Source organism: Electrona antarctica, assembly GCF_951216825.1.
Source record: "Electrona antarctica genome assembly, chromosome: 16".
Classification (NCBI taxonomy): domain Eukaryota; kingdom Metazoa; phylum Chordata; class Actinopteri; order Myctophiformes; family Myctophidae; genus Electrona; species Electrona antarctica.
The window spans coordinates 10960523-11032611 of NC_136797.1; the positions used below are offsets into that span (position 1 = coordinate 10960523).

A 72089-nucleotide genomic window follows, 5' to 3' on the forward strand; every position below is an offset into this window, starting at 1 on the left:
ATTTGCATAAGCCAATCCCACAAAGTAGCCGAAACACGCCCTTCATTTGCATAAACCGCTCCAACAATGTAGGCGGGCGACACCCACTCATTTGCATAAGTGACACCCACTCATTTGCATATACCACACCCACAAAGTAGCCCAAACCATGCCCATCAAATTTGCATAACCCACACCCACAAAGTAGCCGGAAACCACGCCCTTCATTAGCATAAACTGCTCCCACAAAGTAAGTTAGCGAGAAAAGTCGCGAAATTCGACAGAACAAATCCGAGCATGCCAAACGGACATGCGGTCGCGACAGTAGCCCTGCACGAAAGCCTCGAAATTTGCGACTTTGACGCGAAAGTCGCAGAACAAATAGACCCATAGACTCTAACAGCGTCCTGGCTGAAAAAGTGAAACGAGACCGTGCCTCTTAGAAAGGTCGCCCGAGGACGTTCTATAGATCCATGCGTGCGTCTCCGGGAGCTCTATAACATATCCGAAAATCATCCCGGAAGGCCTCACCGTCGTGGCGTTCCAGTGAAGCAAAGTTTGACGTTCACGCGCGCCTACGCCGACGATCGTAAGTCTGTTTGGGATGGGCCGAACACCTCTGCGATCGCGGCGACGAGCCGATCTTCGTGATGGTCCGAGTTTTTTTCTGCGACCTCGGGAACCTCAAATCTGACCCGAGGCCTAGCATTGCAGTGTAGTTCCCTTTATCGGACGCTTGTAAGAGTCCCACAAAATCGAGACCAACGCCATTTTATTCGCCATGGCCTGAATATGGATATTCGGGGGTGTTACATATTTAAAAAAATATCTATCACTTAATTGTTAAGGCATTTGGCCCAAAGGTCACCGTGGCAGTCTTTCGGCTGACCTTTGACCTTTGCAAACGTCGTGGAAATTCGAGACCGGTTCCATTGGATTCGACATGTCCTGAATATGGATATTGGAGGTTCTTACATATTTTTAAAAATATATATCACCCCGTTTTTTTAAGAATTTGGCCCAAAGGGTCACCGTTGCAGTCTTTTTGCTGACCATTGACCTTTGCAAACGTCCTGGAAAGTCGAGACCGGCCCCATTGAATTTGGGACGCTCTAAATATGAATAAAATGTCTCGTTTGCGAAGAATAGGGTTAGGGAACATATTTTAAAGGTGTGTTTTGTCTGTTTTCACTTCTGTGGAGAGAGGAGGCAGTCTTTTTGCTGACCATTGACCTTTGCAAACGGCGTGGAGAGCCCAGACCGACGCCATTGGATTCTGCATTTTCTAAATATGAATAAAATGTCTAGTTTGTGAAGAATAACATTAATGAACATGTTGTGTTTTGTGTTTTGTCTGTTCATTCAAAAAGAGAGGAGAGGAGAGGAGGGGAGAGGCATATGCCTTCATACATGTGGATGGGCTGTGGCGCTGTTCTGAATTCCACTGGCAGATGACGGTCTTTTCTTTGATTCGTTTCTCTGACTTCCTATGTAAGTGCTGCTATTAAAATGCTTACTTTAAAAAGACTAAAATAGCTAAAATACAACAATTCATGGTCATAAGTTCATAAAGCATAATTCATAATAATGTCATGATACAATAATAAATATGTGGTTCATAATTGATTTCATATGAGGTTAAAAATGTAAACATGATGTGATGATAACTTTCTGAGGCAGAACCAAGTTCCCTGTCTGTCAGTAGCAACACTGGACCATGATTGATTGACTGATTGATGCATGATTGCCTGGCATTGCACACAGGTGGTACAAACATTTCTCTCACTCATTCAGACTCTGGTCTGCACAAGGAAGCACACTCGCAGCAGAGTAGTGTGTTTGAACTGTTTAAAGTTATTAAACACGGTCAAAAGGACATTCAAAGGACTGTATGAAACTCAAGAAGCATCAAGAACCTCTTTACACAACAAGCGGCCAACGAGGTATTATTATTTGAGAGCCATGGGTCTGAATGTAAACAAAGTATATGCTGCTTTATAAGACAACGTTTTATTTTTATATTGAGTGGTGGTGTGATTTGCATGTTATGTAATGAGTCCGAGTTTGTATTGTGCTAAACCAGTCACCAGAATACAGTAATGTTTATTATTGATCTAAAAACGGACTAAATGAGTGATATGGTACAAGTACTGTAGCATGGATAAGAAGCTAACTATGCTAATCGGAATTAGCATTAAGCTAACTGCATCCACTATAATGTTACACATTATATGTGACTAAATTTGACTGAGGGACTGCCATTGGATTTTTTTAAATTTTCGTTTTATCATGTCATATGAAAGCAGGGAATCATAACTTCAAATTGACATATTGGTTGTTCAGTTTGACCCACCAGTTTTGGAGATATGGCTTATAGAGTAATGTCTTGCAGAAAACAGCGAGTTGAGAAAACAGGCTTGAAAGGTTCACTTCTGTGGTCTCTAACATTACACCTAGCTACATGTTTAAGCATTTATTTCATATTTACATGTCGATTTCAGCTCTAACACTTATTTCAGACATGCTCTGGTATGTGAAGAGTCTGCCTGTGCTATTAACTCATTTAGAAAAAAAGAAAAAAAAGAAAACGTTTTCTCCTCCTGGTGAAAAGCTGTAATTTGCGCGATGGCAGTCTCTCAGTCAAATCTGGTCACATATTAATGTGCTCTGTGTGTTCAGCCATGGCCAGGACGTCGAGGCACGACCGAGAGATGGCGCTGGACGCCAAGAGATGTCTGTGTGTGAGTTCAGATCCCGTGGAGAGGCTGAGGCTGCAGTGCCTGGCCCGAGGGTCGTCTGCCATCAATGGCCTGGGCAGGTGAGTGTGTGTGTGTGTGTGCGTGCGTGCGTGCGTGCGTGCGTGCGTGCGTGCGTGCGTGCGTGCGTGCGCGCAAGCGTGCCTCCCTCAGGCACAGCAGAGGCGTACATACAGACAGTTGGACTGTGAGGTGACGTGGCAGCCCTCCTCCTCGCCATCACCCAGGAAGCCTTGGAGGTGTTGGCCGGTGTTGCTGGGCTCTATAACATATCCGAAAATCAGACCGGAAGGCCTTACCGTTGTGGCGTTCTACAGAAGCAAAGGTTTTAAATAGCAGACCTACAAGCTCGTAGTGCGCCACTCGGTGTAGTGGAACGTTTGCGCGCGCCATGTCGACTAGAAAGGTCGCCCGAGGACGTACTACAGGTCTACGAGTGCGTCTCGGGGAGCTCTATAACATCCGCAAATCAGACCGGAAGGCCTTACCGTTGTGGCGTTCTACAGAAGCAAAGGTTTTAAGTAGCAGACCTACAAGCTCGTAGCGCGCCACTCGGTGTAGTGGAACGTTCGCGCGCGCCATGTCGACAAGAAAGGTCGCCCGAGGACGTACTACAGTTCTACGTGTGCGTCTCGGGGAGCTCTATAACATCCGCAAATCAGACCGGAAGGCTTTACCGTTGTGGCGTTCTACAGAAGCAAAGGTTTTAAATAGCAGATCTACAAGCTCGTAGCGCGCCACTCGGTGTAGTGGAACGTTTGCGTGCGCCATGTCGACTAGAAAGGTCGCCCGAGGACGTACTACAGTTCTACGCGTGCGTCTCGGGGAGCTCTATAACATCCGCAAATCAGACCGGAAGGCTTTACCGTTGTGGCGTTCTACAGAAGCAAAGGTTTTAAGTAGCAGACCTACAAGCTCGTAGCGCGCCACTCGGTGTAGTGGAACGTTCGCGCGCGCCATGTCGACAAGAAAGGTCGCCCGAGGACGTACTACAGTTCTACGCGTGCGTCTCGGGGAGCTCTATAACATCCGCAAATCAGACCGGAAGGCCTTACCGTTGTGGCGTTCTACAGAAGCAAAGGTTTTAAATAGCAGATCTACAAGCTCGTAGCGCGCCAATCGGTGTAGTGGAACGTTTGCGCGCGCCATGTCGACTAGAAAGGTCGCCCGAGGACGTACTACAGTTCTACGCGTGCGTCTCGGGGAGCTCTATAACATCCGCAAATCAGACCGGAAGGCCTTACCGTTGTGGCGTTCTACAGAAGCAAAGGTTTTAAATAGCAGATCTACAAGCTCGTAGCGCGCCACTCGGTGTAGTGGAACGTTTGCGCGCGCCATGTCGACTAGAAAGGTCGCCCGAGGACGTACTACAGTTCTACGCGTGCGTCTCGGGGAGCTCTATAACATCCGCAAATCAGACCGGAAGGCCTTACCGTTGTGGCGTTCTACAGAAGCAAAGGTTTTAAATAGCAGATCTACAAGCTCGTAGCGCGCCACTCGGTGTAGTGGAACGTTTGCGTGCGCCATGTCGACTAGAAAGGTCGCCCGAGGACGTACTACAGTTCTACGCGTGCGTCTCGGGGAGCTCTATAACATCCGCAAATCAGACCGGAAGGCTTTACCGTTGTGGCGTTCTACAGAAGCAAAGGTTTTAAATAGCAGATCTACAAGCTCGTAGCGCGCCACTCGGTGTAGTGGAACGTTTGCGCGCGCCATGTCGACTAGAAAGGTCGCCCGAGGACGTACTACAGTTCTACGCGTGCGTCTCGGGGAGCTCTATAACATCCGCAAATCAGACCGGAAGGCCTTACCGTTGTGGCGTTCTACAGAAGCAAAGGTTTTAAATAGCAGATGTACAAGCTCGCAGCACGGCACAAATGTGCTATTTTTGAACAGCCAGCGCTAAAATCAGAGGTGACGCTTTCCCGTTTTCAATGGGTTGTTCAAAGGCACCGTCCACCCCAAATCTTTTCGGAAGAACCCATGCAATTGATTCCCAACCTTCCGGCCTTACCTTCTACTGGTCTGGTATAGTTTCTGTCAATGATGCAGAGATGGGCGCCGTTTGTCAAAACGGTCATTAGACCCATTCAGGACGGGGAACCCCTTTTGGTGTTTCAAGCATTATGTTACACTTTAGCTATTGAATCGTGAAAATGTGGTGCAAATCTTTGAATGTATATATATTCTTTCACGTTTTTTTGGCTTTCGCCTTTATTTTATATATTTTATGGAGGGACAGACAGTAGGCTGACAGGAAATGAGGACAGAGATGGGCGGGGAAGACATGCAGTAAAGGCCGTCGGGATCGGTAGTCGAACCTGCGGCACACTGCCAGACTGGATTACCAGCCAAGGTGCCTGGACCACTGAGCCATGGCCCAGGCCAGAGCAAACGTTTTTAACTCAAATCCTTGCTTCTGGGGAGGTCCCTGGAACGACATATTTTAGATGGAGGGGGGGGGGGGGGGGGGGGGTCGGCGGCCAAATACAGATAATTCTGGGGGTCCTTGACGTGAAAAAGGTTGAGCACCACTGACATAGAAACATGGGTTTTTCAAAAAGCTGTCAGGATTTATAAGACATTTTCTTTGCTGGACTCATCAGCACAGAATGTCCAATAGGTATCGTTTCAGCGTGATATAGATATAGTACAGAGAGACTGCTGTATTGTACGGGTAAATCCCAGCTTACTGTAGATGCGGAGGGTATTCTGTCTCTAGTCCCCACCCTCCTGAGATCCTGGTACAGTCCCATATTTATTATATGATTTATTATTAATGATCTTTTTTAGTTTTTATAGCATATTCAAGTGGAGTGCAAAACCACCTATGAAGTACTGTATGTATACAATGTACAGTCGCCGCCAGATTTCACTAAGCCAGCAACAGTATCCTATAATGTGGCGTGCGACTGTGCGTGAGCTGTCAGAATGTCTCGTGTGTAGGCTATATAATCCCTTTATGATTAAAGATAGGACCACTCGGAGTTTTCCAGCTCCACTTGTCAATGAAATATATTTTTTAATTACTGTTGGAAAGCAGCGGAACGTACTTACAGTACCACTGACACAGTCAATGTATGCCTGTCTGTCTGTCTGTCTGTCTGTCTGTCTGTCTGTCTGTCTGTCTGTCTGTCTGTCTGTCTGTCTGTCTGTCTGTCTGTCTGTCTGTCAGGCCTCTTCATCTGTTCTGAAGTTCCGCTCTTTAAGCAACCTTTAATTGAAACTGGCAAGGTTATATTATATAAACTAGAGCTCGACCGATGCCACTTTTTTGGGGGGTATTTTTGAATATTTCTGTCTGAAAACATTTGAAAGTTTTCTCCTATGCCCAAAATAGTGGCACTGCCTGTTGAAAGTGATCAAATAAATCAGGGAAACATCGGCTGAATCGATCGATACGTCGATACCGATCGGTCGTCAAAGAAGTCAAATTAGGAGCGATATATCTGGGTCTGGCTATACATAACAATGTGAATCATTCTCCTCTTCCTCGCCGCCACCCCTTGATCTTAGAACTGGTTTGATCTCCTTTGTGTGCTGGCTATTAACCCATTTTGGGCGGGAACCCCTTTTGGTGTTTTAACTAAGCATTATGTTATACTTTAGCTATTGAAAAATAGCAGATCTACAAGCTCATAGCGCGCCACCGAGTGGCGCGCTATGAACTTGTAGGTCTGCTATTTATATATTCTTTCAGAGCGAACGTTTTTTTTATTTCGACGTCGGGCCTAAATGGGTTAAGATGCCCTCTGTTCATCTCACCAAATATGTCTGGAAAGAAGAGGAAAAAAATACCTCATTGAACCTCAAAGGCAACAATTTCTCAAAGTCAGATTATGTATATTTATTACTTTAGGGAACAGGAATAACCTAGGCTGAGGACAAAAGGGGTGTTTGATGCCACTCAGTTTAAACGCCCAGATTGAAAGAGAGCCTAAAGGCGGTCCAGTTAGATTAATATCCAATGCCATGGCGGGAGCCTTTTCAGAAAGGCAAAGAGTACATGATGTCCCTTTGATGTTACTGGCAGTGTTATTACTTTTTGGTTTTTGTTTAGGGAAGTATAGGCCTAGTAATAAGTCTTAAGTGAGCACCCCAATAATGTGAGATGCAGTGTTTTGAGGGTTGGGTTTGAATCCATGTTACAGTGCCTACGTACCATATGCAGAGAGATTCTGGTAGCCCCTAAGGACTTAAAGCTGCTATAAGCAATAATATGTCAACATTTGAATGACCTTTTTATTTTGTATTTGTTTGGTATTCAGACAGCCAGCAATTGGGCCCCCCCAAAAGAAATGTAGTCTCTTTGACACATCTAGGGGCCGCAATCTGCATTCAAAGATGTTCCTAGAAGCGTTGTCATTGGTCGGAAAAAAAACCCTGGTCGCAATGACTAACCAATCAGGAAGCAGACAGTCAAATCGACCAATGACAAAGCTTCTAGGAACATCTTTGAATGCAGATTGCGGCCCCTAGATGTGTCAGAGACTAAATGGAGCGTTCTATCCATTGCTGGCTGTCCAAAAAAAACAAAAATAAATAAGGTCATTAAAAATTTGACATTGCTTATAGCAGCTTTAACGTGTGGTTCTTCAAATACATTTTATCTTGTGTGTGTGTGTTGTTATTGTGAAAGATGTCCCCCAAATGTAAATTATTAATTTATTATTATTATTTTAATTATTATAAATGTGCATACAAATTTGCTTTTTCTTTTTTTTTTTTTACATAATTTCCTCTACAAAGTACTAGTAGTACAGAGCAAGTAGAAATATATCCGGGTGTTGCAACAACCTTATACTTCTTCGTGGGGATCCTTGGTGTCCTCCTTTATAATCCCTCCACAGTGTCTATACACCAAATCTACTAAATCGACTATATGTTAGCTGAATGTTCACATATACGGTATTACGATGACATGACCTTAACTTGTGCATTCCCCATTATCTGCTGTTTCAGTCAGAGTGTTGTGACGGGGTGTGAGGGACATTCCACCCTGTCTCTCTTTCCTCTCTGTCTGTCTGGTTTGTTAAGTACCATTGTTCTCATGTTAAGTGTTAACAGTTCCAAGGAACTTAATAATAGGCCTTCTCAGAATATCACAGCTAGCACACAGCTGGTCCGTTCTGACCCACGGGTCTGTTGCTGCGGGGGGAAACTCGTCAAAGATTATTTTTGGTTTCCATGCTTTGCCATTTCCACTGTGCATTCCTGTGGATCTGAATAAATCACATATACGTTTTGGTTGTTATAGTGAAACGGCCCCAAGGATTGGCTAGGGAATTCTCGCTCTTCCTCTAGCTGTATCTGTCATGCACTCACAAGCACGTTCACTCTTTCCTTGTTTCAGCATTTGTCTGTCTGTCTGTCCATGTCTGTCTCTCCCTCTCTGTCTGTCTGTCTCTCCCTCTCTCCCTCTCTGTCTGTCTGTCTGTCTGTCTGTCTGTCTGTCTCTCTCTCTCTCTCTCCTTCCCAGATGGCCGCCTACATTAATAAGACAGGCGGTCACACTCCAGTGAGCAGTCTTCTTATTTCCCCTCAGACAGAGCCGACACACAGCAGGTGTCAAGCCGTCTGCTGACCCTGTTTGTCTCTCAAGCTGAGCAGCCACCGTCAGTGGAAATAAGGGAGAGAGAGAGAGAGAGACCCAAGCTGTTTTTTTCTTTCCTGAGCACATGTTTTTAATAGTTTTCAATGGAAGTGTCGCATATTTACACCATCCCGGAAACACCGGTGCCGTGACAAGGTGCCGAGCGTCACTTCTGGTGTTTTTCTTTATCCACTTGCCGAGAGTTGGAGTATTTTCAACTCGGGAGTTTGGAAGCGTTTTTTTTACATGGGAAGCACACACAGCCAGCCTATAAGCCTAATGCACAGACCCCCATTTGATGCCATTTGCTATACTGTATCTCTGGGACCCCCAATCTACTGTCCTGTACCGTCCTTAGCCTGCAGGCTTGGCCATACTGCCCCGGCAAGGCTATAAAATCCTCAGCATTCATCTAATTCTGACAATGTAGATAGGGAACCAAATGGACCGGTGAAGGGTTACAGCACCTGTAAGGTTCCGCTGGGAGCCCCGGTGGTTCCCCAAATCCGACGTTGCAGAACCAGTGGCCTCATTTCTACCTGGCCATAGAGACTGTCGCTTATGGAACATAACAGCTTTACAAGTGGGAAAAAAACGAGTTTGAATTAAGCTAGGCAATCTGGTTGGGATGGGACTGCATGGTGTCTGGAGGAGGGCTGTTAATTGCCCACGTGCTGCATGGCCTCGTTAGATGGAAGCCATTAACGCCCCTCCCTTGTTCATTTGTGAGAGAGCTATTATAAACAAGGTTCCACCTGTCTGCTATTTCCCATGTTAAACCGGCATTACCATCTGGTAATGGCAACATGTAGCTGGGGAGGGCGGTGGAACCCAGGTTCCATTCAGGCGTTACACAACTTTGAAGGGAGATACTCTATTTGACTGATACTGTGGCTTATACCTATTTCTTTTTTGAAAAAATTATAAATCGTTCTGCTGTCTGGCAGAAGCCTTGTATTGTATGTCCAAATTCCCCAACAATGTCCCTCCTTTTCATGGGTTTAATAACTAGTTTTGTCCTCCAGGTTCACTGAGAAACTAAGCTTATATGCTTTAATAATTCCCAGCTGTTTTCCCATAATGAAGAAGATGAGAAGTGTTCTGGGATAATGAGCATGAAGAAGCCTGTCCCTTCATGGGCTCTTCATGGCAGAAGGAACACTTCTGTAATATCCAAAGGCCTCATTTGGAAGGGCTGGAGACAGTAATGGCCATTTGCTTAACTTGGAGAGAGAGAGTAATGGTGGACAGGAGCTGCTTAAACGGGGACTAATGGTTGTTTGTGCTGGAGTTGAGTAGCGTGCTGACCTTGTCTGATAGATGATCATCTTGTTCCAAATGTTGTCCCCAAATGGCCCGGGGGGGAGGAGGGGGCGACAAGAGAACCCTTTGGAACCGGATACGTTGGTAGCCATTCCATTCCATAATCTATAGCCCGGCGCTTCTCAAAGTGGGGCCCGGGGGTCCTTGAGGCGTTGGAGGGGGGGTTTGGAACTCTGAGAGTGTACCACATGGACCCTTATGGTCCATATTTCGGTTCCATTTTGCATACTCTCAGAGTTTAATTAAAGGAGAGTTTCGCACAAGCTGTTTTCTTACCGTATATGAACACACGTATCCATTTGTCATTGAAAAACAAAAACAAAAAAAACATGCCGAGCGTTCCATACCAAATTAGTGGATTTACCGCCCGGGTAAATCGCGCGATTTGTTTTTGTTTTTGCTTACATCTGTTCTAGATGATATGACAGGTTAGTCCATGCAGTGTTGTTGCTGCACTCTTCCTGTTCTATGTGTGCTGACGTTAGACCCCTCCTACGCTGTTCTGACCAGCGCCCTACGTATGTTTATTTTTATATATTTTTAGTCAATATACAGTACATATTATCAACATGATTTTGTTTTGTTTTTATCAAACTGGGCGTCCTTGAAAAACAAATCCTGTTTGAGAACGACTGACGTCTAGCGAGCCTGCATCTCCATATTTGCAAAGCACTGCCTCACCTCTCGGATGTGTAGCGATACTTATTGCAGCACTGTGTTCCATAAGGCCCAAATAAATGTATAAAAGCACAAAACATAGCAATACGCTTCCAACTCAGGGTTACCTGACACATATACTGTAGCCTATGTATATCTAATATCTACACAAGTTTGTACCAGAAACTCCATTCAGAAAATAATTATATGGTCCACAAAGCAGACAGGCCCCCCAATTTCTTATCAACAAAGCGTACATCTATGGTGACAGAAACGGCCCCTAATACCGCCGTTGTCGCGTATACAGTATGACTGACTGTATCCTTTGAGAGTCCTTAATGTGTGGTCGCAGAGGGGGTTTGAGTTAAGGTTGGACACGGCACATTAACCCATTTTGGGCGGGAACCCCTTTTGGTGTTAGCATTATGTTATGCTTTAGCTATTGAAAAATAGCAGATCTACAAGCTCATAGCGCGCCACCGAGTGGCGCGCTACGAGCTTGTAGGTCTGACATTTTTAGAATCTGATCTCAGGTCAAAATGGGTTAAAGGACTGGAGCCATGTTCTGTTCCACAGTGTATCGTTTCTGTCGGGTCGGAAACCTTGCACTACTGTATACATGATGTCCAAACGCTGCTGCTTCTCAGAAAATGGAAAATAAGAACCTGTGTTCCCAATGGATTCAATGTAGTTATTATTTGATTGCGAGCTCTTCTGCTTCCCGTTGTATGGGACATGAGAGCAACTGGACAGTGCAGTGATGTTTTGGGGTCAGATTTTCACTTGCACAAAAGACCTTTTACTTTTTTCATCGTACCACATTATCCTCCCACTCTAAGACAATCGATTCGACATCTTAATTCAATTCAATTTCACTCTTGAGAATGTTTTTTTTTTTAAATCAGTGTTCTGCACTTCCGTGTCAATTATTATGAAGGAATTAACGAAGAACGGTCCGGCCTCCGGCCAATGCCCAGTAGCCTATGTATACATCCATGTACGTATACATCGCTCATTGAAATGTATATTTTCGTCTTCACGTGACACGGCTGTATACGATAAAGCAGGATACTAATGAAACGCTTTGAGTCGATACAAAGGTGTCGAGCCACGTGTTTCACGCCACACTTTTTTGCGCCAAAGCATAAATTCAAGGCTTAAGTACAGGCCCGTACGTTGGCTGGATGCCCGTACGTTGGCTGCAGGTGTCACAGTCAGTGTCCAACTGTAATCAAGCTGGGGACGTTCGTCCACTTGTGAGACACTCTTAACCTCTCAGACCAGCAGAAATAGACTGGGATCCCGTTTCAGCTGCCGAGGCGAATTGCTGACCAGATCATTGTATGTCTGTGGTGGGTTAGAATTGGGGCGTGGTGGCGGGAGTAATGTGGTGTAGTGTGTGTGCGTGTGTGTGTGTGCGAGCGTGTGTGTGCGTTCTGCTTGCTAGCACATAATTCAGATGGAAACCAATCTCTCTGTGACACAGGCATGCAAATTCGCAAGCACGTGCACACACACACACACACACACGCACGCACGCGTGCGGGATGTTACGTGATAATTGATCATGGTTCACTGATTGTTAAAATCTTTCTATATCCTGATAAACCTTCACAGCATTTTGGTTTTGAATGTACACTGTTCTAGTGATTGTAGAGTAGAATGTATTGACTCATAGAGTAACCTTGCTTTTTTGTAGAGACATATATACAGCATATATATATGGAAACATACATACATATATCCTTTGAAGTACTTGTTTGTGTGTGAAAGAGTGAGTTTGGCCACAGACATCGAATTTGTTTACATTTTATTACATTTTATTTCCCTCTTTCCGATTTATAACATTTTTGCAAAAGTGGGACCCTTAGTATTGAACCTTTCATTACATTTTCATGTAAATATCTCAATTTTATTTAGTATTTTTTATTTATTGGCAAAAAGTTGTTGTATAAACAATTAAACAAACATCTGAATTGTAGGCCTATGCCTATGTCTCAAACTGTTAAATGAATGTGTGGACTATATGGACTTATTAAACAATATCAATTTATTGGTATATTCTCCAGGCGGTCATCTATGTGTAGCTATCACTAAGACTAGAAATGTGTTAATATCACAGGGTGGGGGTGATACTTGATAATGCTGTATTTGAATGGAGGGTCAGTGATAACAAGATTACTATGATTATTTGTATTCTGAATCATTACGGTATGATTAGTAACAGTAGCAAACATTCACAGCAGTGATGATCTGTGGTTGTCACTATTCTTGACATAATAATCCATGCTTGAAAATAAAGTGGAGAAAGTGGCTGAATCTCTATAATTGAGTTCTTTGTTAAAAGTGACTTGATTCATGACTGACTGAATAACTATTCTGGTAAGTTTGCTTCCTATAGTTCTATAGCTGCTCAAGCATTTAACATTTCCATTATGAGTCATATCACTGTAATTGTCATCCGTTAAAGGGGAATTTCTCCCTAAACCTTTTTTTACAAAAGTAAGTTGATAATTATGTATATTGACCAAAAATAAATAAATAAATAAAGATATAGGGGAGCTGGGGCTGGAGATGAAGCTGGGGCTGGAGTGGTCTAACGCTAGAACTCCTATATTCAATCGTTGGTTTTGGTTTTTTGTTTACATCTGTTCTAGATGAAGTGACAGCAACACTCCATGCATTGTTGACACTGCACTCTTCCTGGTCTACGTGAGCTGACGTTAGACCCCTCCAGGAGCAGCTCCAGCTCCAGCCCCAGCCCCAGCTCCCCTATATATATATATATATTTTTTTTTTTGTCAATATACATAATTATCAACTTACTTTTGTAAAAAAAGGTTTAGGGAGAAATTCTCCTTTAAAGTGTTTGTTGGATTCTCGCAGCATCAAATGTCTGCGTGTGAACTATATGAAACCTCATAGCCTACATCTTAAACCCTCGCCTGTAGTAGTAGTAGAACATCAGCTCCCAACAAGCACAGTGATAAAGTAGTGGAGGATCTTCTCAAGTGATAGAATGTCTCTATACTGCCAGTGTGCCTACAATACTAAAGCCCTGTCATGAACAAGGCTCTGCTTCCACCTAGTGGCAAATAGGAAGAGTACATCAGTGGTTCTCAAACGTTTTCAAAATGAATTGCACTGTTATAGTAGCCTGGCTAATAAGCCAGACCGAATCAGCTGTTGGCAAAAAAGAATCGCCTGCCGGCGGATTACGGTCTGGAGAGGCTCAATTGTACGCCCATTTCCTACACCAGAGAACTGGTGTGGCCAATCGGGACAAGGTATGCAATATGGGCGGGCTTTGGTACAGTGACGTTCAATGCTTGAGACCTTTGACTGACAGTAGCTCTGACCAATTGCGTCAAAGAGAAAATGTTTGAACCCGCCCCCCCGGGAAACAAGATCCATACACAGCATCTCCAGACTCAAATACCACACGACAGTGTGATTTGAGTCTGGCTTATTAGCCAGGCTACTGTTATAGCGCTTTTCCAAGTGCTCAAAGAAGCGCTTTACAACGGTTCATTCATTCATACATTTGGGAGGTGAAGCGGCGAACAGTCGACGCCAGCGTCCTCACTTCCCACATTCACACACCGACGGTGGCGAGCTCACACCGACCGACTCATTGGAGGCAATGTAGGGTTCAGTGTCTTGCTCAAGGACACTTCGACAAGTGGACAGGAGGAGCCGGGATTCGAACCGCTGACCCAGGGATCATTGGACGACCTGCTCTCTACCTCCTGAGCCGGCTGCCAAGGACCCCCCCAAATTGACATTTATTAGCCCACAGACCCCCATTTGAAAAGGTATGCCAGGGACCCCCATATAAGAGAAGATTCTTACGGTCCTGGGCAGACAGTGATTCGCAACCATTTTAATTAAAAGAAAAAAAGGTTATGGCCATTTTTGTATACCACACCATAGACAACCAATATAAGGCAAAATGTCATCATACTTTAAGTAGCATGTGACATGTCAAACTAGGGGGTTTCATGATTCTGAATCCATTCCAAGCAAAACACTCCTTGGGCTAAATTCGGCCATAGCCACTTGGCCAGTGCCCAAATGTGATGACCTCATCACATTAACCATAGCCATTGACGGCTATGGCTGTTTTTAGCCCAAGGACTGTTTTCGTGCTAAACTAATGCTTGGAATGGGTTCAGAATCATGAATAACCCCTAATTTGACATGTCACATGCTACTTAAAGCATAATTAAATTTTTTTTTTTTTTGGTACCCCAACATTCAACCCCTGAATTGACCATGATCCAACATTTATATAATAAAGTGCGTCTCAATTCGGGGTCCGTGGACCCCCCGGGGCCCTTGGGGGATTTCCAGGGGGACCCCAGTAAACGTAGGTAATGCAACATCACAATGGTTTGCACATGACTAGACAGCAGCGCAGTCTGTTTTCACGTTTAAAATGACATTTCTAAAAGCTAACTGAGCATACATTCTTAGAATGCATGCCAGTGGGTCTCAATTCGGGGTCCGTGGACCCCCCGGGGCCCTTGGGGGATTTCCAGGGGGTCCCCAGTAAACGTAGGTAATGCAACATCACAATGGTTTGAACACGACTAGACAGCAGCGCAGTCTGTTTTCACGTTTAAAGTGACATTTATAAAAGCTAACTGAGCATAAATGCTTAGAATGTATGCCAGTGCTTCTCAATTCGGGGTCCGTGGACCCCCCGGGGCCCTTGGGGGATTTCCAGGGGGTCACCAGTAAACGTAGGTAATGCAACATCACAATGGTTTGCACATGACTAGACAGCAGCGCAGTCTGTTTTCACGTTTAAAGTGACATTTATAAAAGCTAACTGAGCATAAATGCTTAGAATGTATGCCAGTGCTTCTCAATTCGGGGTCCGTGGACCCCCCGGGGCCCTTGGGGGATTTCCAGGGGGTCACCAGTAAACGTAGGTAATGCAACATCACAATGGTTTGCACATGACTAGACAGCAGCGCAGTCTGTTTTCACGTTTAAAATGACATTTCTAAAAGCTAACTGAGCATACATGCTTAGAATGCATGCCAGTGCGTCTCAATTCGGGGTCCGTGGACCCCCCGGGGCCCTTGGGGGATTTCCAGGGGGTCCCCAGTAAACGTAGGTAATGCAACATCACAATGGTTTGAACACGACTAGACAGCAGCGCAGTCTGTTTTCACGTTTAAAGTGACATTTATAAAAGCTGACTGAATACAAATGTTTAGAATGTATACCAGTGCTTCTCAATTCAGGGTCCGTGGACCACCAGGGGCCCTTGTGGGATTTCCAGGGGGTCCCCAGTAAACGTTTAAAACACCAAAAGGGGACCTTGCAACAGGTGTGTGTAGTTGCTAATAAAATGTCTTGACAAACATACGCGGGGCGGCTGTGGCTCAGGAGGTAGAGCAGGTCGTCCAATGATCCACTACATGTCGAAGTGTCCTTGGGCAAGACACTGAACCCCAAATTGCTCCCGATGTGCTGGTTGGTACCTTGCATGGCTTCCGCCGAAATCGGTGTATGAATGGGTGAATGTAATGCACAATCTATGTAAAGAATGCACCATTTACGCACACACACACACACACACACACACACACACACACACACACACACACACACACACACACACACACACACACACACACACACACACACACACACACACACACACACACACACACACACACACACTTGAGCCGCATTTTCACGATTTTTCAAAAATAGCAGACCTACAAGCTCGTAGCGCGCCACCGCTTGCGGGTCTGCTATTTTTATAACATAAAAGTATATAAAAGTATAACATAATGCACCAAAAAGGGTTCCCGTCCAGAATGGGTTAATAAAACCCAAAAAACTGACAGTATAATTGTGTTGACCTCTTGACCTCCGGCCTCTTCACCCCCACTCATTTCAGTCCCTTGAATAGTTTTCATTTAGTCACATTTTGAGTGTTTTAATGTGTTTTAGGCAATGCCTCTGTGTGTGTGTGTGTGGTGCTGTCATATTATATGTGTAACTCCCTCCGAGCACAGACCGACACAAGTGGTTTCCTTGAAACTGATTTATTTGAAGACTTGTTCACCGTGAAAACTATAAACAATACAATAAAACAAGCACGTTACAATTAACATACATACAACATGACATGCACAGCACATGTAGATGCAAACATTTTACCAAAGTAAAATACAGACATAAAACAAACAACAAATACCTCGTTGGCTGCGTGCAAATAACAAAGAAGGGAATCTCTTCAGTATTAGGTCCTTATAACCTTTCTTATGACCAGTGCAAACGGAGCTGCTGCACCCTGCTGCTGCTAGCTGCTTGTGGCTTGATTGCTTACACAAAAAACCTGTGTACCCAATTTACATGAGCAGACCAAACGAGACACGGAACATGACTCTTCAAAATAAAAGCATTACAACAACTTGACACAAATACATGAAATAATGTTTTAAACGTAAATGTGACTTAATTATGACCTTTTAGGAATAAAGCAAACTATATCACCTATAGTGGCAACAGTTACAATATGAATGTGTTTAAATGCCAGTGTAGCTGGTTCACACACACACACACACACACACACACACACACACACACACACACACACACAATGCAGCAGGCATTAGACAACCTGACAGCCACCAACCTGGCAACCCTGAATGAGCCAATCAGCTGCCAGTCTCTGGTGTGTGTGTGTGTGTGTGAGAGAGAGAGTTCTCACAAGTACTGTTAAAAAAGACTCTACCCTAACGTCACTAAAAAGTACATTAAACACTTTTTCCTTTCCAAAACAAACACAACGTACATTATGACAATATTTCACCCTTTGCATTGGTAAAATAGACTTTATTTTTTTTTGTCTTCCCTTCCAAAAAAACAAAAAGATAAAATGACCCAAAATCCATGGTTAAGAGTATTCCACGATGGCTCAGTGGTTCTGGCAGTTGCTGATGGTGTGAGAGGACTCTGGTTCGAGACAAGTCAAGATTCGTGACCTCGGACCAAGGACTAAGGATCCAGAATAAATAAATCAAAATAAATCAGTCTTTACCTTTTGGTCAAGTAAATGTATTTTGGCGGACATAATCCAAGATAATCCACTGTCAATTTGTAACAGTCAGCAGTGCCAGTTGGTGCCACAGGGTGGTGCACTGCTCCCTTTTGTTTTGCTTTGTGTAGAAGATCTGACGTAAATTCCACCTCCTTGCTATAGATAGACATGACATGACATGATGTGTGTCAAACAATTGTCACACATGGATGGATGATTAGCCGTGTTTATTTATTTATTTCCGGGGGGAATGAATGAATGAATGAATTCATAAGTAAATGACTAACCTAACCCTGTAAAACCCGGATTAATTTCTACTTGCAAAAAAACGATTTCAACCTTACTACTACTTTTTACTACTAGGACTTATCAGAGGAAATCATGTAAAATTAATTATATATATATTTTTTGCACATTTATAATAATTATTAAAATAATAATAAATTAATAATTTACATTTGGGGGACATCTTTCACAATAATAAGGATAAATCCAAATAAATCACACTTTACCTAAATGTACAATTGAAAGGTATTTAAGACCCGACTCAGCGCCGTCCGAGTTACGTCCCGATAGGCAGAGAATAGTATATATCAGTAGCCCCTAGTTTCCATGTGCTGGCAATAGTTGGAAATGACACGTCCACCTGGGGGAAACCTTGACCAGGCTATGGTGAGTATGCCAGTATGGCCACATTATGCGTGTATTATGTTGGCAGCAGTGCTCCGTTCACGTTTGTTTATTATATTAGTGCTGTGAGACCTGGCTTAATATGGTCAATACTGAATCAGTCTAAAATATGCTTTGGCGCCCCCCCCCCCCCCCCTCCACCTCTTGCTATAGACAGACATGACATGACATGACATGACATGACATGACATGATGTGTGTCAAACAATTGTCACACATGGATGGATGATTAGCATTGTTTATTTATTTATTTCCGGGGGGAGGGAATGAATGAATGAATGAATGAATGAATGAATAAATAAATAAATACATAAATACATAAATAAATAAATACATTAATTAATTAATTAATTCATTCATTCATTCATTCATTCATTCATTAATAAATAATCATATTTCCGGGGGCATTTCTCTCCAGGTGAGGACAACGCCATCCAGTCAACCAAATATGGATGTCAGACGATCAGGCATCATCTCGTATGTATTACTTCTACTACTACTACTAGACACACACACCCAAACACGCAAATAAAGGGGCATGGTTCCGGCTACTTTGTGGGATTGGCTTATGCAAATGAAGGGGAGTGGTATGCAAATGAAGGGGCGTGGTATGCAAATGAAGGGGCATGGTGTGCAAATGAAGGGGAGTGGTATGCAAATGAAGGGCGTGTTTCGGCTACTTTGTGGGATCGGCTTATGCAAATGAAGGGGCGTGGTATGCAAATGAAGGGGAGTGGTATGCAAATGAAGGGGAGTGGTATGCAAATGAAGGTGCGTGGTATGCAAATGAAGGGGCATGGTATGCAAATGAAGGGGAGTGGTATGCAAATGAAGGGGCATGGTTCCGGCTACTTTGTGGGATTAGTTTATGCAAATGAAGGTGCGTGGTATGCAAATGAAGGGGAGTGGTATGCAAATGAAGGGGCGTGGTATGCAAATGAAGGGGCATGGTGTGCAAATGAAGGGGAGTGGTATGCAAATGAAGGGCGTGTTTCGGCTACTTTGTGGGATCGGCTTATGCAAATGAAGGTGCGTGGTATGCAAATGAAGGGGAGTGGTATGCAAATGAAGGGGAGTGGTATGCAAATGAAGGTGCGTGGTATGCAAATGAAGGGGCATGGTATGCAAATGAAGGGGAGTGGTATGCAAATGAAGGGGCATGGTTCCGGCTACTTTGTGGGATTAGTTTATGCAAATGAAGGTGCGTGGTATGCAAATGAAGGGGAGTGGTATGCAAATGAAGGGGCGTGGTATGCAAATGAAGGGGCATGGTGTGCAAATGAAGGGGAGTGGTATGCAAATGAAGGGCGTGTTTCGGCTACTTTGTGGGATCGGCTTATGCAAATGAAGGTGCGTGGTATGCAAATGAAGGGGAGTGGTATGCAAATGAAGGGGAGTGGTATGCAAATGAAGGTGCGTGGTATGCAAATGAAGGGGCATGGTATGCAAATGAAGGGGAGTGGTATGCAAATGAAGGGGCATGGTTCCGGCTACTTTGTGGGATTAGTTTATGCAAATGAAGGTGCGTGGTATGCAAATGAAGGGGAGTGGTATGCAAATGAAGGGGCGTGGTATGCAAATGAAGGGGCATGGTGTGCAAATGAAGGGGAGTGGTATGCAAATGAAGGGCGTGTTTCGGCTACTTTGTGGGATCGGCTTATGCAAATGAAGGTGCGTGGTATGCAAATGAAGGGGAGTGGTATGCAAATGTAGGGGAGTGGTATGCAAATGAAGGTGCGTGGTATGCAAATGAAGGGGCATGGTATGCAAATGAAGGGGAGTGGTATGCAAATGAAGGGGCATGGTTCCGGCTACTTTGTGGGATTAGTTTATGCAAATGAAGGTGCGTGGTATGCAAATGAAGGGGAGTGGTATGCAAATGAAGGGGCGTGGTATGCAAATGAAGGGGCATGGTGTGCAAATGAAGGGGAGTGGTATGCAAATGAAGGGCGTGTTTCGGCTACTTTGTGGGATCGGCTTATGCAAATGAAGGGGCGTGGTATGCAAATGAAGGGGAGTGGTATGCAAATGAAGGGGAGTGGTATGCAAATGAAGGTGCGTGGTATGCAAATTAAGGGGCATGGTATGCAAATGAAGGGGAGTGGTATGCAAATGAAGGGGCATGGTTCCGGCTACTTTGTGGGATTAGTTTATGCAAATGAAGGTGCGTGGTATGCAAATGAAGGGGAGTGGTATGCAAATGAAGGGGCGTGGTATGCAAATGAAGGGGCATGGTGTGCAAATGAAGGGGAGTGGTATGCAAATGAAGGGCGTGTTTCGGCTACTTTGTGGGATCGGCTTATGCAAATGAAGGGGCGTGGTATGCAAATGAAGGGGAGTGGTATGCAAATGAAGGGGAGTGGTATGCAAATGAAGGGCATGGTATGCAAATGAAGGGGAGTGGTATGCAAATGAAGGGGCATGGTATGCAAATGAAGGAGCATGGTATGCAAATGAAGGGGAGTGGTATGCAAATGAAGGGGAGTGGTATGCAAATGAAGGGCATGTTTCTGCTACTTTGTGGGATTGGCTTATGCAAATGAAGGTGCGTGGCATGCAAATGAAGGTACGTGGTATGCAAATGAAGGTGCGTGATATGCAAATGAAGGGGCATGGTATGCAAATGAAGGGGCGTGGTATGCAAATGAAGGGGCATTGTATGCAAATGAAGGGGAGTGGTATGCAAATGAAGGGGCAAGGTTCCGGCTACTTTGTGGGATTAGTTTATGCAAATGAAGGTGCGTGATATGCAAATGAAGGGGCATGGTATGCAAATGAAGGTGCGTGGTATGCAAATGAAGGGCGTGGCAACACCCACTAATTTGCATAAGCGACACCCACTAATTTGCATAGCCCTCACCCACAAAGTAGCCGAAACAACGCCCTTCACATTTTCATAACCCACTCCCACAAAGTAACGGGAACATACGTACATGTCCCCCACATGATGACGTACATGTTCCATTCGCGACGACGTACATGGTCCCTCCACGATGACGTACATGTTCCCTCCACGATGACGTACATGTTCCCGCCACGAAGGCGTACATGTCCCCTTCACGATGACGTACATGTCCCCTTCACGATGACATACATGTTCCCGTCACGATGACGTACATGTTCCCTACATGATGACGTAAATGTTCCATCTACGACGACGTGCATGTTCCCTCCACGATGACGTACATGCTTCCTCCACGATGACGTACATGTCCCCTCCACGATGACGTACATGTTTCCTCCACGGTGACGCGCATGTTCCCTCCACGGTGACGTACATGTTCCCTCCACGATGACGTACATGTTCCCGCCACGATGGCGTACATGTTCCATCTACGACGACGTGCATGTTCCCTCCACGATGACGTACATGTTCCCTCCACGATGACGTACATGTTTCCTCCACGATGACGTACATGTTCCCGTCATGATGGCGTACATGTTCCCCTACATGATGACGTACATGTTTCCTCCACGATGACGTACATGTTCCCTCCACGACGACGTACATACCACTCCCCTTCATGTGCATACCACGCCCCTTCATTTGCATGCCACGCCCCTTCATTTGCATAAACCAATCCCACAAAGTAGCCGAAACATGCCCTTCATGTGCGTGGTATGCAAATGAAGGGGAGTGGCCCCTTCATTTGCATACCACGTACCTTCATTTGCATGCCACGCCCCTTCATTTGCATAAACCAATCCCCTTCATTTGCATGCCACGCCCCTTCATTTGCATACCACGCACCTCATTTGCATACCACTCCCCTTCATTTGCATGCCACGCCCCTTCATTTGCATAAACCAATCCCACAAAGTAGCCGAAACATGCCCTTCATGTGCGTGGTATGCAAATGAAGGGGAGTGGCCCCTTCATTTGCATACCACGTACCTTCATTTGCATGCCACGCCCCTTCATTTGCATAAACCAATCCCCTTCATTTGCATGCCACGCCCCTTCATTTGCATACCACGCACCTCATTTGCATACCACTCCCCTTCATTTGCATACCACGCCCCTTCATTTGCATAAACCAATCCCGCAAAGTAGCGGAAACATGCCCTTCATTTGCATACCACTCCCCTTCATTTGCATACCACTCCCCTTCATTTGCATACCACGCACCTTAATTTGCATGCCACGTCCCTTCATTTGCATAAACCAATCCCCTTCATTTGCATGCCACGCCCCTTCATTTGCATACCACGCACCTCATTTGCATACCACTCCCCTTCATTTGCATGCCACGCCCCTTCATTTGCATAAACCAATCCCCTTCATTTGCATGCCACGCCCCTTCATTTGCATACCACGCACCTCATTTGCATACCACTCCCCTTCATTTGCATGCCACGCCCCTTCATTTGCATACCACGCACCTCATTTGCATACCACTCCCCTTCATTTGCATGCCACGCCCCTTCATTTGCATAAACCAATCCCCTTCATTTGCATGTCACGCCCCTTCATTTGCATACCACGCACCTCATTTGCATACCACTGCCCTTCATTTGCATACCACTCCCCTTCATTTGCATACCACTCCCCTTCATTTGCATACCACGCACCTTCATTTGCATGCCACGTCCCTTCATTTGCATAAACCAATCCCCTTCATTTGCATGTCACGCCCCTTCATTTGCATAAACCAATCCCGCAAAGTAGCCGAAACATGCCCTTCATTTGCATACCACTCCCCTTCATTTGCATACCACGCACCTTAATTTGCATAAGCAAATCCCACAAAGTAGCCGAAACATGCCCTTAATTTGCATACCACGCACCTTCATTTGCATGCCACGCCCCTTCATTTGCATAAACCACTCCCACAAAGTAGGCGGGGTGACACCCACTAATTTACATAAGCGACACCCACTAATTTGCATATACCACACCCACAAAGTAGCCGAAACCACGCCCATCAAATTTGCATAACCCACACCCACAAAGTAGCCGGAACCACGCCCTTCATTGGCATAAACTGCTAACACAAAGTAAGTTAGCGAGAAAAGTCGCGAAATTCGACAGAACAAATCCGAGACCATTACCGCAACCGGGTCGCGGCCCCGATCGCAGCCGTATAGGGTTTGGGCCAAACGGACATACGGTCGCGACAGTAGCCCTGCACGAAAGCCTCGAAATTTGCGACTTTGACGCGAAAGTCGCAGAACAAATCCGAGACCATCACCGCGGCCGGGTCGCGGCCCCGATCGCAGCCGTATAGGTTTCGGGCCAAACGGACATACGGCCGCGGCGGTAGCCTTGAACGAACGCCTACAAATTGCCGACTTTGACGCGCGACAACGCGCCAACGATAAAACATCACGGTCCGACGTTCGGATATGTCGGAGAGCCAGCCGAGACGAACGGTTAGGTGTCTCGGACGTACGCCTCCGACAGTCGTACAAAACGTCCTTCACTTTGGCTCTGTGCATGCAGACACGTCATAGACCCATAGACTCTAACAGCGTCCTGGCTGAAAAAGTGAAACGAGACCGTGCCTCTTAGAAAGGTCGCCCGAGGACGTTCTATAGATCCATGCGTGCGTCTCCGGGAGCTCTATAACATATCCGAAAATCATCCCGGAAGGCCTCACCGTCGTGGCGTTCCAGTGAAGCAAAGTTTGACGTTCACGCGCGCCTACGCCGACGATCGTAAGTCTGTTCGGGATGGGCCGAACACCTCTGCGATCGCGGCGACGAGCCGATCTTCGTGATGGTCTGAGTTTTTTTCTGCGACCTCGGGAACCTCAAATCTGACCCGAGGCCTAGCATTGCAGTGTAGTTCCCTTTATCGGACGCTTGTAAGAGTCCCACAAAATCGAGACCAACGCCATTTTATTCGCCATGGCCTGAATATGGATATTCGGGGGTGTTACATATTTAAAAAAATATCTATCAATTAATTGTTAAGGCATTTGGCCCAAAGGTCACCGTGGCAGTCTTTCGGCTGACCTTTGACCTTTGCAAACGTCGTGGAAATTCGAGACCGGTTCCATTGGATTCGACATGTCCTGAATATGGATATTGGAGGTTCTTACATATTTTTAAAAATATATATCACCCCGTTTTTTTAAGAATTTGGCCCAAAGGGTCACCGTTGCAGTCTTTTTGCTGACCATTGACCTTTGCAAACGGTGTGGAGAGCCCAGACCGACGCCATTGGATTCTGCATTTTCTAAATATGAATAAAATGTCTAGTTTGTGAAGAATAACATTAATGAACATGTTGTGTTTTGTGTTTTGTCTGTTCATTCAAAAAGAGAGGAGAGGAGAGGAGGGGAGAGGCATATGCCTTCATACATGTGGATGGGCTGTGGCGCTGTTCTGAATTCCACTGGCAGATGACGGTCTTTTCTTTGATTCGTTTCTCTGACTTCCTATGTAAGTGCTGCTATTAAAATGCTTACTTTAAAAAGACTAAAATAGCTAAAATACAACAATTCATGGTCATAAGTTCATAAAGCATAATTCATAATAATGTCATGATACAATAATACATATGTGGTTCATAATTGATTTCATATGAGGTTAAAAATGTAAACATGATGTGATGATAACTTTCTGAGGCAGAACCAAGTTCCCTGTCTGTCAGTAGCAACACTGGACCATGATTGATTGACTGATTGATGCATGATTGCCTGGCATTGCACACAGGTGGTACAAACATTTCTCTCACTCATTCAGACTCTGGTCTGCACAAGGAAGCACACTCGCAGCAGAGTAGTGTGTTTGAACTGTTTAAAGTTATTAAACACGGTCAAAAGGACATTCAAAGGACTGTATGAAACTCAAGAAGCATCAAGAACCTCTTTACACAACAAGCGGCCAACGAGGTATTATTATTTGAGAGTTATCTTTGTTGTGTTGTATTGTGGTGTTTTGACGTTCACGTTCACCTGCGCATCGCGCATTTCTACATGTTTTGTATTTCTTTGTTTGATCAATATTATGTATTGCGACGTAATTTGTTGATTGTTTATGTGTTTATTATTTTGTGTGAACATAGTTCTCACGGCATGGAACAGCAGAGGGATGAGAAGAATGCCCAATAAATGCCCGTTTATAAAGAACCGACCTGTGTCGTCAATGTTGTGAGAAGAGCTACATCCTACGTGTGTGTGTTTCGTGTCGTGTCATTCATCATCACTTTGTTTACTTTATCACAGCTAACAGTCACATCAAGGTCTGTGAAATAGTTAGTAATGAATGAATAGCTGACTCTGTCGCGATTTTGGCTTTTATGGTGAATGAACATGTATTATTCAACTTTGGCCAGTAGTTGTACAAAGCCATGGGTCTGAATGTAAACAAAGTATATGACAACGTTTTATTTTTATATTGAGTGGTGGTGTGATTTGCATGTTATGTAATGAGTCCGAGTTTGTATTGTGCTAAACCAGTCACCAGAATACAGTAATGTTTATTATTGATCTAAAAACGGACTAAATGAGTGATATGGTATAAGTACTGTAGCATGGATAAGAAGCTAACTATGTGTGACGGGTGGGACATTAGGACCTGGAGCTGCCTGCCCAGAGCAGAGCGGTAGCTTGAGACCCGTGAGATCAATGAAGCTCACGTTTGTTCTCGTTCTGTCGTGTGCATGTAGCGTCAGTGCCCAGCAGCACCCGTCGCGTCCGTGTAAATCAATTTACCAAGGTATGTTACAACAAAGGCTTACACATTGTAGTCTGTTGCATTTAGTATGATTTAGAGTTGTAGATACTTATTGTTGTTGTGCTTCTAGAAACTGTTGGTGCTGTTGTGGGGCTAGGCTGTACAGGGCAGACTACACTTGGACCCAGTGTCCACACATACTATTTAACAGAACACGGGTATGAGTCTCACACTTCAATGTGGATTATGGTGGCATGCCAAAGGTAGCCCTTTGGCATGCAACCACCTTATGTCATACTTTTAATTCACATATTTATTATGATGGGGAATTAATATTGTTTCTGTTTTGATTGATTGATTGAAGAATTTATTAACAGTTTGCAGAATTACAGTACATTTCAAGCACAAACTCAATACAAAGGCTGTTAACTGTGAGTGGACGACCCAATTAAGCATTACACTTGTTTCCAATAGGGTCCACCATGTTCAAATCATCAAAACATTTAGAGACGTACAAATAGACACTTCTATAGACAGAACAGGAATTCATCATAGAAGGAGGTATTTCATGGTAGAACAATGTCAGAACGGATCCAGACCTGGCTAGCCTGAATCCTGCCTGCTGGGTATAAGTGCCTTGGGCCTAGGAGGTAGGAAGATGGGCTTGCCAGTATATGTTTATATTATAATGAGTACTTATGATGGGTGCTCGGTGTCTAATTGCTCTGTTGTATATTGCAGGCTGAACTGGTGACACAGAGTGGTCAGCAGACAGCCATTGCTCTTTTCCTCAGTTTTACTTTGTTTTTAATTGTTTCCATGCTCTTCAGTGCCTCCAGTATTTTATATAACCTTATTGAAAGAAACCCCCTGTACTGTATATTTTACTGAATGACCGTTGTTACCCCCCTTCCCCACTTCTAGTGTGCTTTTACCTTTTGACTAACAGTCAGCAAGTGTTTTGTGTGCGCAACATAAGCCGCAGTGCCATGATGGTTGCAGTGATGTATATCTTATTCTCGTAACAGTTTGCAGTGATTTATATCTTATTATCTTAACAGTTTGCTGTGTTTATGAGAAGTGCTATATTGTCCCTCCGGTCAAGTAATTTAAATACAACATTTATGAAGGTTTTGCTATCTGTATTATGTGAAATTGTGAATAAAGTTGATCTAGTGATTGTACACAGAAAAGCCTCTGTCCGTCTATAAAGTACTTTGCACGGGGATTTTGGTTACAAGAGTAAATACTGAATACGGGTCTCTCACCCATTGAGAGTGGCGTAGTCTTAGTCTATGAACTTGGTTCTTATTCCAAAAGTATCATCAGTGTCCATCTGGTCACATTTGCTAATCGGAATTAGCATTAAGCTAACTGCATCCACTATAATGTTACACATTATATTAATGTGCTCTGTGTGTTCAGCCATGGCCAGGACGTCGAGGCACGACCGAGAGATGGCGCTGGACGCCAAGAGACGTCTGTGTGTGAGTTCAGATCCCGTGGAGAGGCTGAGGCTGCAGTGCCTGGCCCGAGGGTCGTCTGGCATCAATGGCCTGGGCAGGTGAGTGTGTGCGCGTGCGTGTGTGTGCGCGTGCGTGTGTGTGCGCGCGTGCCTCCCTCAGGCACAGCAGAGGCGTACATACAGACAGTTGGACTGTGAGGTGACGTGGCAGCCCTCCTCCTCGCCATCACCCAGGAAGCCTTGGAGGTGTCGGCCGGTGTTGCTGGGCTCTATAACATATGAAAATCAGACCGGAAGGCCTTACCGTTGTGGCGTTCTACAGAAGCAAAGGTTTTAAATAGCAGATCTACAAGCTCGTAGCGCGCCAATCGGTGTAGTGGAACGTTTGCGCGCGCCATGTCGACTAGAAAGGTCGCCCGAGGACGTACTACAGTTCTACGCGTGCGTCTCGGGGAGCTCTATAACATATCCGTAAATCAGACCGGAAGGCCTTACCGTTGTGGCGTTCTACAGAAGCAAAGGTTTTAAATAGCAGATCTACAAGCTCGTAGCGCGCCACTCGGTGTAGTGGAACGTTCGCGCGCGCCATGTCGACTAGAAAGGTCGCCTGAGGACGTACTACAGTTCCACGCGTGCGTCTCGTGGAGCTCTATAACATATCCGTAAATCAGACCGGAAGGCCTTACCGTTGTGGCGTTCTACAGAAGCAAAGGTTTTAAATAGCAGATCTACAAGCTCGTAGCGCGCCACTCGGTGTAGTGGAACGTTCGCGCGCGCCATGTCGACTAGAAAGGTCGCCCGAGGACGTACTACAGTTCCACGCGTGCGTCTCGTGGAGCTCTATAACATATCCGTAAATCAGACCGGAAGGCCTTACCGTTGTGGCGTTCTACAGAAGCAAAGGTTTTAAATAGCAGATCTACAAGCTCGTAGCGCGCCACTCGGTGTAGTGGAACGTTCGCGCGCGCCATGTCGACTAGAAAGGTCGCCTGAGGACGTACTACAGTTCCACGCGTGCGTCTCGTGGAGCTCTATAACATATCCGTAAATAAGACCGGAAGGCCTTACCGTTGTGGCGTTCTACAGAAGCAAAGGTTTTAAATAGCAGATCTACAAGCTCGTAGCGCGCCACTCGGTGTAGTGGAACGTTCGCGCCCGCCATGTCGACTAGAAAGGTCGCCCGAGGACGTACTACAGTTCCACGCGTGCGTCTCGTGGAGCTCTATAACATATCCGTAAATCAGACCGGAAGGCCTTACCGTTGTGGCGTTCTACAGAAGCAAAGGTTTTAAGTAGCAGATCTACAAGCTCGTAGCGCGCCACTCGGTGTAGTGGAACGTTCGCGCGCGCCATGTCGACTAGAAAGGTCGCCCGAGGACGTACTACAGTTCTACGCGTGCGTCTCGGGGAGCTCTATAACATCCGCAAATCAGACCGGAAGGCCTTACCGTTGTGGCGTTCTACAGAAGCAAAGGTTTTAAGTAGCAGACCTACAAGCTCGTAGCGCGCCACTCGGTGTAGTGGAACGTTCGCGCGCGCCATGTCGACAAGAAAGGTCGCCCGAGGACGTACTACAGTTCTACGCGTGCGTCTCGGGGAGCTCTATAACATCCGCAAATCAGACCGGAAGGCCTTACCGTTGTGGCGTTCTACAGAAGCAAAGGTTTTAAATAGCAGATCTACAAGCTCGTAGCGCGCCACTCGGTGTAGTGGAACGTTTGCGCGCGCCATGTCGACTAGAAAGGTCGCCCGAGGACGTACTACAGTTCTACGCGTGCGTCTCGGGGAGCTCTATAACATCCGCAAATCAGACCGGAAGGCCTTACCGTTGTGGCGTTCTACAGAAGCAAAGGTTTTAAATAGCAGATCTACAAGCTCGTAGCGCGCCACTCGGTGTAGTGGAACGTTCGCGCGCGCCATGTCGACTAGAAAGGTCGCCCGAGGACGTACTACAGTTCTACGCGTGCGTCTCGGGGAGCTCTATAACATCCGCAAATCAGACCGGAAGGCCTTACCGTTGTGGCGTTCTACAGAAGCAAAGGTTTGAAGTAGCAGACCTACAAGCTCGTAGCGCGCCACTCAGTGTAGTGGAACGTTCGCGCGCGCCATGTCGACAAGAAAGGTCGCCCGAGGACGTACTACAGTTCTACGCGTGCGTCTCGGGGAGCTCTATAACATCCGCAAATCAGACCGGAAGGCCTTACCGTTGTGGCGTTCTACAGAAGCAAAGGTTTTAAATAGCAGATCTACAAGCTCGTAGCGCGCCACTCGGTGTAGTGGAACGTTTGCGCGCGCCATGTCGACAACCTCCTCAACTTCTTGGCTTCAAAGCTTACCTACTTGAGAAGATGTGAATGTTTCCATGGGGTTTTAACCGATTACACCAGTGGTTCCCAAACTTTTTTCACGTCGACGACCCCCAAATTAGTAGGGGTGTGCTGAAATATCGATATGGCGATATATATCGATACGTCCTCCCGCGATAAATAATCGATATTGATTATTAAAATATCTATCGGGGGGAAAAAAAAACCCTTTTTTTATTTTATTTTTTTTTGAAATTTGAAATGTTGTTCATAATGAAGTGATGAACAACATGTTTAGAAAAGGAGGAAATGACAGCTAAATCCACAGCAACCAGAAGTACTGAATTACTAGATGGTGATTTGTCCAAAGTCTCCAAACAGCTTTGTGGGAATGCAAAATGCTGCATTTTTTCAGTTCCAAGTATTTTGTAGTTGCAGATATCGTGATATATCATTGATAAAATGTCATACAATATATCGATATATCGCAAATATCGCAATATATCGAATATCGTGATATTATCGTTATCGAGGGCCTAATATCGTGATATATATCGTATCGTGAGGAACCCATATCGTCCCACCCCTACTAATTAGCCTCCCATTTGAAGAGATATGCCAGGGTACCCCACAAGAGAATATTTTTACAGTGATTCTCAACCCATTTCATTTCAAGGACCCCCAGTTTGACATGAATTCTAGGCTACGGATCCCCCTTTTAATGGCATTTCTATCTCTGGGATTTACTATTGTAAAACCCAATGTTAATTTAACTCTGAGAGTGTACAAATGGAACCAAGCGGACCCCGTACGGGGTCCGCTTGGTTCCATTTGTACACTCTCAGAGTTACAGACCCATAAGGGTCCATTTGGTTCCAAACTATCATTTAGCTGGGGACCCCCTTGGAACTCCCTCAAGGACCCCTGGATGGTCCCCGGACCCCACTTTGGGAACTATATGATGATTACTATATGATGTATTTATGTAAATACGCTACAAAAATATAACTATCGTTGGTATAAATTATTTTAGGATTATAAAGTGAAATGTAACATCACAGTATATATAGCTTTTCTTCCAATTTTATATACACTTGAGCCGGTAGAATCTATATAGGTGTAGGAGATGCAATATTATCTTTGTTATTATCATCATGAGTATAACCCTGTGCTTAGAATAGTGATTATAGCTTATATTCTTTCTTTTACTTCCTTCCTTGCCTCTTTGGGTCTTTTTCCTCTTTCCTATACTTGCGCGTCGATCTTTTCCTAAATCTTTTGATGTCGTCTCTTCTGAGCCTTTCTTGAGCCCTCTGGCCTGCTGCCCGCGGTCCGCTACATGTCTAACCAACTGGACCCGCGGACCAGAGGTGCTTACTGTACTTACTGTACTTATCGTATCGTTGCCTGTCGGGGCAGAAACCTCTTATCTCCATAGTTTTAAAGGTTTCATGACATTAATTTTCATTTATTTTTATTTTTCGTTTTTCTTTTAGGTTTCATGACCTCAATTACAAAAAAAAACAAAAAAACCTGAACTTTGAACATTCAGTGGATTTTCTGTGGTCTGGAGCTTTCTCTGGGGTTTGGAAGTCTTTCTGAGCTGCAATGAAAACAGGCAAAACAGTGGAAACGGTGACATCTGCTGGCAAATCCCATTGACATACTGTATATGGGATTTTCTGTCTCTTACATCACAAGCAGCAGGAAACTCCGAACACCTGTTTGAGCCAGGAAACCCCACACCACAGAAAATCTACTGAATGTTAAAAGTTCCGTTTTTTTGGGTTCAATTGAGCTCAGAAAACCAAAAAAAATGATGTCACAATCCCTTTAACAACCCATTAAAGACCTGGAACGCATCTGTGTCACCGTATAGCTTTTTAACCACTTGATCCATTATTTTAAACTTTATCTCATGTTGGAAAAATAACAGATCTGCAAGCTCAAGAGTGAGCTTGTAGATCTTCTATTTTTGAAAAATCGTGAAAATGTGGCGCAAATCTTTGAATATATATTATTTCATAGCAAACGTTTTTAACTCAAATCTTTGCTTCTGGGGTCCTCTGAAACTTTGTATTAATTAATCAATTTATGTAAATCAACGTCCTATATTGATCACACGGAAGCATCAAAAGTAGTGGATCCACTCGCTCGAAATGAGCTCGTCGCTCTGCTATTTTTGTCGTTAACGACAATTGGAATCGTTGGTGAAACGTTAACGGTCTTGGACATAATGAGGTTTCCACCCGACGGAGACGTTATCCAACTCAGCGATTCCCAATCTGGGGGGTGGGGACGCCGCAAGGATGCAAGTGGGGCCCCCCATGTGTAATTAGCCCTTCACTAAGTCCCTCCCCAACCCATCCTTGTCCAATAGGCACGTTAGCAGTGAAGAAAGCTTGACCTGCATAGCAACCATTGCTAAACTATTTGGATTGGCATTGGACAATCCCTTTTTGGGGTGGGATTTAGTGAAGGGCTAATTGGCGAAATACAAAGATTTTAATGAAAGCGTATGTAAAAGAGAAAACCCTTTAAAACCTTGGGGAAAAAAAAGTCTTTGTGATACCGATAAATGGGAGGTCAACGTATAGGCCTACTGTAAACTTCCATTGATCCAAGTCGGAAAACACAATCGATTGATCGATCATTAAAGTAAACGTGCTCTGAAAATGCACGCGGCGCCACCCGGTCAGATGCATGGGCCAGGAACCCCCCCCCCCTAAAAAGAAAATAAAACAAAAAGGTTGGGAACCACTGATGGAACTTACACCCTCTCCTGGCAGAAAGCACATTTTCTATAGTCTCAATGCTGGCAGGGAATATTGTTGTGTTGTGTTGTGAGTGCGTGTGTGTGTGTGCGCGTGTGGGCGCGTGTGCTGAATTCTCTCATACCATAATGCTATATGTACACACACAGACTTGCATAAAATCCTCATTGTCTTTGTCCTGCATGTATGTACAGTATGTATAGGTGGACCAAAAGCACAGTTTTCTGTTTGTAAGGTGACCCTCGTTGCTGTTCCTCCTCCTATCCACGCACGCGCGCACGTTTTTTCTATATTGCCAACCTAGCCCTAAAGCCGAAAATAGCCAATCTACACTATTCAGATATATCTCCCAAAGCCTAAACCTACAGTAACCTACAGTAACCGCTAAATGTCCATAGATGTCCAATGACATCCAGCAATCAGGCAATTAACTGGGAAAATGCATTCGGCTTAAATGCCCGTTTTTGCCTACTTTCACCCTGTGTACATTGGTCTTAAAAGGAAATTGGTCCTCACAATGTTTTGCATTTGTCAACTTATACTATATTCTTGTAAATGGTGCATTTATATAGCGCCTTTATCCAAGGCGCTTTACACAGATTGTACATTACATTCACCCATTCACACACCGATGGCGGCTGAAACCATGCAAGGCACCAACCAGCACATCAGGAGCAATTAGGGGTTCAGAGCAAGGCCCCTGTGAGGCTCTCCAACGTTGAAGAACTGGGCCCTAGTGGTAAAAGGAGGGACTGCAGGCGGACCCATGGAAGTATGACGAGGAAACCCTGTGCAGCTGGGCTTTAACGTTGAGCGCGTTTGCACTTCCGCATTTTGGGCACCACATTTTGGTGCCCAAATCGAATAAAAGGCGGTAGCCAAGTAGACGGTTCTTCCGGGTGCTTCAAAACGCCACTGAGCAACTTCCACTGACATGAATTTTGCGGGGAGGGGGGGGGGAGCTTCGCGCTAGTTCAGTCTCTATCCTTCTTTATACTCTATGGTTCAGAGTCTTGCTCAAGGACACTAACTCTGGGGGAGCCCACAGGGTTCGAACTGGGAACCTTGCGGTTACCATCTGGTCACGCCCATGTTTTTCCTTTCCTTGTCTCTGCTATGAAAGACACACTAATGGCTTACTAATTATTAAGACCTATAGGGCTGATTCTACAAATTCCTTGTAAATCATTATCTTACACTTACTTTTTTTTTTAATTAATTAAGAAATAGCAGATGTACAAGCTCGCAGCACGGCACAAATGTGCTATTTTTGAACAGCCAGCGCTAAAATCAGAGGTGACGCTTTCCCATTTTCAATGGGTTGTTCAAAGGCACCGTCCACCCCAAATCTTTTCGGAAGAACCCATGCAATTGATTCCCAACCTTCCGGCCTTACCTTCTACTGGTCTGGTATAGTTTCTGTCAATGATGCAGAGATGGGCTCCGTTTGTCAAAACGGTCATTAGACCCATTCAGGACGGGGAACCCCTTTTGGTGTTTCAAGCATTATGTTACACTTTAGCTATTGAATCGTGAAAATGTGGTGCAAATCTTTGAATGTATATATATTCTTTCACGTTTTTTTGGCTTTCGCCTTTATTTTATATATTTTATGGAGGGACAGACAGTAGGCTGACAGGAAATGAGGACAGAGATGGGCGGGGAAGACATGCAGTAAAGGCCGTCGGGATCGGTAGTCGAACCTGCGGCACACTGCCAGACTGGATTACCAGCCAAGGTGCCTGGACCACTGAGCCATGGCCCAGGCCAAGCGAACGTTTTTAACTCAAATCCTTGCTTCTGGGGAGGTCCCTGGAACGACATATTTTAGATGGAGGGGGGGGGGGGGGGGGTCGGCGGCCAAATACAGATAATTCTGGGGGTCCTTGACGTGAAAAAGGTTGAGCACCACTGACATAGAAACATGGGTTTTTCAAAAAGCTGTCAGGATTTCTAAGACATTTTCTTTGCTGGACTCATCAGCACAGAATGTCCAATAGGTATCGTTTCAGCGTGATATAGATATAGTACAGAGAGACTGCTGTATTGTACGGGTAAATACCAGCTTACTGTAGATGCGGAGGGTATTCTGTCTCTAGTCCCCACCCTCCTGAGATCCTGGTACAGTCCCATATTTATTATATGATTTATTATTAATGATCTTTTTTAGTTTTTATAGCATATTCAAGTGGAGTGCAAAACCACCTATGAAGTACTGTATGTATACAATGTACAGTCGCCGCCAGATTTCACTAAGCCAGCAACAGTATCCTATAGTGTGGCGTGCGACTGTGCGTGAGCTGTCAGAATGTCTTGTGTGTAGGCTATATAATCCCTTTATGATTAAAGATAGGACCACTCGGAGTTTTCCAGCTCCACTTGTCAATGAAATATATTTTTAAATTACTGTTGGAAAGCAGCGGAACGTACTTACAGTACCACTGACACAGTCAATGTATGCCTGTCTGTCTGTCTGTCTGTCTGTCTGTCTGTCTGTCTGTCTGTCTGTCTGTCTGCCTGTCTGTCTGTCTGTCTGTCTGTCTGTCTGCCTGTCTGTCTGCCTGTCTGTCTGTCTGTCTGTCTGTCTGTCTGTCTGTCTGTCTGTCTGTCAGGCCTCTTCATCTGTTCTGAAGTTCCGCTCTTTAAGCAACCTTTAATTGAAACTGGCAAGGTTATATTATATAAACTATAGAGCTCGACCGATTTTTTGGGGGGTATTTTTGAATATTTCTGTCTGAAAACATTTGAAAGTTTTCTCCTATGCCCAAAATAGTGGCACTGCCTGTTGAAAGTGATCAAATAAATCAGGGAAACATCGGCTGAATCGATCGATACGTCGATACCGATCGGTCGTCAAAGAAGTCAAATTAGGAGCGATATATCTGGGTCTGGCTATACATAACAATGTGAATCATTCTCCTCTTCCTCGCCGCCACCCCTTGATCTTAGAACTGGTTTGATCTCCTTTGTGTGCTGGCTATTAACCCATTTTGGGCGGGAACCCCTTTTGGTGTTTTAACTAAGCATTATGTTATACTTTAGCTATTGAAAAATAGCAGATCTACAAGCTCATGCTATGAGCGCTATGAACTTGTAGGTCTGCTATTTTTATATTCTTTCAGAGCGAACGTTTTTTTTATTTCGACGTCGGGCCTAAATGGGTTAAGATGCCCTCTGTTCATCTCACCAAATATGTCTGGAAAGAAGAGGGAAAAAAATACCTCATTGAACCTCAAAGGCAACAATTTCTCAAAGTCAGATTATGTATATTTATTACTTTAGGGAACAGGAATAACCTAGGCTGAGGACAAAAGGGGTGTTTGATGCCACTCAGTTTAAACGCCCAGATTGAAAGAGAGCCTAAAGGCTCCAGTTAGATTAATATGGAATGGCATTGCGGGAGCCTTTTCAGAAAGGCAAAGAGTACATGATGTCCCTTTGATGTTTGTCACTGGCAGTGTTATTACTTTTTGGTTTTTGTTTAGGGAAGTATAGGCCTAGTAATAAGTCTTAAGTGAGCACCCCAATAATGTGAGATGCAGTGTTTTGAGGGTTGGGTTTGAATCCATGTTACAGTGCCTACGTACCATATGCAGAGAGATTCTGGTAGCCCCTAAGGACTTAAAGCTGCTATAAGCAATAATATGTCAACATTTGAATGACCTTTTTATTTTTTATTTGTTTGGTATTCAGACAGCCAGCAATTGGGCCCCCCCCAAAAGAAATGTAGTCTCTTTGACACATCTAGGGGCCGCAATCTGCATTCAAAGATGTTCCTAGAAGCGTTGTCATTGGTCGGAAAAAAACCCTGGTCGCAATGACTAACCAATCAGGAAGCAGACAGTCAAATCGACCAATGACAAAGCTTCTAGGAACATCTTTGAATGCAGATTGCGGCCCCTAGATGTGTCAGAGACTAAATGGAGCGTTCTATCCATTGCTGGCTGTCCAAAAAAAACAAAAATAAATAAGGTCATTAAAAATGTGACATTGCTTATAGCAGCTTTAACGTGTGGTTCTTCAAATACATTTTATCTTGTGTGTGTGTGTTATTATTGTGAAAGATGTCCCCCAAATGTAAATTATTAATTTATTATTATTATTTTAATTATTATAAATGTGCATACAAATTAGCTTTTTCTTTTTCTTTTTTTTTACATAATTTCCTCTACAAAGTACTAGTAGTACAGAGCAAGTAGAAATATATCCGGGTGTTGCAACAACCTTATACTTCTTCGTGGGGATCCTTGGTGTCCTCCTTTATAATCCCTCCACAGTGTCTATACACCAAATCTACTAAATCGACTATATGTTAGCTGAATGTTCACATATACGGTATTATGAAATGAAATGAAATGAAATCTATATTTACCCAGGGTATCTGGGCTAAGCTCAAGAACTTGTTTCCAGCCAGGCCCTGCTCATAGAACACATGTCATCGTAGTGGTTCAATGCCTTGTTCAAGGGCACTTCAGCGGTGGTAATTTTAACGTGTCGGACGGCTGATTCGAACTAGGAACCTTCCGGTATCAAGACCGCGCCGATATCCGTTCGGCCACCGCTGCCACGATGACATGACCTTAACTTGTGCATTCCCCATTATCTGCTGTTTCAGTCAGAGTGTTGTGACGGGGTGTGAGGGACATTCCACCCTGTCTCTCTTTCCTCTCTGTCTGTCTGGTTTGTTAAGTACCATTGTTCTCATGTTAAGTGTTAACAGTTCCAAGGAACTTAATAATAGGTCTTCTCAGAATATCACAGCTAGCACACAGCTGGTCCGTTCTGACCCACGGGTCTGTTGCTGCGGGGGGAACTCGTCAAAGATTATTTTTGGTTTCCATGCTTTGCCATTTCCACTGTGCATTCCTGTGGATCTGAATAAATCACATATACGTTTTGGTTGTTATAGTGAAACGGCCCAAGGATTGGCTAGGGAATTCTCGCTCTTCCTCTAGCTGTATCTGTCATGCACTCACAAGCACGTTCACTCTTTCCTTGTTTCAGCATTTGTCTGTCTGTCTGTCCATGTCTGTCTCTCCCTCTCTGTCTGTCTGTCTCTCCCTCTGTCTGTCTGTCTGTCTGTCTGTCTGTCTGTCTGTCTGTCTGTCTGTCTGTCTGTCTGTCTGTCTGTCTGTCTGTCTGTCTGTCTGTCTGTCTGTCTGTCTGTCTGTCTCTCTCTCTCTCTCCTTCCCAGATGGCCGCCTACATTAATAAGACAGGCGGTCACACTCCAGTGAGCAGTCTTCTTATTTCCCCTCAGACAGAGCCGACACACAGCAGGTGTCAAGCCGTCTGCTGACCCTGTTTGTCTCTCAAGCTGAGCAGCCACCGTCAGTGGAAATAAGGGAGAGAGAGAGAGAGAGAGAGAGAGAGCGCAGTGGACAGCCACAGTAGCCCCAAATATGGATTAAGGGGGCTGTATGTGTCCGGCACCCAAGCTGTTTTTTTCTTTCCTGAGCACATGTTTTTAATAGTTTTCAATGGAAGTGTCGCATATTTACACCATCCCGGAAACACCGGTGCCGTGACAAGGTGCCGAGCGTCACTTCTGGTGTTTTTCTTTATCCACTTGCCGAGAGTTGGAGTATTTTCAACTCGGGAGTTTGGAAGCGTTTTTTTTACATGGGAAGCACACACAGCCAGCCTATAAGCCTAATGCACAGACCCCCATTTGATGCCATTTGCTATACTGTATCTCTGGGACCCCCAATCTACTGTCCTGTACCGTCCTTAGCCTGCAGGCTTGGCCATACTGCCCCGGCAAGGCTATAAAATCCTCAGCATTCATCTAATTCTGACAATGTAGATAGGGAACCAAATGGACCGGTGAAGGGTTACAGCACCTGTAAGGTTCCGCTGGGAGCCCCGGTGGTTCCCCAAATCCGACGTTGCAGAACCAGTGGCCTCATTTCTACCTGGCCATAGAGACTGTCGCTTATGGAACATAACAGCTTTACAAGTGGGAAAAAAAAAACGAGTTTGAATTAAGCTAGGCAATCTGGTTGGGATGGGACTGCATGGTGTCTGGAGGAGGGCTGTTAATTGCCCACGTGCTGCATGGCCTCGTTAGATGGAAGCCATTAACGCCCCTCCCTTGTTCATTTGTGAGAGAGCTATTCTAAACAAGGTTCCACCTGTCTGCTATTTCCCATGTTAAACCGGCATTACCATCTGGTAATGGCAACATGTAGCTGGGGAGGGCGGTGGAACCCAGGTTCCATTCAGGCGTTACACAACTTTGAAGGGAGATACTGTATTTGACTGATACTGTGGCTTATACCTATTTTTGTTTTGAAAAAATTATAAATCGTTCTGCTGTCTGGCAGAAGCCTTGTATTGTATGTCCAAATTCCCCAACAATGTCCCTCCTTTTCATGGGTTTAATAACTAGTTTTGTCCTCCAGGTTCACTGAGAAACTAAGCTTATATGCTTTAATAATTCCCAGCTGTTTTCCCATAATGAAGAAGATGAGAAGTGTTCTGGGATAATGAGCATGAAGAAGCCTGTCCCTTCATGGGCTCTTCATGGCAGAAGGAACACTTCTGTAATATCCAAAGGCCTCATTTGGAAGGGCTGGAGACAGTAATGGCCATGTGCTTAACTTGGAGAGAGAGAGTAATGGTGGACAGGAGCTGCTTAAACGGGGACTAATGGTTGTTTGTGCTGGAGTTGAGTAGCGTGCTGACCTTGTCTGATAGATGATCATCTTGTTCCAAATGTTGTCCCCAAATGGCCCGGGGGGGAGGAGGGGGCGACAAGAGAACCCTTTGAAACCGGATACGTTGGTAGCCATTCCATTCCATAATCTATAGCCCGGCGCTTCTCAAAGTGGGGCCCGGGGGTCCTTGAGGCGTTGGAGGGGGGGTTTGTAACTCTGAGAGTGTACCACATGGACCCTTATGGTCCATATTTCGGTTCCATTTTGCATACTCTCAGAGTTTAATTAAAGGAGAGTTTCGCACAAGCTGTTTTCTTACCGTATATGAACACACGTATCCATTTGTCATTGAAAAACAAAAACAAAAAAAACATGCCGAGCGTTCCATACAAAATTAGTGGATTTACCGCCCGGGTGGGAACTCTTATTCAATCGCGCGATTTGTTTTTGTTTTTGCTTACATCTGTTCTAGATGATATGACAGGTTAGTCCATGCAGTGTTGTTGCTGCACTCTTCCTGTTCTATGTGTGCTGACGTTAGACCCCTCCTACGCTGTTCTGACCAGCGCCCTACGTATGTTTATTTTTATTTTTATATATTTTTAGTCAATATACAGTACATATTATCAACATGATTTTGTTTTGTTTTTATCAAACTGGGCGTCCTTGAAAAAAAAACCCTGTTTGAGAACGACTGACGTATAGCGAGCCTGCATCTCCATATTTGCAAAGCACTGCCTCACCTCTCGGATGTGTAGCGATACTTATTGCAGCACTGTGTTCCATAAGGCCCAAATAAATGTATAAAAGCACAAAACATAGCAATACGCTTCCAACTCAGGGTTACCTGACACATATACTGTAGCCTATGTATATCTAATATCTACACAAGTTTGTACCAGAAACTCCATTCAGAAAATAATTATATGGTCCACAAAGCAGACAGGCCCCCCAATTTCTTATCAACAAAGCGTACATCTATGGTGACAGAAACGGCCCCTAATACCGCCGTTGTCGCGTATACAGTATGACTGACTGTATCCTTTGAGAGTCCTTAATGTGTGGTCGCAGAGGGGGTTTGAGTTAAGGTTGGACACGGCACATTAACCCATTTTGGGCGGGAACCCCTTTTGGTGTTAGCATTATGTTGTGCTTTAGCTATTGAAAAATAGCAGTACTACAAGCTCATAGCGCGCCACCGAGTGGCGCGCTACGAGCTTGTAGGTCTGACATTTTTAGAATCTGATCTCAGGTCAAAATGGGTTAAAGGACTGGAGCCATGTTCTGTTCCACAGTGTATCGTTTCTGTCGGGTCGGAAACCTTGCACTACTGTATACATGATGTCCAAACGCTGCTGCTTCTCAGAAAATGGAAAATAAGAACCTGTGTTCCCAATGGATTCAATGTAGTTATTATTTGATTGCGAGCTCTTCTGCTTCCCGTTGTATGGGACATGAGAGCAACTGGACAGTGCAGTGATGTTTTGGGGTCAGATTTTCACTTGCACAAAAGACCTTTTACTTTTTTCATCGTACCACATTATCCTCCCACTCTAAGACAATCGATTCGACATCTTAATTCAATTAAATTTCACTCTTGAGAATGTTTTTTTTTTAAAATCAGTGTTCTGCACTTCCGTGTCAATTATTATGAAGGAATTAACGAAGAACGGTCCGGCCTCCGGCCAATGCCCAGTAGCCTATGTATACATCCATGTACGTATACATCGCTCATTGAAATGTATATTTTCGCCTTCACGTGACACGGCTGTATACGATAAAGCAGGATACTAATGAAACGCTTTGAGTCGATACAAAGGTGTCGAGCTACGTGTTTCACGCCACACTTTTTTGCGCCAAAGCATAAATTCAAGGCTTAAGTACAGGCCCGTACGTTGGCTGGAGGCCCGTACGTTGGCTGCAGGTGTCACAGTCAGTGTCCAACTGTAATCAAGCTGGGGACGTTCGTCCACTTGTGAGACACTCTTAACCTCTCAGACCAGCAGAAATAGACTGGGATCCCGTTTCAGCTGCCGAGGCGAATTGCTGACCAGATCATTGTATGTCTGTGGTGGGTTAGAATTGGGGCGTGGTGGCGGGAGTAATGTGGTGTAGTGTGTGTGTGTGCGTGTGTGCGTGTGCGTGTGTGCGAGCGTGTGTGTGCGTTCTGCTTGCTAGCACATAATTCAGATGGAAACCAATCTCTCTGTGACACAGGCATGCAAATTCGCAAGCACGTGCACACACACACACACGCGCGCGATATCAATAATTCTCACCCTATAGGCGAGATGTTACGTGATAATTGATCATGGTTCACTGATTGTTAAAATCTTTCTATATCCTGATAAACCTTCACAGCATTTTGGTTTTGAATGTACACTGTTCTAGTGATTGTAGAGTAGAATGTATTGACTCATAGAGTAACCTTGCTTTTTTGTAGAGACATATATACAGCATATATATATGGAAACATACATACATATATCCTTTGAAGTACTTGTTTGTGTGTGAAAGAGTGAGTTTGGCCACAGACATCGAATTTGTTTACATTTTATTACATTTTATTTCCCTCTTTCCCGATTTATAACATTTTTGCAAAAGTGGGACCCTTAGTATTGAACCTTTCATTACATTTTCATGTAAATATCTCAATTTTATTTAGTATTTTTTATTTATTGGCAAAAAGTTGTTGTATAAACAATTAAACAAACATCTGAATTGTAGGCCTATGCCTATGTCTCAAACTGTTAAATGAATGTGTGGACTATATGGACTTATTAAACAATATCAATTTATTGGTATATTCTCCAGGCGGTCATCTATGTGTATCTATCACTAAGACTAGAAATGTGTTAATATCACAGGGTGGGGGTGATACTTGATAATGCTGTATTTGAATGGAGGGTCAGTGATAACAAGATTACTATGATTCTTTTTATTCTGAATCATTACGGTATGATTAGTAACAGTAGCAAACATTCACAGCAGTGATGATCTGTGGTTGTCACTATTCTTGACATAATAATCCATGCTTGAAAATAAAGTGGAGAAAGTGGCTGAATCTCTATAATTGAGTTCTTTGTTAAAAGTGACTTGATTCATGACTGACTGAATAACTATTCTGGTAAGTTTGCTTCCTATAGTTCTATAGCTGCTCAAGCATTTAACATTTCCATTATGAGTCATATCACTGTAATTGTCATCCGTTAAAGGGGAATTTCTCCCTAAACCTTTTTTTACAAAAGTAAGTTGATAATTATGTATATTGACCAAAAATAAATAAATAAATAAATAAATAAATAAATAAAGATATAGGGGAGCTGGGGCTGCAGCTGGAGATGAAGCTGGGGCTGGAGTGGTCTAACGCTAGAACTCCTATATTCAATCGCGCAATTGGTTTTGGTTTTTTGTTTACATCTGTTCTAGATGAAGTGACAGCAACACTCCATGCATTGTTGACACTGCACTCTTCCTGGTCTACGTGAGCTGACGTTAGACCCCTCCAGAAGCAGCTCCAGCTCCAGCCCCAGCCCCAGCTCCCCTATATATATATATATATATATATTATTATTTTTTGTCAATATACATAGTTATCAACTTACTTTTGTAAAAAAAAGGTTTAGGGAGAAATTCTCCTTTAAAGTGTTTGTTGGATTCTCGCAGCATCAAATGTCTGCGTGTGAACTATATGAAACCTCATAGCCTACATCTTAAACCCTCGCCTGTAGTAGTAGTAGAACATCAGCTCCCAACAAGCACAGTGATAAAGTAGTGGAGGATCTTCTCAAGTGATAGAATGTCTCTATACTGCCAGTGTGCCTACAATACTAAAGCCCTGCCATGAACAAGGCTCTGCTTCCACCTAGTGGCAAATAGGAAGAGTACATCAGTGGTTCTCAAACGTTTTCAAAATGAATTGCACTGTTATAGTAGCCTGGCTAATAAGCCAGACCGAATCAGCTGTTGGCAAAAAAGAATCGCCTGCCGGCGGATTACGGTCTGGAGAGGCTCAATTGTACGCCCATTTCCTACACCAGAGAACTGGTGTGGCCAATCGGGACAAGGTATGCAATATGGGCGGGCTTTGGTACAGTGACGTTCAATGCTTGAGACCTTTGACTGACAGTAGCTCTGACCAATTGCGTCAAAGAGAAAATGTTTGAACCCGCCCCCCCGGAAAACAAGATCCATACACAGCATCTCCAGACTCAAATACCACACGACAGTGTGATTTGAGTCTGGCTTATTAGCCAGGCTACTGTTATAGCGCTTTTCCAAGTGCTCAAAGAAGCGCTTTACAACGGTTCATTCATTCATACATTTGGGAGGTGAAGCGGCGAACAGTCGACGCCAGCGTCCTCACTTCCCACATTCACACACCGACGGTGGCGAGCTCACACCGACTGACTCATTGGAGGCAATGTAGGGTTCAGTGTCTTGCTCAAGGACACTTCGACAAGTGGACAGGAGGAGCCGGGATTCGAACCGCTGACGGATCATTGGACGACCTGCTCTCTACCTCCTGAGCCGGCTGCCAAGGACCCCCCCAAATTGACATTTATTAGCCCACAGACCCCCATTTGAAAAGGTATGCCAGGGACCCCCATATAAGAGAAGATTCTTACGGTCCTGGGCAGACAGTGATTCTCAACCATTTTAATTAAAAGAAAAAAAGGTTATGGCCATTTTTGTATACCACACCATAGACAACCAATATAAGGCAAAATGTCATCATACTTTAAGTAGCATGTGACATGTCAAACTAGGGGGTTTCATGATTCTGAATCCATTCCAAGCAAAACACTCCTTGGGCTAAATTCGGCCATAGCCACTTGGCCAGTGCCCAAATGTGATGACCTCATCACATTAACCATAGCCATTGACGGCTATGGCTGTTTTTAGCCCAAGGACTGTTTTCGTGCTAAACTAATGCTTGGAATGGGTTCAGAATCATGACTAACCCCTAATTTGACATGTCACATGCTACTTAAAGCATAATTCAATTTTTTTTGGTACCCCAACATTCAACCCCTGAATTGACCATGATCCAACATTTATATAATAATCAATTTTTGAGTGGTGCAACCACTTACATTAAGTAAAAAGTTCCAGCATGTGTCTCCACAGTAAGCTGAATTATAAAAAGTGTGAATGGAGTTTCTAGGTGAAAGTGCTTTTTTGACGTGCCAATATCTGCCATTGAGCCCCATTGTAAAATTCTCTAATTTGAAAGCACTATATTTCTAAAACTATGAAACATTTCAAAGATTCCTTTTCAGGCAAACATGTCCACCGTAAGATGAACCTAAGTAGGCTTGAATGGGGTTTCTAGGTGTAAGTATGTAGGACTAGTAGCATGCCAAAGTTTGTGCTATTGCCATTGAGAATGCATTGGGCGTTAAAGTTAAATAACTCAGAAACTACAAAACATTTCAAAGTAAAAAGTTCCAGCATGTGTCTCCACAGTAAGCTGAATTATAAAAAGTGTGAATGGAGTTTCTAGGTGAAAGTGCTTTTTTGACGTGCCAATATCTGCCATTGAGCCCCATTGTAAAATTCTCAAATTTGAAAACACTATATTTCTAAAACTATGAAACATTTCAACGATTCCTTTTCAGGCAAACATGTCCACCGTAAGATGAACCTAAGTAGGCTTGAATGGGGTTTCTAGGTGTAAGTATGTAGGACTAGTAGCATGCCAAAGTTTGTGCTATTGCCATTGAGAATGCATTGGGCGTTAAAGTTAAATAACTCAGAAACTACAAAACATTTCAAAGTAAAAAGTTCCAGCATGTGTCTCCACAGTAAGCTGAATTATAGAAAGTGTGAATGGAGTTTCTAGGTGAAAGTGCTTTTTTGACGTGCCTATATCTGCCATTGAGCCCCATTGTAAAATTCTCAAATTTGAAAGCACTATATTTCTAAAACTATGAAACATTTCAAAGATTCCTTTTCAGGCAAACATGTCCACTGTAAGATGAACCTAAGTAGGCTTGAATGGGGTTTCTAGGTGTAAGTATGTACGACTAGTAGCATGCCAACGTTTGTGCTATTGCCATTGAGAATGCATTGGGCGTTAAAGTTAAATAACTCAGAAACTACAAAACATTTCAAAGTAAAAAGTTCCAGCATGTGTCTCCACAGTAAGCTGAATTATAAAACGTGTGAATGGAGTTTCTAGGTGAAAGTGATTTTGACGTGCCAATATCTGCCATTGAGCCATTATAAATTTCTCACATTTAAAGCACTATATTTCTAAAACTATGAAACATTTCAAAGATTCCTTTTCAAGCAAACATGTCCACCATAAGATGAACCTAAATAGGTTTGAATGGGGTTTCTAGGTGTAAGTATGTAGGACTAGGCAGGTAGCAAGTAGATCAGTGACTTAGCACACTGGCTGCATGATCTGGAGATAGTGGGTTCAAACCCCACTCAAATCTTGACTTGCCAAAATCTGCCATTGACCCCAATTCTGAATTTCTCAAATTTAAAAGCACTATAGTTCTAAAACTATGAAACATTTCAAAGATTCCTTTTCAGGCAAACATGTCCACCGTAAGATGAACCTAAGTAGGCTTGAATGGGGTTTCTAGGTGTAAGTATGTAGGACTAGTAGCATGCCAAAGTTGAGAATGCATTGGGCGTTAAAGTTAAATAACTCAGAAACTACAAAACATTTCAAAGTGAAAAGTTCCAGCATGTGTCTCCACAGTAAGCTGAATTATAAAAAGTGTGAATGGAGTTTCAAGGGGAAAGTGATTTTGACGTGCCACTATCTGCCATTCTCACATTTAAAGCACTATATTTCTAAAACTATGAAACATTTCAAAGGAAAAGCGAAAGGCTATCCATGGTGTCGGAGGGCATACTATATATAGTATGTCGTTTTTCACGATTTCGGAGGATTTAAAAAAAAAAAGGTGAAAATCCTTTCATTTATACTGGTGAAGGTCATTTACTAGTCTTATGAAGGTCATTTATACTGGTCAAAGACATTTATACTGGTCAAGGTCGGTCAAGGTCATCTATACTGGTCAAGGTAATTTATAGTGGTCTTATGAAGGTTATTTATACAAGGCAAGGTCATTGATATTGGTCAAGGTCATTGAGCGATGCGCTATAGTGCGCGAGTCTTCATCATTGAAAAAAAGGTGAAAATCCCGGAATACGAAAGGCTATAGTCCAAGGTCTCGGAGGGCTTTAAATAAATACTTTCTGAAGTCTATGAGGAAAATGAACGGGGATTTATTTTCCGGGTCTCTCGAGGGGGCAACCCAACAGAGTTGCACCACACAGGTGTGATTTTCATGATTTTGGAGGATTAAAAAACTGCATGACGTTTTTCATGATTTTGCAGGATTTGAGAACAAGATGAAAATAATGGACCTGTAAATTACAACAAAACAAACTAAGGCCCTGGTGTGGTACTCCTGGTTTTCCAGAACGGGGTTCAAGTCCCTGCAGTGCTCTGCTCAATTTGTTGTATTTACATGGTTTATTTAAATGTTCTGCTCATTGTTCATCCTTTTCATAGATGATAACCCTCATGTTCTCTACTGTGTTTGTACTCCCTACAGTTAGGTTACCAAGTCTATTTATTACATATGATATTCTGTTCACTAGACCCAGAACAAAGTATGAGAACGTCTCTTATTTTTGTTTGAGAAAGTTCTCACACGTATATTTCTTCTGCAAAAATTGGTGATGAAGTGATGTTTTATGAGCAACACAACACTGACTCATCAAAGTTGGTTTGGGAACTTTATACATTGTGAGATACTTGAATGTGTTCTTATATTATCACTTTACCCAAATACAGCTCAATGTGTTCTTATCTTATCACCACTTTACCCAAATACAGCTATAGTCCATGGTCTGGGAGGGCATACTATTGCATGTCGTTTTTCACGATTTCGGAGGATTTGAAAAAAAGGCGAAAATCACGGAAAAGCAAAAGGCTATATCTAGTCCATGGTCTCGGAGGGCATACTATAGTCTTATGAAGGTCATCTATACTGGTCAAGGTCATTTATACTGTTCAAGGTCATTTATACTGTTCAAGGTAATTGTCCGGATTTCGGGAGATTAGCCGAGTATCCGACAGACTCTAGCAGCAGGCGGGATTTACTAAAGAATTAACACGCATAGGCTAAACTAAATGTTCCAATAATCGCTTCTCTTACAAACTCAACATGCTTTTTATAAGGTTTATTAGCTCATTACAACATAAACACAAACAACATACACACTGGTTTGTTTCTCCCTCCCCATGACACAGGTGGATACAGTGCTCCGGATCTTCGCCTAATAGCCTGTTCCTCTCCTATCTGTCTTTGAGGAGTTTAGCCCCTGTTGATCTTGTTACTATTTAGCTCAACACTACCAACTTAAGTTCACCTATGGTAGTCTACAACCCATGTAGCTATGGTTAGCTATGGTTTTAAATCTGATTGGGGGACAAACAAGAGGCACAGATACATACATTGTTATAATCTAAACATCACACAACACAACACATGATATTAATTAAACACATTTCTATATGCTCACCACTGGCCTCCCGCCGTCCTGCTTCCCTGATGGTCTCCTTTCAAATCTAACTCCGGCCCTGCTTGCTTTCCCCCACATACAGCATGCCCTGGATGGGCCACTCCTCCCCGGCCAATCAAAAGCCCAGTGGCCCCTTCTCCGCCTGTCAGTTAACTTGCATCACACTCCTTGTGCTGCAAGCCTGGCCCCCTCTCTGACCAGCTTAACCGGTAGACTCTTAGATATTATTATGAAGGTGTTTGGTAACCCAATATCTAAGTATTGACTCTAGAACACATATTGATCACCTATGACAGGATTAAAGTGGTACTTGTTTACACATTGTTCCCCTGCCATTATATGTGCCCATTCAGTGAGTCATCACCCCCACCTCTGTGAGGTGTCTGGTAGACCCCTCTACACTCCAGGAAGGTGGCTTATCACCAAAACCCCCCTTTATGGCCTTACTGGAATGTAGAAGACCCACCACTTCAGAGAGTTAGCTCTCCTCTCCCTCTGAGCACATGGTAACACCCAATATCTCTCGTCCATCCATAATTGGACAATACAGTAATTGAGTGGCGCACCTATAGTGCGCGATTCTTCATTGTTGAGGATTTGGCATCTCGGAGGGCATGTCCTTTTTCCCGATTTCGGAGGATTCAAAAAAAATATGAATATCACAAAAGCGAAAGGCACTCCGAGACCATGGGCTATATATAGTCCATTGTCTCGAGTGATTTTCCTCTTTTTTTCAAATCCTCAAAAATGATGAAAAACGGCATGCTATAGTATGCCGTCTGAGATGGGCTACAGCCCATGGTCAAAAATGATGTAAATGAGGATTTGAGAAAAAGACGAACATCACTCCGAGACCATGGGCTATAGTCCATTGTCTCGAGTGATTTCCGTCTTTTTTTCAAATCCTCAAAAATTATGAAAAACGGCATGCTATAGTATGCCGTCTGAGATGGGCTACAGCCCATGGTCAAAAATGATGAAAAACGAGGATTTGAAAATAAGACGAAAATCACTCCGAGACCATGGGCTATAGTCCATTGTCTCGAGTGATTTCCGTCTTTTTTTCAAATCCTCAAAAATGATGAAAAACGGCATGCTATAGTATGCCGTGTGAGATGGGCTACAGCCCATGGTCAAAAATGATGTAAATGAGGATTTGAGAAAAAGACGAAAATCACTCCGAGACCATGGGCTATAGTCCATTGTCTCGAGTGATTTCCGTCTTTTTTTCCAAATCCTCAAAAATGATGAAAAACGGCATGCTATAGTATGCCGTCTGAGATGGGCTACAGCCCCTGGTCAAAAATGATGTAAATGAGGATTTGAGAAAAAGACGAAAATCACTCCGAGACCATGGGCTATAGTCCATTGTCTCGAGTGATTTCCGTCTTTTTTTCAAATCCTCAAAAATGATGAAAAACGGCATGCTATAGTATGCCGTCTGAGATGGGCTACAGCCCATGGTCAAAAATGATGTAAATGAGGATTTGAGAAAAAGACGAACATCACTCCGAGACCATGGGCTATAGTCCATTGTCTCGAGTGATTTCCGTCTTTTTTTCAAATCCTCAAAAATGATGAAAAACGGCATGCTATAGTATGCCGTCTGAGATGGGCTACAGGCCATGGTCAAAAATGATGAAAAACGAGGATTTGAAAATAAGACGAAAATCACTCCGAGACCATGGGCTATAGTCCATTGTCTCGAGTGATTTCCGTCTTTTTTTCAAATCCTCAAAAATGATGAAAAACGGCATGCTATAGTATGCCGTCTGAGATGGGCTACAGCCCATGGTCAAAAATGATGTAAATGAGGATTTGATAAAAGACGAACATCACTCCGAGACCATGGGCTATAGTCCATTGTCTCGAGTGATTTCCGTCTTTTTTTCAAATCCTCAAAAATGATGAAAAACGGCATGCTATAGTATGCCGTCTGAGATGGGCTACAGCCCATGGTCAAAAATGATGAAAAACGAGGATTTGAAAATAAGACGAAAATCACTCCGAGACCATGGGCTATAGTCCATTGTCTCGAGTGATTTCCGTCTTTTTTTCAAATCCTCAAAAATGATGAAAAACGGCATGCTATAGTATGCCTTCTGAGATGGGCTACAGCCCATGGTCAAAAATGATGTAAATGAGGATTTGAGAAAAAGACGAACATCACTCTGAGACCATGGGCTATAGTCCATTGTCTCGAGTGATTTCCGTCTTTTTTTCAAATCCTCAAAAATGATGAAAAACGGCATGCTATAGTATGCCGTCTGAGATGGGCTACAGCCCATGGTCAAAAATGATGAAAAACGAGGATTTGAAAATAAGACGAAAATCACTCCGAGACCATGGGCTATAGTCCATTGTCTCGAGTGATTTCCGTCTTTTTTTCAAATCCTCAAAAATGATGAAAAACGGCATGCTATAGTATGCCTTCTGAGATGGGCTACAGCCCATGGTCAAAAATGATGTAAATGAGGATTTGAGAAAAAGACGAAAATCACTCCGAGACCATGGGCTATAGTCCATTGTCTCGAGTGATTTCCGTCTTTTTTTCAAATCCTCAAAAATGATGAAAAACGGCATGCTAAAGTATGCCGTCTGAGATGGGCTACAGCCCATGGTCAAAAATGATGTAAATGAGGATTTGAGAAAAAGACAAAAATCACTCCGAGACCATGGGCTATAGTCCATTGTCTCGAGTGATTTCCGTCTTTTTTTCAAATCCTCAAAAATGATGAAAAACGGCATGCTAAAGTATGCCGTCTGAGATGGGCTACAGCCCATGGTCAAAAATGATGTAAATGAGGATTTGAGAAAAAGACAAAAATCACTCCGAGACCATGGGCTATAGTCCATTGTCTCGAGTGATTTCCGTCTTTTTTTCAAATCCTCAAAAATTATGAAAAACGGCATGCTATAGTATGCCGTCTGAGATGGGCTACAGCCCATGGTCAAAAATTATGTAAATGAGGATTTGAGAAAAAGACGAAAATCACTCCGAGACCATGGGCTATAGTCCATTGTCTCGAGTGATTTCCGTCTTTTTTTCAAATCCTCAAAAATGATGAAAAACGGCATGCTATCGTATGCCGTCTGAGATGGGCTACAGCCCATGGTCAAAAATGATGTAAATGAGGATTTGAGAAAAAGACGAAAATCACTCCGAGACCATGGGCTATAGTCCATTGTCTCGAGTGATTTCCGTCTTTTTTTTTCAAATCCTCAAAAATGATGAAAAACGGCATGCTATAGTATGCCGTCTGAGATGGGCTACAGCCCCTGGTCAAAAATGATGTAAATGAGGATTTGAGAAAAAGACGAAAATCACTCCGAGACCATGGGCTATAGTCCATTGTCTCGAGTGATTTCCGTCTTTTTTTCAAATCCTCAAAAATGATGAAAAACGGCATGCTATAGTATGCCGTCTGAGATTAGCTACAGCCCATGGTCAAAAATGATGTAAATGAGGATTTGAGAAAAAGACGAAAATCACTCCGAGACCATGGGCTATAGTCCATTGTCTCGAGTGATTTCCGTCTTTTTTTCAAATCCTCAAAAATGATGAAAAACGGCATGCTATAGTATGCCGTCTGAGATGGGCTACAGCCCATGGTCAAAAATGATGTAAATGAGGATTTGAGAAAAAGACGAACATCACTCCAAGACCATGGGCTATAGTCCATTGTCTCGAGTGATTTCCGTCTTTTTTTCAAATCCTCAAAAATTATGAAAAACGGCATGCTATAGTATGCCGTCTGAGATGGGCTACAGCCCATGGTCAAAAATGATGAAAAACGAGGATTTGAAAATAAGACGAAAATCACTCCGAGACCATGGGCTATAGTCCATTGTCTCGAGTGATTTCCGTCTTTTTTTCAAATCCTCAAAAATGATGAAAAACGGCATGCTATAGTATGCCGTGTGAGATGGGCTACAGCCCATGGTCAAAAATGATGTAAATGAGGATTTGAGAAAAAGACGAAAATCACTCCGAGACCATGGGCTATAGTCCATTGTCTCGAGTGATTTCCGTCTTTTTTTCCAAATCCTCAAAAATGATGAAAAACGGCATGCTATAGTATGCCGTCTGAGATGGGCTACAGCCCCTGGTCAAAAATGATGTAAATGAGGATTTGAGAAAAAGACGAAAATCACTCCGAGACCATGGGCTATAGTCCATTGTCTCGAGTGATTTCCGTCTTTTTTTCAAATCCTCAAAAATGATGAAAAACGGCATGCTATAGTATGCCGTCTGAGATGGGCTACAGCCCATGGTCAAAAATGATGTAAATGAGGATTTGAGAAAAAGACGAACATCACTCCGAGACCATGGGCTATAGTCCATTGTCTCGAGTGATTTCCGTCTTTTTTTCAAATCCTCAAAAATGATGAAAAACGGCATGCTATAGTATGCCGTCTGAGATGGGCTACAGGCCATGGTCAAAAATGATGAAAAACGAGGATTTGAAAATAAGACGAAAATCACTCCGAGACCATGGGCTATAGTCCATTGTCTCGAGTGATTTCCGTCTTTTTTTCAAATCCTCAAAAATGATGAAAAACGGCATGCTATAGTATGCCGTCTGAGATGGGCTACAGCCCATGGTCAAAAATGATGTAAATGAGGATTTGATAAAAGACGAACATCACTCCGAGACCATGGGCTATAGTCCATTGTCTCGAGTGATTTCCGTCTTTTTTTCAAATCCTCAAAAATGATGAAAAACGGCATGCTATAGTATGCCGTCTGAGATGGGCTACAGCCCATGGTCAAAAATGATGAAAAACGAGGATTTGAAAATAAGACGAAAATCACTCCGAGACCATGGGCTATAGTCCATTGTCTCGAGTGATTTCCGTCTTTTTTTCAAATCCTCAAAAATGATGAAAAACGGCATGCTATAGTATGCCTTCTGAGATGGGCTACAGCCCATGGTCAAAAATGATGTAAATGAGGATTTGAGAAAAAGACGAAAATCACTCCGAGACCATGGGCTATAGTCCATTGTCTCGAGTGATTTCCGTCTTTTTTTCAAATCCTCAAAAATGATGAAAAACGGCATGCTAAAGTATGCCGTCTGAGATGGGCTACAGCCCATGGTCAAAAATGATGTAAATGAGGATTTGAGAAAAAGACAAAAATCACTCCGAGACCATGGGCTATAGTCCATTGTCTCGAGTGATTTCCGTCTTTTTTTCAAATCCTCAAAAATGATGAAAAACGGCATGCTAAAGTATGCCGTCTGAGATGGGCTACAGCCCATGGTCAAAAATGATGTAAATGAGGATTTGAGAAAAAGACAAAAATCACTCCGAGACCATGGGCTATAGTCCATTGTCTCGAGTGATTTCCGTCTTTTTTTCAAATCCTCAAAAATTATGAAAAACGGCATGCTATAGTATGCCGTCTGAGATGGGCTACAGCCCATGGTCAAAAATTATGTAAATGAGGATTTGAGAAAAAGACGAAAATCACTCCGAGACTATGGGCTATAGTCCATTGTCTCGAGTGATTTCCGTCTTTTTTTCAAATCCTCAAAAATGATGAAAAACGGCATGCTATCGTATGCCGTCTGAGATGGGCTACAGCCCATGGTCAAAAATGATGTAAATGAGGATTTGAGAAAAAGACGAAAATCACTCCGAGACCATGGGCTATAGTCCATTGTCTCGAGTGATTTCCGTCTTTTTTTTTCAAATCCTCAAAAATGATGAAAAACGGCATGCTATAGTATGCCGTCTGAGATGGGCTACAGCCCCTGGTCAAAAATGATGTAAATGAGGATTTGAGAAAAAGACGAAAATCACTCCGAGACCATGGGCTATAGTCCATTGTCTCGAGTGATTTCCGTCTTTTTTTCAAATCCTCAAAAATGATGAAAAACGGCATGCTATAGTATGCCGTCTGAGATTAGCTACAGCCCATGGTCAAAAATGATGTAAATGAGGATTTGAGAAAAAGACGAAAATCACTCCGAGACCATGGGCTATAGTCCATTGTCTCGAGTGATTTCCGTCTTTTTTTCAAATCCTCAAAAATTATGAAAAACGGCATGCTATAGTATGCCGTCTGAGATGGGCTACAGCCCATGGTCAAAAATGATGTAAATGAGGATTTGAGAAAAAGACGAAAATCACTCCGAGACCATGGGCTATAGTCCATTGTCTCGAGTGATTTCCGTCTTTTTTTCAAATCCTCAAAAATGATGAAAAACGGCATGCTATAGTATGCCGTCTGAGATGGGCTACAGCCCATGGTCAAAAATGATGTAAATGAGGATTTGAGAAAAAAGACGAAAATCACTCCGAGACCATGGGCTATAGTCCATTGTCTCGAGTGATTTCCGTCTTTTTTTCAAATCCTCAAAAATGATGAAAAACGGCATGCTATCGTATGCCGTCTGAGATGGGCTACAGCCCATGGTCAAAAATGATGTAAATGAGGATTTGAGAAAAAGACGAAAATCACTCCGAGACCATGGGCTATAGTCCATTGTCTCGAGTGATTTCCGTCTTTTTTTTCAAATCCTCAAAAATGATGAAAAACGGCATGCTATAGTATGCCGTCTGAGATGGGCTACAGCCCCTGGTCAAAAATGATGTAAATGAGGATTTGAGAAAAAGACGAAAATCACTCCGAGACCATGGGCTATAGTCCATTGTCTCGAGTGATTTCCGTCTTTTTTTCAAATCGTCAAAAATTTTGAAAAACGGCATGCTATAGTATGCCGTCTGAGATTAGCTACAGCCCATGGTCAAAAATGATGTAAATGAGGATTTTGAGAAAAAGACGAAAATCACTCCGAGACCATGGGCTATAGTCCATTGTCTCGAGTGATTTCCGTCTTTTTTTCAAATCCTCAAAAATGATGAAAAACGGCATGCTATCGTATGCCGTCTGAGATGGGCTACAGCCCATGGTCAAAAATGATGTAAATGAGGATTTGAGAAAAAGACGAAAATCACTCCGAGACCATGGGCTATAGTCCATTGTCTCGAGTGATTTCCGTCTTTTTTTCAAATCCTCAAAAATGATGAAAAACGGCATGCTATAGTATGCCGTCTGAGATGGGCTACAGCCCATGGTCAAAAATGATGTAAATGAGGATTTGATAAAAGACGAACATCACTCCGAGACCATGGGCTATAGTCCATTGTCTCGAGTGATTTCCGTCTTTTTTTCAAATCCTCAAAAATGATGAAAAACGGCATGCTATAGTATGCCGTCTGAGATGGGCTACAGCCCATGGTCAAAAATGATGAAAAACGAGGATTTGAAAATAAGACGAAAATCACTCCGAGACCATGGGCTATAGTCCATTGTCTCGAGTGATTTCCGTCTTTTTTTCAAATCCTCAAAAATGATGAAAAACGGCATGCTATAGTATGCCTTCTGAGATGGGCTACAGCCCATGGTCAAAAATGATGTAAATGAGGATTTGAGAAAAAGACGAAAATCACTCCGAGACCATGGGCTATAGTCCATTGTCTCGAGTGATTTCCGTCTTTTTTTCAAATCCTCAAAAATGATGAAAAACGGCATGCTATAGTATGCCGTCTGAGATTAGCTACAGCCCATGGTCAAAAATGATGTAAATGAGGATTTGAGAAAAAGACGAAAATCACTCCGAGACCATGGGCTATAGTCCATTGTCTCGAGTGATTTCCGTCTTTTTTTCAAATCCTCAAAAATTATGAAAAACGGCATGCTATAGTATGCCGTCTGAGATGGGCTACAGCCCATGGTCAAAAATGATGTAAATGAGGATTTGAGAAAAAGACGAAAATCACTCCGAGACCATGGGCTATAGTCCATTGTCTCGAGTGATTTCCGTCTTTTTTTCAAATCCTCAAAAATGATGAAAAACGGCATGCTATAGTATGCCGTCTGAGATGGGCTACAGCCCATGGTCAAAAATGATGTAAATGAGGATTTGAGAAAAAAGACGAAAATCACTCCGAGACCATGGGCTATAGTCCATTGTCTCGAGTGATTTCCGTCTTTTTTTCAAATCCTCAAAAATGATGAAAAACGGCATGCTATCGTATGCCGTCTGAGATGGGCTACAGCCCATGGTCAAAAATGATGTAAATGAGGATTTGAGAAAAAGACGAAAATCACTCCGAGACCATGGGCTATAGTCCATTGTCTCGAGTGATTTCCGTCTTTTTTTTCAAATCCTCAAAAATGATGAAAAACGGCATGCTATAGTATGCCGTCTGAGATGGGCTACAGCCCCTGGTCAAAAATGATGTAAATGAGGATTTGAGAAAAAGACGAAAATCACTCCGAGACCATGGGCTATAGTCCATTGTCTCGAGTGATTTCCGTCTTTTTTTCAAATCGTCAAAAATTTTGAAAAACGGCATGCTATAGTATGCCGTCTGAGATTAGCTACAGCCCATGGTCAAAAATGATGTAAATGAGGATTTTGAGAAAAAGACGAAAATCACTCCGAGACCATGGGCTATAGTCCATTGTCTCGAGTGATTTCCGTCTTTTTTTCAAATCCTCAAAAATGATGAAAAACGGCATGCTATCGTATGCCGTCTGAGATGGGCTACAGCCCATGGTCAAAAATGATGTAAATGAGGATTTGAGAAAAAGACGAAAATCACTCCGAGACCATGGGCTATAGTCCATTGTCTCGAGTGATTTCCGTCTTTTTTTCAAATCCTCAAAAATGATGAAAAACGGCATGCTATAGTATGCCGTCTGAGATGGGCTACAGCCCATGGTCAAAAATGATGTAAATGAGGATTTGATAAAAGACGAACATCACTCCGAGACCATGGGCTATAGTCCATTGTCTCGAGTGATTTCCGTCTTTTTTTCAAATCCTCAAAAATGATGAAAAACGGCATGCTATAGTATGCCGTCTGAGATGGGCTACAGCCCATGGTCAAAAATGATGAAAAACGAGGATTTGAAAATAAGACGAAAATCACTCCGAGACCATGGGCTATAGTCCATTGTCTCGAGTGATTTCCGTCTTTTTTTCAAATCCTCAAAAATGATGAAAAACGGCATGCTATAGTATGCCTTCTGAGATGGGCTACAGCCCATGGTCAAAAATGATGTAAATGAGGATTTGAGAAAAAGACGAAAATCACTCCGAGACCATGGGCTATAGTCCATTGTCTCGAGTGATTTCCGTCTTTTTTTCAAATCCTCAAAAATGATGAAAAACGGCATGCTAAAGTATGCCGTCTGAGATGGGCTACAGCCCATGGTCAAAAATGATGTAAATGAGGATTTGAGAAAAAGACGAAAATCACTCCGAGACCATGGGCTATAGTCCATTGTCTCGAGTGATTTCCGTCTTTTTTTCAAATCCTCAAAAATTATGAAAAACGGCATGCTATAGTATGCCGTCTGAGATGGGCTACAGCCCATGGTCAAAAATTATGTAAATGAGGATTTGAGAAAAAGACGAAAATCACTCCGAGACCATGGGCTATAGTCCATTGTCTCGAGTGATTTCCGTCTTTTTTTCAAATCCTCAAAAATGATGAAAAACGGCATGCTATCGTATGCCGTCTGAGATGGGCTACAGCCCATGGTCAAAAATGATGTAAATGAGGATTTGAGAAAAAGACGAAAATCACTCCGAGACCATGGGCTATAGTCCATTGTCTCGAGTGATTTCCGTCTTTTTTTTTCAAATCCTCAAAAATGATGAAAAACGGCATGCTATAGTATGCCGTCTGAGATGGGCTACAGCCCCTGGTCAAAAATGATGTAAATGAGGATTTGAGAAAAAGACGAAAATCACTCCGAGACCATGGGCTATAGTCCATTGTCTCGAGTGATTTCCGTCTTTTTTTCAAATCCTCAAAAATGATGAAAAACGGCATGCTATAGTATGCCGTCTGAGATTAGCTACAGCCCATGGTCAAAAATGATGTAAATGAGGATTTGAGAAAAAGACGAAAATCAATCCGAGACCATGGGCTATAGTCCATTGTCTCGAGTGATTTCCGTCTTTTTTTCAAATCCTCAAAAATTATGAAAAACGGCATGCTATAGTATGCCGTCTGAGATGGGCTACAGCCCATGGTCAAAAATGATGTAAATGAGGATTTGAGAAAAAGACGAAAATCACTCCGAGACCATGGGCTATAGTCCATTGTCTCGAGTGATTTCCGTCTTTTTTTCAAATCCTCAAAAATGATGAAAAACGGCATGCTATAGTATGCCGTCTGAGATGGGCTACAGCCCATGGTCAAAAATGATGTAAATGAGGATTTGAGAAAAAGACGAAAATCACTCCGAGACCATGGGCTATAGTCCATTGTCTCGAGTGATTTCCGTCTTTTTTTCAAATCCTCAAAAATGATGAAAAACGGCATGCTATCGTATGCCGTCTGAGATGGGCTACAGCCCATGGTCAAAAATGATGTAAATGAGGATTTGAGAAAAAGACGAAAATCACTCCGAGACCATGGGCTATAGTCCATTGTCTCGAGTGATTTCCGTCTTTTTTTTCAAATCCTCAAAAATGATGAAAAACGGCATGCTATAGTATGCCGTCTGAGATGGGCTACAGCCCCTGGTCAAAAATGATGTAAATGAGGATTTGAGAAAAAGACGAAAATCACTCCGAGACCATGGGCTATAGTCCATTGTCTCGAGTGATTTCCGTCTTTTTTTCAAATCCTCAAAAATTTTGAAAAACGGCATGCTATAGTATGCCGTCTGAGATTAGCTACAGCCCATGGTCAAAAATGATGTAAATGAGGATTTGAGAAAAAGACGAAAATCACTCCGAGACCATGGGCTATAGTCCATTGTCTCGAGTGATTTCCGTCTTTTTTTCAAATCCTCAAAAATGATGAAAAACGGCATGCTATAGTATGCCGTCTGAGATGGGCTACAGCCCATGGTCAAAAATGATGAAAAACGAGGATTTGAAAATAAGACGAAAATCACTCCGAGACCATGGGCTATAGTCCATTGTCTCGAGTGATTTCCGTCTTTTTTTCAAATCCTCAAAAATGATAAAAAACGGCATGCTATAGTATGCCTTCTGAGATGGGCTACAGCCCATGGTCAAAAATGATGTAAATGAGGATTTGAGAAAAAGACGAAAATCACTCCGAGACCATGGGCTATAGTCCATTGTCTCGAGTGATTTCCGTCTTTTTTCAAATCCTCAAAAATGATGAAAAACGGCATGCTATAGTATGCCGTCTGAGATGGGCTACAGCCCATGGTCAAAAATGATGTAAATGAGGATTTGAGAAAAAGACGAAAATCACTCCGAGACCATGGGCTATAGTCCATTGTCTCGAGTGATTTCCGTCTTTTTTTCAAATCCTCAAAAATGATGAAAAACGGCATGCTATAGTATGCCGTCTGAGATGGGCTACAGCCCATGGTCAAAAATGATGTAAATGAGGATTTGAGAAAAAGACAAAAATCACTCCGAGACCATGGGCTATAGTCCATTGTCTCGAGTGATTTCCGTCTTTTTTTTTCAAATCCTCAAAAATGATGAAAAACGGCATGCTATAGTATGCCGTCTGAGATGGGCTACAGCCCATGGTCAAAAATGATGTAAATGAGGATTTGAGAAAAAGACGAAAATCACTCCGAGACCATGGGCTATAGTCCATTGTCTCGAGTGATTTCCGTCTTTTTTTCAAATCCTCAAAAATGATGAAAAACGGCATGCTATAGTATGCCGTCTGAGATGGGCTACAGCCCCTGGTCAAAAATGATGTAAATGAGGATTTGAGAAAAAGACGAAAATCACTCCGAGACCATGGGCTATAGTCCATTGTCTCGAGTGATTTCCGTCTTTTTTTCAAATCCTCAAAAATTTTGAAAAACGGCATGCTATAGTATGCCGTCTGAGATTAGCTACAGCCCATGGTCAAAAATGATGTAAATGAGGATTTGAGAAAAAGACGAAAATCACTCCGAGACCATGGGCTATAGTCCATTGTCTCGAGTGATTTCCGTCTTTTTTTCAAATCCTCAAAAATGATGAAAAACGGCATGCTATAGTATGCCGTCTGAGATGGGCTACAGCCCATGGTCAAAAATGATGAAAAACGAGGATTTGAAAATAAGACGAAAATCACTCCGAGACCATGGGCTATAGTCCATTGTCTCGAGTGATTTCCGTCTTTTTTTCAAATCCTCAAAAATGATAAAAAACGGCATGCTATAGTATGCCTTCTGAGATGGGCTACAGCCCATGGTCAAAAATGATGTAAATGAGGATTTGAGAAAAAGACGAAAATCACTCCGAGACCATGGGCTATAGTCCATTGTCTCGAGTGATTTCCGTCTTTTTTCAAATCCTCAAAAATGATGAAAAACGGCATGCTATAGTATGCCGTCTGAGATGGGCTACAGCCCATGGTCAAAAATGATGTAAATGAGGATTTGAGAAAAAGACGAAAATCACTCCGAGACCATGGGCTATAGTCCATTGTCTCGAGTGATTTCCGTCTTTTTTTCAAATCCTCAAAAATGATGAAAAACGGCATGCTATAGTATGCCGTCTGAGATGGGCTACAGCCCATGGTCAAAAATGATGTAAATGAGGATTTGAGAAAAAGACAAAAATCACTCCGAGACCATGGGCTATAGTCCATTGTCTCGAGTGATTTCCGTCTTTTTTTTTCAAATCCTCAAAAATGATGAAAAACGGCATGCTATAGTATGCCGTCTGAGATGGGCTACAGCCCATGGTCAAAAATGATGTAAATGAGGATTTGAGAAAAAGACGAAAATCACTCCGAGACCATGGGCTATAGTCCATTGTCTCGAGTGATTTCCGTCTTTTTTTCAAATCCTCAAAAATGATGAAAAACGGCATGCTATAGTATGCCGTCTGAGATGGGCTACAGCCCATGGTCAAAAATGATGTAAATGAGGATTTGAGAAAAAGACGAAAATCACTCCGAGACCATGGGCTATAGTCCATTGTCTCGAGTGATTTCCGTCTTTTTTTCAAATCCTCAAAAATGATGAAAAACGGCATGCTATAGTATGCCGTCTGAGATTAGCTACAGCCCATGGTCAAAAATGATGTAAATGAGGATTTGAGAAAAAGACGAAAATCACTCCGAGACCATGGGCTATAGTCCATTGTCTCGAGTGATTTCCGTCTTTTTTTCAAATCCTCAAAAATTATGAAAAACGGCATGCTATAGTATGCCGTCTGAGATGGGCTACAGCCCATGGTCAAAAATGATGTAAATGAGGATTTGAGAAAAAGACGAAAATCAATCCGAGACCATGGGCTATAGTCCATTGTCTCGAGTGATTTCCGTCTTTTTTTCAAATCCTCAAAAATGATGAAAAACGGCATGCTATAGTATGCCGTCTGAGATGGGCTACAGCCCATGGTCAAAAATGATGTAAATGAGGATTTGAGAAAAAGACGAAAATCACTCCGAGACCATGGGCTATAGTCCATTGTCTCGAGTGATTTCCGTCTTTTTTTCAAATCCTCAAAAATGATGAAAAACGGCATGCTATCGTATGCCGTCTGAGATGGGCTACAGCCCATGGTCAAAAATGATGTAAATGAGGATTTGAGAAAAAGACGAAAATCACTCCGAGACCATGGGCTATAGTCCATTGTCTCGAGTGATTTCCGTCTTTTTTTCAAATCCTCAAAAATGATGAAAAACGGCATGCTATAGTATGCCGTCTGAGATGGGCTACAGCCCATGGTCAAAAATGATGTAAATGAGGATTTGAGAAAAAGACGAACATCACTCCGAGACCATGGGCTATAGTCCATTGTCTCGAGTGATTTCCGTCTTTTTTTCAAATCCTCAAAAATGATGAAAAACGGCATGCTATAGTATGCCGTCTGAGATGGGCTACAGGCCATGGTCAAAAATGATGAAAAACGAGGATTTGAAAATAAGACGAAAATCACTCCGAGACCATGGGCTATAGTCCATTGTCTCGAGTGATTTCCGTCTTTTTTTCAAATCCTCAAAAATGATGAAAAACGGCATGCTATAGTATGCCGTCTGAGATGGGCTACAGCCCATGGTCAAAAATGATGTAAATGAGGATTTGATAAAAGACGAACATCACTCCGAGACCATGGGCTATAGTCCATTGTCTCGAGTGATTTCCGTCTTTTTTTCAAATCCTCAAAAATGATGAAAAACGGCATGCTATAGTATGCCGTCTGAGATGGGCTACAGGCCATGGTCAAAAATGATGAAAAACGAGGATTTGAAAATAAGACGAAAATCACTCCGAGACCATGGGCTATAGTCCATTGTCTCGAGTGATTTCCGTCTTTTTTTCAAATCCTCAAAAATGATGAAAAACGGCATGCTATAGTATGCCGTCTGAGATGGGCTACAGCCCATGGTCAAAAATGATGTAAATGAGGATTTGATAAAAGACGAACATCACTCCGAGACCATGGGCTATAGTCCATTGTCTCGAGTGATTTCCGTCTTTTTTTCAAATCCTCAAAAATGATGAAAAACGGCATGCTATAGTATGCCGTCTGAGATGGGCTACAGCCCATGGTCAAAAATGATGAAAAACGAGGATTTGAAAATAAGACGAAAATCACTCCGAGACCATGGGCTATAGTCCATTGTCTCGAGTGATTTCCGTCTTTTTTTCAAATCCTCAAAAATGATGAAAAACGGCATGCTATAGTATGCCTTCTGAGATGGGCTACAGCCCATGGTCAAAAATGATGTAAATGAGGATTTGAGAAAAAGACGAAAATCACTCCGAGACCATGGGCTATAGTCCATTGTCTCGAGTGATTTCCGTCTTTTTTTCAAATCCTCAAAAATGATGAAAAACGGCATGCTAAAGTATGCCGTCTGAGATGGGCTACAGCCCATGGTCAAAAATGATGTAAATGAGGATTTGAGAAAAAGACAAAAATCACTCCGAGACCATGGGCTATAGTCCATTGTCTCGAGTGATTTCCGTCTTTTTTTCAAATCCTCAAAAATGATGAAAACGGCATGCTAAAGTATGCCGTCTGAGATGGGCTACAGCCCATGGTCAAAAATGATGTAAATGAGGATTTGAGAAAAAGACAAAAATCACTCCGAGACCATGGGCTATAGTCCATTGTCTCGAGTGATTTCCGTCTTTTTTTCAAATCCTCAAAAATTATGAAAAACGGCATGCTATAGTATGCCGTCTGAGATGGGCTACAGCCCATGGTCAAAAATTATGTAAATGAGGATTTGAGAAAAAGACGAAAATCACTCCGAGACCATGGGCTATAGTCCATTGTCTCGAGTGATTTCCGTCTTTTTTTCAAATCCTCAAAAATGATGAAAAACGGCATGCTATCGTATGCCGTCTGAGATGGGCTACAGCCCATGGTCAAAAATGATGTAAATGAGGATTTGAGAAAAAGACGAAAATCACTCCGAGACCATGGGCTATAGTCCATTGTCTCGAGTGATTTCCGTCTTTTTTTTTCAAATCCTCAAAAATGATGAAAAACGGCATGCTATAGTATGCCGTCTGAGATGGGCTACAGCCCCTGGTCAAAAATGATGTAAATGAGGATTTGAGAAAAAGACGAAAATCACTCCGAGACCATGGGCTATAGTCCATTGTCTCGAGTGATTTCCGTCTTTTTTTCAAATCCTCAAAAATGATGAAAAACGGCATGCTATAGTATGCCGTCTGAGATTAGCTACAGCCCATGGTCAAAAATGATGTAAATGAGGATTTGAGAAAAAGACGAAAATCACTCCGAGACCATGGGCTATAGTCCATTGTCTCGAGTGATTTCCGTCTTTTTTTCAAATCGTCAAAAATTTTGAAAAACGGCATGCTATAGTATGCCGTCTGAGATTAGCTACAGCCCATGGTCAAAAATGATGTAAATGAGGATTTGAGAAAAAGACGAAAATCACTCCGAGACCATGGGCTATAGTCCATTGTCTCGAGTGATTTCCGTCTTTTTTTCAAATCCTCAAAAATGATGAAAAACGGCATGCTATCGTATGCCGTCTGAGATGGGCTACAGCCCATGGTCAAAAATGATGTAAATGAGGATTTGAGAAAAAGACGAAAATCACTCCGAGACCATGGGCTATAGTCCATTGTCTCGAGTGATTTCCGTCTTTTTTTCAAATCCTCAAAAATGATGAAAAACGGCATGCTATAGTATGCCGTCTGAGATGGGCTACAGCCCATGGTCAAAAATGATGTAAATGAGGATTTGAGAAAAAGACGAACATCACTCCGAGACCATGGGCTATAGTCCATTGTCTCGAGTGATTTCCGTCTTTTTTTCAAATCCTCAAAAATGATGAAAAACGGCATGCTATAGTATGCCGTCTGAGATGGGCTACAGGCCATGGTCAAAAATGATGAAAAACGAGGATTTGAAAATAAGACGAAAATCACTCCGAGACCATGGGCTATAGTCCATTGTCTCGAGTGATTTCCGTCTTTTTTTCAAATCCTCAAAAATGATGAAAAACGGCATGCTATAGTATGCCGTCTGAGATGGGCTACAGCCCATGGTCAAAAATGATGTAAATGAGGATTTGATAAAAGACGAACATCACTCCGAGACCATGGGCTATAGTCCATTGTCTCGAGTGATTTCCGTCTTTTTTTCAAATCCTCAAAAATGATGAAAAACGGCATGCTATAGTATGCCGTCTGAGATGGGCTACAGGCCATGGTCAAAAATGATGAAAAACGAGGATTTGAAAATAAGACGAAAATCACTCCGAGACCATGGGCTATAGTCCATTGTCTCGAGTGATTTCCGTCTTTTTTTCAAATCCTCAAAAATGATGAAAAACGGCATGCTATAGTATGCCGTCTGAGATGGGCTACAGCCCATGGTCAAAAATGATGTAAATGAGGATTTGATAAAAGACGAACATCACTCCGAGACCATGGGCTATAGTCCATTGTCTCGAGTGATTTCCGTCTTTTTTTCAAATCCTCAAAAATGATGAAAAACGGCATGCTATAGTATGCCGTCTGAGATGGGCTACAGCCCATGGTCAAAAATGATGAAAAACGAGGATTTGAAAATAAGACGAAAATCACTCCGAGACCATGGGCTATAGTCCATTGTCTCGAGTGATTTCCGTCTTTTTTTCAAATCCTCAAAAATGATGAAAAACGGCATGCTATAGTATGCCTTCTGAGATGGGCTACAGCCCATGGTCAAAAATGATGTAAATGAGGATTTGAGAAAAAGACGAAAATCACTCCGAGACCATGGGCTATAGTCCATTGTCTCGAGTGATTTCCGTCTTTTTTTCAAATCCTCAAAAATGATGAAAAACGGCATGCTAAAGTATGCCGTCTGAGATGGGCTACAGCCCATGGTCAAAAATGATGTAAATGAGGATTTGAGAAAAAGACAAAAATCACTCCGAGACCATGGGCTATAGTCCATTGTCTCGAGTGATTTCCGTCTTTTTTTCAAATCCTCAAAAATGATGAAAAACGGCATGCTAAAGTATGCCGTCTGAGATGGGCTACAGCCCATGGTCAAAAATGATGTAAATGAGGATTTGAGAAAAAGACAAAAATCACTCCGAGACCATGGGCTATAGTCCATTGTCTCGAGTGATTTCCGTCTTTTTTTCAAATCCTCAAAAATTATGAAAAACGGCATGCTATAGTATGCCGTCTGAGATGGGCTACAGCCCATGGTCAAAAATTATGTAAATGAGGATTTGAGAAAAAGACGAAAATCACTCCGAGACCATGGGCTATAGTCCATTGTCTCGAGTGATTTCCGTCTTTTTTTCAAATCCTCAAAAATGATGAAAAACGGCATGCTATCGTATGCCGTCTGAGATGGGCTACAGCCCATGGTCAAAAATGATGTAAATGAGGATTTGAGAAAAAGACGAAAATCACTCCGAGACCATGGGCTATAGTCCATTGTCTCGAGTGATTTCCGTCTTTTTTTTTCAAATCCTCAAAAATGATGAAAAACGGCATGCTATAGTATGCCGTCTGAGATGGGCTACAGCCCCTGGTCAAAAATGATGTAAATGAGGATTTGAGAAAAAGACGAAAATCACTCCGAGACCATGGGCTATAGTCCATTGTCTCGAGTGATTTCCGTCTTTTTTTCAAATCCTCAAAAATGATGAAAAACGGCATGCTATAGTATGCCGTCTGAGATTAGCTACAGCCCATGGTCAAAAATGATGTAAATGAGGATTTGAGAAAAAGACGAAAATCACTCCGAGACCATGGGCTATAGTCCATTGTCTCGAGTGATTTCCGTCTTTTTTTCAAATCCTCAAAAATTATGAAAAACGGCATGCTATAGTATGCCGTCTGAGATGGGCTACAGCCCATGGTCAAAAATGATGTAAATGAGGATTTGAGAAAAAGACGAAAATCACTCCGAGACCATGGGCTATAGTCCATTGTCTCGAGTGATTTCCGTCTTTTTTTCAAATCCTCAAAAATGATGAAAAACGGCATGCTATAGTATGCCGTCTGAGATGGGCTACAGCCCATGGTCAAAAATGATGTAAATGAGGATTTGAGAAAAAGACGAAAATCACTCCGAGACCATGGGCTATAGTCCATTGTCTCGAGTGATTTCCGTCTTTTTTTCAAATCCTCAAAAATGATGAAAAACGGCATGCTATCGTATGCCGTCTGAGATGGGCTACAGCCCATGGTCAAAAATGATGTAAATGAGGATTTGAGAAAAAGACGAAAATCACTCCGAGACCATGGGCTATAGTCCATTGTCTCGAGTGATTTCCGTCTTTTTTTCAAATCCTCAAAAATGATGAAAAACGGCATGCTAAAGTATGCCGTCTGAGATGGGCTACAGCCCATGGTCAAAAATGATGTAAATGAGGATTTGAGAAAAAGACAAAAATCACTCCGAGACCATGGGCTATAGTCCATTGTCTCGAGTGATTTCCGTCTTTTTTTCAAATCGTCAAAAATTTTGAAAAACGGCATGCTATAGTATGCCGTCTGAGATTAGCTACAGCCCATGGTCAAAAATGATGTAAATGAGGATTTTGAGAAAAAGACGAAAATCACTCCGAGACCATGGGCTATAGTCCATTGTCTCGAGTGATTTCCGTCTTTTTTTCAAATCCTCAAAAATGATGAAAAACGGCATGCTATCGTATGCCGTCTGAGATGGGCTACAGCCCATGGTCAAAAATGATGTAAATGAGGATTTGAGAAAAAGACGAAAATCACTCCGAGACCATGGGCTATAGTCCATTGTCTCGAGTGATTTCCGTCTTTTTTTCAAATCCTCAAAAATGATGAAAAACGGCATGCTATAGTATGCCGTCTGAGATGGGCTACAGCCCATGGTCAAAAATGATGTAAATGAGGATTTGATAAAAGACGAACATCACTCCGAGACCATGGGCTATAGTCCATTGTCTCGAGTGATTTCCGTCTTTTTTTCAAATCCTCAAAAATGATGAAAAACGGCATGCTATAGTATGCCGTCTGAGATGGGCTACAGCCCATGGTCAAAAATGATGAAAAACGAGGATTTGAAAATAAGACGAAAATCACTCCGAGACCATGGGCTATAGTCCATTGTCTCGAGTGATTTCCGTCTTTTTTTCAAATCCTCAAAAATGATGAAAAACGGCATGCTATAGTATGCCTTCTGAGATGGGCTACAGCCCATGGTCAAAAATGATGTAAATGAGGATTTGAGAAAAAGACGAAAATCACTCCGAGACCATGGGCTATAGTCCATTGTCTCGAGTGATTTCCGTCTTTTTTTCAAATCCTCAAAAATGATGAAAAACGGCATGCTAAAGTATGCCGTCTGAGATGGGCTACAGCCCATGGTCAAAAATGATGTAAATGAGGATTTGAGAAAAAGACGAAAATCACTCCGAGACCATGGGCTATAGTCCATTGTCTCGAGTGATTTCCGTCTTTTTTTCAAATCCTCAAAAATTATGAAAAACGGCATGCTATAGTATGCCGTCTGAGATGGGCTACAGCCCATGGTCAAAAATTATGTAAATGAGGATTTGAGAAAAAGACGAAAATCACTCCGAGACCATGGGCTATAGTCCATTGTCTCGAGTGATTTCCGTCTTTTTTTCAAATCCTCAAAAATGATGAAAAACGGCATGCTATCGTATGCCGTCTGAGATGGGCTACAGCCCATGGTCAAAAATGATGTAAATGAGGATTTGAGAAAAAGACGAAAATCACTCCGAGACCATGGGCTATAGTCCATTGTCTCGAGTGATTTCCGTCTTTTTTTTTCAAATCCTCAAAAATGATGAAAAACGGCATGCTATAGTATGCCGTCTGAGATGGGCTACAGCCCCTGGTCAAAAATGATGTAAATGAGGATTTGAGAAAAAGACGAAAATCACTCCGAGACCATGGGCTATAGTCCATTGTCTCGAGTGATTTCCGTCTTTTTTTCAAATCCTCAAAAATGATGAAAAACGGCATGCTATAGTATGCCGTCTGAGATTAGCTACAGCCCATGGTCAAAAATGATGTAAATGAGGATTTGAGAAAAAGACGAAAATCACTCCGAGACCATGGGCTATAGTCCATTGTCTCGAGTGATTTCCGTCTTTTTTTCAAATCCTCAAAAATTATGAAAAACGGCATGCTATAGTATGCCGTCTGAGATGGGCTACAGCCCATGGTCAAAAATGATGTAAATGAGGATTTGAGAAAAAGACGAAAATCACTCCGAGACCATGGGCTATAGTCCATTGTCTCGAGTGATTTCCGTCTTTTTTTCAAATCCTCAAAAATGATGAAAAACGGCATGCTATAGTATGCCGTCTGAGATGGGCTACAGCCCATGGTCAAAAATGATGTAAATGAGGATTTGAGAAAAAGACGAAAATCACTCCGAGACCATGGGCTATGGTGTCTCGAGTGATTTCCGTCTTTTTTTCAAATCCTCAAAAATGATGAAAAACGGCATGCTATCGTATGCCGTCTGAGATGGGCTACAGCCCATGGTCAAAAATGATGTAAATGAGGATTTGAGAAAAAGACGAAAATCACTCCGAGACCATGGGCTATAGTCCATTGTCTCGAGTGATTTCCGTCTTTTTTTTCAAATCCTCAAAAATGATGAAAAACGGCATGCTATAGTATGCCGTCTGAGATGGGCTACAGCCCCTGGTCAAAAATGATGTAAATGAGGATTTGAGAAAAAGACGAAAATCACTCCGAGACCATGGGCTATAGTCCATTGTCTCGAGTGATTTCCGTCTTTTTTTCAAATCCTCAAAAATTTTGAAAAACGGCATGCTATAGTATGCCGTCTGAGATTAGCTACAGCCCATGGTCAAAAATGATGTAAATGAGGATTTGAGAAAAAGACGAAAATCACTCCGAGACCATGGGCTATAGTCCATTGTCTCGAGTGATTTCCGTCTTTTTTTCAAATCCTCAAAAATGATGAAAAACGGCATGCTATAGTATGCCGTCTGAGATGGGCTACAGCCCATGGTCAAAAATGATGAAAAACGAGGATTTGAAAATAAGACGAAAATCACTCCGAGACCATGGGCTATAGTCCATTGTCTCGAGTGATTTCCGTCTTTTTTTCAAATCCTCAAAAATGATAAAAAACGGCATGCTATAGTATGCCTTCTGAGATGGGCTACAGCCCATGGTCAAAAATGATGTAAATGAGGATTTGAGAAAAAGACGAAAATCACTCCGAGACCATGGGCTATAGTCCATTGTCTCGAGTGATTTCCGTCTTTTTTCAAATCCTCAAAAATGATGAAAAACGGCATGCTATAGTATGCCGTCTGAGATGGGCTACAGCCCATGGTCAAAAATGATGTAAATGAGGATTTGAGAAAAAGACGAAAATCACTCCGAGACCATGGGCTATAGTCCATTGTCTCGAGTGATTTCCGTCTTTTTTTCAAATCCTCAAAAATGATGAAAAACGGCATGCTATAGTATGCCGTCTGAGATGGGCTACAGCCCATGGTCAAAAATGATGTAAATGAGGATTTGAGAAAAAGACAAAAATCACTCCGAGACCATGGGCTATAGTCCATTGTCTCGAGTGATTTCCGTCTTTTTTTTTCAAATCCTCAAAAATGATGAAAAACGGCATGCTATAGTATGCCGTCTGAGATGGGCTACAGCCCATGGTCAAAAATGATGTAAATGAGGATTTGAGAAAAAGACGAAAATCACTCCGAGACCATGGGCTATAGTCCATTGTCTCGAGTGATTTCCGTCTTTTTTTCAAATCCTCAAAAATGATGAAAAACGGCATGCTATAGTATGCCGTCTGAGATGGGCTACAGCCCATGGTCAAAAATGATGTAAATGAGGATTTGAGAAAAAGACGAAAATCACTCCGAGACCATGGGCTATAGTCCATTGTCTCGAGTGATTTCCGTCTTTTTTTCAAATCCTCAAAAATGATGAAAAACGGCATGCTATAGTATGCCGTCTGAGATTAGCTACAGCCCATGGTCAAAAATGATGTAAATGAGGATTTGAGAAAAAGACGAAAATCACTCCGAGACCATGGGCTATAGTCCATTGTCTCGAGTGATTTCCGTCTTTTTTTCAAATCCTCAAAAATTATGAAAAACGGCATGCTATAGTATGCCGTCTGAGATGGGCTACAGCCCATGGTCAAAAATGATGTAAATGAGGATTTGAGAAAAAGACGAAAATCAATCCGAGACCATGGGCTATAGTCCATTGTCTCGAGTGATTTCCGTCTTTTTTTCAAATCCTCAAAAATGATGAAAAACGGCATGCTATAGTATGCCGTCTGAGATGGGCTACAGCCCATGGTCAAAAATGATGTAAATGAGGATTTGAGAAAAAGACGAAAATCACTCCGAGACCATGGGCTATAGTCCATTGTCTCGAGTGATTTCCGTCTTTTTTTCAAATCCTCAAAAATGATGAAAAACGGCATGCTATCGTATGCCGTCTGAGATGGGCTACAGCCCATGGTCAAAAATGATGTAAATGAGGATTTGAGAAAAAGACGAAAATCACTCCGAGACCATGGGCTATAGTCCATTGTCTCGAGTGATTTCCGTCTTTTTTTTCAAATCCTCAAAAATGATGAAAAACGGCATGCTATAGTATGCCGTCTGAGATGGGCTACAGCCCCTGGTCAAAAATGATGTAAATGAGGATTTGAGAAAAAGACGAAAATCACTCCGAGACCATGGGCTATAGTCCATTGTCTCGAGTGATTTCCGTCTTTTTTTCAAATCCTCAAAAATGATGAAAAACGGCATGCTATAGTATGCCTTCTGAGATGGGCTACAGCCCATGGTCAAAAATGATGTAAATGAGGATTTGAGAAAAAGACGAAAATCACTCCGAGATCATGGGCTATAGTCCATTGTCTCGAGTGATTTCCGTCTTTTTTTCAAATCCTCAAAAATGATGAAAAACGGCATGCTATAGTATGCCGTCTGAGATGGGCTACAGCCCATGGTCAAAAATGATGTAAATGAGGATTTGAGAAAAAGACGAAAATCACTCCGAGACCATGGGCTATAGTCCATTGTCTCGAGTGATTTCCGTCTTTTTTTCAAATCCTCAAAAATGATGAAAAACGGCATGCTATAGTATGCCGTCTGAGATGGGCTACAGCCCATGGTCAAAAATGATGAAAAACGAGGATTTGAAAATAAGACGAAAATCACTCCGAGACCATGGGCTATAGTCCATTGTCTCGAGTGATTTCCGTCTTTTTTTCAAATCCTCAAAAATGATGAAAAACGGCATGCTATCGTATGCCGTCTGAGATGGGCTACAGCCCATGGTCAAAAATGATGTAAATGAGGATTTGAGAAAAAGACGAAAATCACTCCGAGACCATGGGCTATAGTCCATTGTCTCGAGTGATTTCCGTCTTTTTTTCAAATCCTCAAAAATGATGAAAAACGGCATGCTATAGTATGCCGTCTGAGATGGGCTACAGCCCATGGTCAAAAATGATGAAAAACGAGGATTTGAAAATAAGACGAAAATCACTCCGAGACCATGGGCTATAGTCCATTGTCTCGAGTGATTTCCGTCTTTTTTTCAAATCCTCAAAAATGATGAAAAACGGCATGCTATAGTATGCCGTCTGAGATGGGCTACAGCCCATGGTCAAAAATGATGTAAATGAGGATTTGATAAAAGACGAACATCACTCCGAGACCATGGGCTATAGTCCCTTGTCTCGAGTGATTTCCGTCTTTTTTTCAAATCCTCAAAAATGATGAAAAACGGCATGCTATAGTATGCCGTCTGAGATGGGCTACAGCCCATGGTCAAAAATGATGAAAAACGAGGATTTGAAAATAAGACGAAAATCACTCCGAGACCATGGGCTATAGTCCATTGTCTCGAGTGATTTCCGTCTTTTTTTCAAATCCTCAAAAATGATGAAAAACGGCATGCTATAGTATGCCTTCTGAGATGGGCTACAGCCCATGGTCAAAAATGATGTAAATGAGGATTTGAGAAAAAGACGAAAATCACTCCGAGACCATGGGCTATAGTCCATTGTCTCGAGTGATTTCCGTCTTTTTTTCAAATCCTCAAAAATGATGAAAAACGGCATGCTAAAGTATGCCGTCTGAGATGGGCTACAGCCCATGGTCAAAAATGATGTAAATGAGGATTTGAGAAAAAGACGAAAATCACTCC

The 72089-nt window shown here is 42.8% G+C and overlaps 1 protein-coding gene across 1 annotated transcript; it reads left to right on the plus strand.

The window, feature by feature from the left end:
- Positions 1-1770: 1770 nt before the first annotated feature.
- On the plus strand, positions 1771-47204 carry LOC306940326 (uncharacterized protein; the record flags this gene model as incomplete). Its single annotated transcript, XM_079525345.1, has 4 exons — positions 1771-1922; positions 2659-2797; positions 27112-27250; positions 47175-47204. Exons 1-4 carry the CDS (start codon positions 1871-1873, stop codon positions 47202-47204), a joined length of 360 nt encoding a protein of 119 aa, XP_079381471.1. The 5' UTR covers positions 1771-1870.
- Between the last annotated feature and the right edge of the window lie 24885 nt (positions 47205-72089).